The sequence below is a fragment of the Primulina huaijiensis genome, chromosome 3 (genome assembly GCF_012295235.1).
Source record: "Primulina huaijiensis isolate GDHJ02 chromosome 3, ASM1229523v2, whole genome shotgun sequence".
NCBI lineage: Eukaryota > Viridiplantae > Streptophyta > Magnoliopsida > Lamiales > Gesneriaceae > Primulina > Primulina huaijiensis.
Genome location: NC_133308.1, coordinates 5,221,457 through 5,292,414, shown reverse-complemented (window position 1 = coordinate 5,292,414; position 70,958 = coordinate 5,221,457). Strand labels below are relative to the sequence as shown.

Below are 70,958 nucleotides of genomic sequence, written 5' to 3'. Positions count from 1 at the left end.
TTGAAGGAAAGAATTTGTTCAATAAAAATCCGAGGACAGGAATTACAGAAATAAAGAAAAAAGAGAATACAACCCTAGTCTATATCAATATGGTCGGATCCTGGCTCGTCTTCCTGGTTTTCCTCCTTCTCCTCCTCACCATCCTTAGGAAGGGATGCAATGGCCAGGCCAAAATCAGGAAAATTTTCCTTATCCTGGGGTAAGAGTCCAGCTCCCTCAAATTGTTCCCTGCACTTGTCAAAACCGGTCTTGAAAACAAGGTAAGCCTTATCTATCACGGCCTTATTGAACTCAGGAGATTGAAGGAAGGAAGCTTGCCATTTATCCTTATTATGCTCCGCCAGAGACAAAGCATTCTCGGCCCTCTCTGCTCGAGATTGTTGAACTTCTATCTGCTCGGATAGAGAATGGTTTCTCGACTCCGAGACAGACAAGGCACCTCGCAGATTCTCCTCCCGAATGGTAGCTTCATTGAGGTCCTCCCGAGACTTGTCTAGTGCCGTGTGAGCCGACTCCAAGGAAGCTTTTAGGATGGTGATTTCCTCTTCGTGAAGGCTTTTAGCCCGAGCAAGCTCTCCGTGCAGTTGATCTTGGATTTCTTGAGCAGCTCGGGTTTGTTGACCTTTCTTGGTAGCTACTGCCGCCACTTCCTCGAAGGCCGAGATCATCATTTGGGCAGCCTGTACGAAGCAAGTTAGTAAAAGAAAGGATAAATGAAGGAAAAAAGAATAAAGAAAAGACTTACAGATAGGAATCGGTTAGATCCCTCAAAGAACCGAGCACCAGGCCCAAAATTCTTCAAAAAGGCATCTTCTTCAGGAGTGAGCATAAGCTTTAAGCGCCGAATACCTGTTGAACAAGCTCCCTCCAAGAAGATGTTGGGCCAGGTGGGTTGATCGGTCAGAAGAGGCTATTGGGGAGGCTCCTCTGTAGGTTGACGCTGGGGAGGAGTGGTTGACGAGCTCTGCCCTCCTTCCCAGTTAGATTCACCCAGAATCCGCTCCGGGCTTGCAACAGCCTTTCGCTTCCTCCGGGAAAGGGGAGTGTGGTCTTCGGGGTCTTCCCGGGATGAATCCCGGGTCAGCTCTTCTTGCTGGGTTTCCACCCGGTTCAGCTCAGCTTGCCGCGCTGCTTCTGCCTCAGCCTGTTTCTTCTCACGGGCAGCCTTCCGGGTTGCCAATTTCTTCTCCTTGGCAACCCTCTCCTCTTCCCATTTCTGGAGAAAAGCCTCTTGCATTTTGGAGGAATCTGCGCAATAAAAGAGAGGATTAGAAGAGATTATAAAGGACGGATGAATAACAAACTAAGAAGACAGGAATTAGAAAGTTACCGGGTTGAGGGTCCGAGCCAGCCACCTCGTCAATTGCCCGATCTATCGGGTCTTCAGCCCGGACGCTCAACCCATAAGTGATCAAGTGCTCCTGGGAAATAAGGGAGGAGGAAGAGAATTTTTGACCCTCCACCAAGTCTTGGCTTCGGGTGTAAAATTCCTCGAATTTGTAAGCTCGGGGAAGGACAGGCTGGGGAGGAAGGGAGGGAAGAAACCCTGTTAGACAGGAGAGAGAAGATGGGAGTTGTATAAAAAAGTATCTTCCTTTCCATCCTTTTTGGGAAGAAGGAATGTCATCAAGGAACCGGGCGTTAAGCCGGGCAGAAATGGAAAAAGCATTATCACCTAGCCTACAGGTAAAGTAGTAATGAAGAATAAGGGGGGTTAATAACAAGGTCATGCATACGAAAAAGGACAAAAGCCGATGCCATAATCCGAAAAGAGTTGGGATGAAATTGATTGACAGGCACCCCAAAGAATTTGGCGACCTCGATGTAAAAAGAAGGGATGGGGAAGCGAAGACCATTCTTGATTTGGTCCCGGAAAAAAGTAGTATACCGAGGAGGAGGGCTATCTGCCCGATCAGAGGGGCCGGGTATAATAATAGGAAAGGAAGAGGGAATAACTCCTAAGGTACGGAGTTCCTCATCCGCCCCCGAGCGCAAAGTGCTGCTCATTGAGGAGAACCAAGGAACTCCCGGGGCCTCAGAAGAAGGGCGGTCAGAAACCCGAGCTTTTCCCTTGCCCTTGCCCTTTCCTGGGGCTCGGGAAGTGCCCGAGGAGGAGGGTTTTGAAGAGGAGGGTTTGAATAGAAGGGTTTTTTGTTTTTTAGAAGGTTGAGTGATAGAACGGCGAGGCAAAGAAGGAGAGGAATCAGAGCGCAGTGCGGTGGATTCATCGCTAGGAGAGCCCCGCACATTAGCTCCAGAGGTAGAAGAAGTAGAATTAGACATATTACGAAGGAAAAACTTACGAGTTTTTAGGAGGAGGATGGTCGGGGATCGTTGGAGCTAGGTGATTTTGCGTGGAGGAGCTTCAGGGAGAAAATTCGCAAGGGCTTCGCCTAGATTTCAAATTTGTAAGTGTTTTTTCGAAAATAAGAGGCCTAATATATATAGGCTGTGTGAACGGATCTCGGCCGTCGATCCAAACACACTTGGAAGATCAGGATGCACTCCGAAAAGTGTGCCGGTATACGAAGGGACACACACAATTATTAAAGTGTCAGACTTATCGGTTCCTCGTAAGGCGAAACGTTCCTGACCGTTAGAATGAAAGGGCACGCGTCATTTTGACACCTCATCAACAACCCGGGAGATTTAAAAAACCTACACATCATGTTAACCCCGGGAGATATCAACCCCCGGAATCTTATTATCAGCCCGGGAAATTTGAGGCCCCGGTACTCTAATTAAAACCCAGCATTTTATGTTAAACTCGGGTGGTGTGAGAACCCGGCATTTCATATTAAAGCCCAGAATTCATTAACAGAAGAAGAGGAAGAAAAAGAATTACATCTACTAAAATTTTATTGAGGAAATAATCTATGCCATGTTACAGCAGCTAGTTCAGAATCTACAGAATCCTGCCACTCAACTATCCAATTATTTAGTTCATGGATTCTTAAACTAGTAAAGGACTCGGCAGAGGAAATCTTCTTTAGCTGATGCCACTCCTTCCATAGCATTGCATGCAGGAGAACTTGATCAGTTGCTAGCTCTGTAACGTGGTTGACATCAAATTGTTGTTTGTATCTTCTCGCTACTGCCCTCTGGGAACGAGTAAATGCCAAACCATGTTGATAAGAATTCTGGAGATCTTGAATCTTGAACCATGAAGACATAACCTTTACCGAGATATATTCTTCAATAGTTTTCTTCAAGTCTTCCAGATAAGGAAGCATCTCATCTGTGACAATGACATGCGTGCTGCTACAAGCGGTAGACTCACTCGAATTCGGCATATTGGATTATTGTTCTTATTTCACTTTCATCTTCTTATTTATAGACAAGTGGTATTTAATGTGGAAGAAGGTGGAGAGCCATGTGCTAGTCTAAACGTTTTTCATTTATGAAGAAAGAAGGAGCTACAAATATCAATGTATCGGAATGAACAAATTCTTGGAACATGGAATGATATGAATGCGAAGCGTGTGTCATAATGACGTCTCTTGGAATACCCGAGAAGAATAACCGACAGAGTACCGTATTCAGGGCCCGGAAGGCATGAGGCTCGGGCATTTCAAGGAAATCCCGAGAGGCTAGAGGCTCGGGCATTTCAAGGAAATCCCGGGAGGCTAGAGGCCCGGGCATTTCAAGGAAAGCCCGGAAGATGTTAAGGCTTGGCATTATGATTTATCAATTAATCTTGTCCTACTCGCGATATATATGTATCAACTGATAAACTTAAAAGATTACAACAAAGTAACGACAAAGACATGCTAGAATTAGTATTTTATTCAACCATAGACATTAGCACGTACTACATCATCATATTCTTCCTCTACATCAATTATCCATATTTTCACCCAAGCAGCTAAAGGCCCGGTGGAAGTCTTCAGGAAGCTGTCTGAATCGGCAACACGCTTAAGGATTTTTATTTCTTTCCGAAGCATTAATTGGTAGATACGACCATCTGTAAAGACGTCTACCCACTCAGCTATATGCAAATGCTCTCGCACTCTCTTCAGTTTGGCCACCAGGCTAGGAGTAATAGCTTCTCCAGAATCATAAAGAAGTTTCAGCCCCTGAAGCTCTTCCCAGTAGTCAAGAATTGCGTGAAACACTTCATCTTCCATAGTAGATTTTCGAATCTCTAGAGCGGATTCCTTGAAGGCTTCGGTCATACTCTGAGTTTTCGAACTACTTGCACCAGCCATTGTGTTTCCTGGATGACAGTTTGTTAGTACGATTGAAAAGTGGGTGAATGGCTATGTATAGGAGGAAGGATCTAATCACAGCCGTTGATCTATAAATGCACGAACGTCTAAGATACGTTTTTTGAAATGGGGCCAAGAGGTGAAAAGACGTGTACGGTTATCAAGGCGTCAGACTTATCCACTTCTCGAAATGCGAAACGTCTTTTAGGCGGGAATTTATGCTATGACACGTGTCATCGTGGTAATAGCGACAGGGCCCAAGAATGTTAAACGATAAGTTATTATGAATCCGGGGGATAGGAGGGCTCAGCATCTCATCTCATCTCTGGGATATTTGAAAGCTTCAATTCTGTGCACTGTTAATTATCTAGGACTGATCGGGACAGCGAGTCAAGCTCTAGCCCGACTATTTTAGGGATGGGTGGTGATACCCCCATAAGGATCCGGGTCGCTGATGACCCGGACACCATCAAGAGCCCGAGCACTACATATTTCCCAAGTATTCTTCGAACAGCCCGGTTTCCCGCGCAATCATCGCCCGAGCTCTCATATAAGTACCCGGGTAATCAATTGTCTGGGCCATCTCGAGAATTGAACCACACTCGAGTATGATTGATACAGGACGTCTAATCTGTCAAGAGCAACTTGACTTTGGCGTGTCATATAAGTCATCAGGAGGTATGGACGGTCAACTTGACATATTTAGTAGGTAGGCGCGGGAAACGAGGTACCTACCCCATTTTCTCCTATAAATAGCAGGTATCCTTCTCATTTACTGATTCTGAAATCTTTGAACTCTTAAGCATTATACATATTTTCTCCCAAATATTGCTTGTGTTCATCTTCAACCTGCTGACTTAAGCATCGGAGTGGCCACGCCGGACACCCCTCCGGCGCCCATTCACGAGTTCCTTTCATTGTTTGCAGGTGCTATTGAAGCCATTACCTTCACTCAAATTCCCTAAAAACTATAAATTATTGATTTGACCCATTGGAGCTCCTTACCCGGCTCATTCATTTCAACGAAGTCACATCATCCTCATTGTAGCAAGACGAGTCTTTCTAGCGTACTTATGTCATCACTCACATGCACACTAGAAAACTTCTCAGGATGTCACCCATCCCAAAATTGTACCAAGTCAAGCACGCTTAACCTTAGAGTTCTTATGTGATGAGCTACCGAAAAGAATATGTACCTTCATGATATGAGTAATAATTATCAAAATTTTTAAGCACTCCTCAACTGCACGGTCCCATACCTGAACAGTTTTGGAATCCCTTTCCTTCCGGTGTAAGAACTGTTTATTCATGTTTCCTTCGCCTAGAATCCTGTTATGCAACCTCATGACACCGACGATCACCCCCTGCCCTGTTTGGCCCCGGGCCTCACAGTCTTTTAGTTTAAGGTTGCGCTCAAGCATATCACTAATATAACTTTCAATCAATCTCTCGTGAAATGTTCCATATGATTGTCATTCATACTATTCTCTACTAAATGTTGGATGATTTTGGCTCGGTAAATAGGTATTTATAATCTTATAATGTTAGACCACGATTCACAGCTACAATAAAAGATATAGAATTCAAAAATGTTAGAAGCAAATAATTTTTACGATATAACACTCTCTCATCTCTAATCCTCATTCTTTATCTCTAAACCTCATTCTTTGTTTCCCTATAATTAATTTTTTTCCTCTTTCATCATTCTCCACAATCACCTTTCTTATTAAATTTTTTTTTCCAATCACAACTCCATACGTACCCATTTTTCCCTTTTTACAAACTTCATCTTCAATAGAATCTTCTCTTCAAACATTGGAGTTTTTGAAATTTCTAAGCGACAGAAGATTGCTTCTCTAAAAAATAAGTAATGTATGAGTCGGCTTTTAGGATAGTTGATGGGATTTCAAAAAATCACACGTGAGGGCAAGACACACTCCAATCAATTTTCAAATTAGGCTAGAAGTCGAAGAGGACTCTAGGGATAAAAATGATGTAATTGGTTAAAAATAAAAGTTACATGCATGCTTTTTTTTTAGTGTTTCTAATTTTTTAATCTATTTATACTACTTATGACCATTAGTTAGATATTATATGTTTAAATTATATATTTAAAAAAATATTAAGAAAATCACGTGGTTCGATTTTCGATATTTAAATTTTTTTTATTTTTCTTAATAAAACCTAGAAAAAATTTAAATTTTTTTTGTTGACGTCGTTCAATGTTTATCATGATATGTTTGTGATCATAAGATATTTTTCATTGCGTTATGCGTTTATCTAACAATATTAAGAACAACTCGCTGTTAAATCAACAGACAATGATAAGATGTACATATTTTCTAATGTATGTATAAAAGTTGATTAATAGAATAATATTTATTCCAGAAAAATAATATGGTTAAGAACATTGATGTATTTTTCTAATCTAGTATCATGAGAGGGTGTTATTTGCATTCCATAATTTGTTAATCACACTCCAACTTTCTATTTTATCTAACTGATTGTCTACATTACCCTGCCAAAATTTTAATTAATTTTCAAAACATGTCATTCATTTTTTTCACATTAACTACTATAATTATTGTATTTTAAAATTAATCATAAGTTTTTCGTATATAATAATAATGACAATATACTATTTATTTCTATTATGAATTGAGTTTAAATTGTGAATTTTCCTATATGTTTTTCTCTATATTAAACATTAGTTTTGTTTTATAGGCTTTCTTGGTATTTTATGTGCTTAGGTTGGCAAAAAAAATGATATATTATCTTACATGTTACAAATTCTCAATAATTTTTTTAATCATGTAAATTTCTATTAAGTAATAATTTGTCTTTGAACCATGCTTTTTTATATGCATATATTAAAAATAAATAAAATGGGCTCGCAAAAAAATATCTTATCTTATATGTACAAATATTTTTGAAGCGACAAAATGATTAATAATTTATAAATATAATTAAGTGACAAAATAATTAAAATTTAATTTTACAGACGATTTATAGAATGTAGTTATACAACAATTTATTCCTATATGCTATAGGTTACATGGACCTGTATCAATGAGTTAATTAGTTATTAAATAATTGAATTGAATATACAGTTTAAAAACTCTTCTAATGGTTCATATTAAATATCTATATATCTAATATGATCGAATTTCAATCGTGAATTCTTCTTATAAAGGGAAAAATATCGTCTTGATTTTAAAAATGTGATGTTATTATTATTTTTTTTTTGCAAATTATGGGTTGTTGAGATATTTTGGTTGTCGTTGGAAATTGAGTGTCGAAGTTGACATTTGAATTATTTTTTTAGATTCCTGATAATATGTTTGTTAACATATTATTTTTAAGTTATTTGCATCACTCTCGTGAGAGGTGAACATGTTTACTTTAATATATAACTATTATCATATCTTTAAATTAATATTCACTTTCATGTTTGATGTGCTTTGGGTTTTGTGAAAATGAGGAACGATAAATTCAAGCAAACGATTACACAAAGTTAGGGGCGAAACCATGATTACGTGATAGCGGGAGCTAAAACATAAATCAATAAAAATGTTAGTGACTTTATCGATGTTAAGATGCATAACAAATCTTATATCATGTATAAAATTTCAACCTTATAAATAAAATAAATAAATAATATAAAAAAATACAATCAAATAATATATTATAATTGTATTTTATTTTATAAGAATTCTTGTTTAACTCAGCGATTGTAGATTTAACATCTATTAAATCAATAAAATAAAGAACATGTCAGTTAAACTAATTGAGTAAACATATATTCTTGAATTTTTTGATAATTTGTTTTATTTATTATTATTTAACTCATAAGACGTCGATATTAGAACTAAAGAAATGAAAAAAAAATTTCAAAAAATTGCTCGATCATAAGGACTCAATCACGAAGTCATATGGAAAAATAATCATCAACATATTATATTAAAACTTTTAAATTAATTAAGCACATGATGAAAATTTTCTAATTAATTAAGAAAATTCATTTACAATAAGCATATTTAAATTTTTTGGACTAACATCATTTGTTTCTTAAGATACTCATCACAATTCTTTATTAATATGTTTAAATCTGAATTATGATGTAATTTTTTTTATAAAAGTTCTTAAATAATTATCCAGTACATTTATTTGATACTTCAATATTAATATTTTAAAATATATTAATTTTATATGTATATTGTAAGGCAAATATGTTGGTCAACTCTTCTGAGGTCAGTGCATGACTTAATACGAGTCAAGAAGTGTGGTAGCTGGAACCAGTGTATCAATCAACAGAAAGCCGTTGATAACTGCCAAGAAGACCGGGAAAAGAGGAGATACAAGTCAGCTGATTGTGGTGACTAGCAGAACCCCGGATCAAGAGCAAAACAGAATAAAAACGAAAGTGCAGAGTTCATAATAGAATCTCACCTGCTGATTCAAGAGACTCTCGAAGTTTTTGTTATGGTGTTTTTGAGTTTCTGTTTCTTTCAAATCCTTGTAATCAAATCGAAGCTGAATAAAATTGCTTTTCCTTCTCCCGTGGATGTAGATCAATTTGATCGAACCACGTAATTCCCGTGTTCTTCCTTTTTGCTCTAGATTCATAGTCTTGATTTGTGTTTGCGATAAAGTGTACGTATACTCTTCATAGCTGTGCGGCAAAGGTGCTCGTCCACAAAGTGTCTGTCATTTATTCACTACAATTGGTATCAGAGCATCAGGTTTCTTGATCAATTGTGAATAAACAACGATGACAACAAGAATTGATGTGGAGCGCTTCGACGGCAAAGGAGATTTTGGGATTTGGCGACGAAGAATTCATGCCATCCTTGTTCAACAGAAGGTGGCTAAGGCATTGGGTGGTTTTAAAAACCTACCTGAATCTCTATCAGAAGATCAAAAGAATGAACAAATGGAATTGGCCTTCAGCACTTTAACCCTGCATCTTGATGATAAAGTGCTTAGAGAAGTCTCATCAGAGACAACTGCAGCGGACCTGTGGAAGAAACTAGAAGACTTGAATCTCACCAAATCCCTACAAGATCGTATTTACTTGAAGAGCAAACTGTTTGGATTCAAGATGAATGAAACAAAGACAACGACTGATAATATGGATGAGTTCAACAAGCTGTTACTTGACCTTGAAAACATTGGGATCAAGATCAATGATGAGGATAAAGCCATTATCCTTTTGAACTCTCTTCCAAAATCCTATTCTACTTTCGTTGAAACTCTGAAATATGCTAGAGATTCACTTTCCTTGAATGATGTACAAAAGGCCTTGAGATCCAAAGAATCTGATGCACTTACTGAAAACAGATCTCTATCAATTGCAGACAGTCTTCTGGTGCGTGGAAGGCCTGAGTTCAGATTTGACAGAAGAAAATCTCGGAGCAAATCTAGGAGCAAGTCAAGGAATAAGATTGTTAAGGGCAAGTGCTTCCATTGTCACAAGGATGGGCATTATAGAAGAGAATGTCCAGAAAAAAAGAAAGGCCAAGAAAATTTCAAAAATCATGGTGAGTTAAAAGTTGCTCAAGATGGTTATGAGAGTGCAGATGTGCTTTGTGTTTCAAATCAGAGAACGGATGAGTGTTGGGTAATGGACAGTGGCTGTTCTTTCCACATGTGCCCCAACAAGACCAGCTTTGAGTCATACCAAGAATTGGACGGAGGACATGTAATTCTTGGAAATAACAAGACCTGTAAGGTTGAAGGAATCGGCTCAATAAGACTCAAACTTCACAATGGCACTGAGATGGTTCTAAATGATGTGAGATATGTTCCTGAATTTAAAAGAAATTTAATCTCTCTTGGAGCACTGGACAAAAAAGGATGCACTTTCAAATCCGAAAATGGAAAGATCAAAGTGACAAAAGGATCTCTTGTGGTTATGAAAGGAAGTCTGATCAATGGACTCTATGTACTTTCAGGAAATACCACTGTCATGCCTACTGCTCTTGCTACAAAATCCACTGAAAGCACAAACCTATGGCATTTGAGGTTAGGTCACATAAGTGATCGAGGTCTACAAGAACTAAGTAGACAGGGACTTATAACTAAGGCATGTATCTCAGCACCTGAACTCTGTGAAGTGTGCATAAAAGGAAAGGCAACAAGAGTCAAGTTCGCCAAGACTGAACATAAAACCAATGCGCCTCTTGAGTATGTGCATTCTGACCTGTGGGGGCCATCTAAGGAACCTTCACTAGGTGGAGCAAATTATTTCATGTCCCTAGTTGATGATTATTCCAGAAGAGTATGGGTGTATCCTATAAAGCACAAAAGTGATGCATTCGACATATTCAAACAATGGATAACCCTCCAAGAAAAACAAACTGGAAAGAAGTTGAAACTACTAAGGACAGACAATGGATTGGAGTATTGTTCTAAGGAGTTCAATCAGTTTTGTCAAGACAAAGGCATTGCTAGACATTTAACAGTTCCCGGCACACCACAACAGAATGGCTTGGCTGAAAGAATGAATAGAACACTATTGGAACGTGTGAGATGCATGCTGTTAACCACAGGATTGCCAAAGGTCTTCTGGGCTGAGGCAGTAGTTACTGCAAGCTACCTGATCAATAGGTCCCCATCTGTTCCACTTGGATTCATCACACCAATGGAAAATGGGCTGGAAAACACCTTCATTAGATCATCTTAGACCTTTTGGATGCACGGCTTATGCTCACATCAAGCAAGGAAAGTTGGAACCAAGAGCCATTAAGTGCATGTTCCTTGGGTATCCAGAAGGTGTTAAGGGATACAAATTAAGGTGTATAGAAGCTGGAAAAGAAAAGACTTTTGTTTGCAGAGACGTTACCTTTAAGGAGGAAGAATTCCCTGTCAAGTTGAAACATGAGCAGAATCTATCAAGTGATTATAAAGAACCTGAGATCACTGTTACACCAGTTGAGGTGGAGCTACCAATTTTCCCATCTGAGGTTGAAAATGAAATTCAAGAAAGCCAAGAGCATCCCAACATACATGAATATCAACTGATTAGGGATAGACAAAAGAGAATCATCAAACCACCACAAAGATATGGGCATGCAGATATGATTTCCTTTGCTCTAACTGCAGCATCAAAAATTGAAGACAATGAACCTGCTTCATTGAGTGAAGCCATGAACTCAGCAGAAAACAAACATTGGATGAGTGCCATGAAGGAAGAAATAGAATCACTTGAAAAGAACAATACCTGGAAATTGGTTCCCGCTCCAAAAGGGCACAAGATCATTGGCTCTAAATGGATATTCAAGAAAAAAGAAGGTATCGTAGGCGTGGAAAATCCCAGATACAAAGTCAAACTTGTTGCTAAAGGCTTTGTTCAAACTGAAGGGGTGGATTTTCATGAGATATTTTCACCAGTTGTTAAACACAAATCCATAAGGAGCATCCTATCCATAGTTGCTAAAGAAGATCTGGAATTGGAACAGCTGGATGTTAAAACAGCATTTTTACATGGTGAGTTGGATGAAAAGATCTACATGCAACAACCAGAACTGTTTGAGGTAAATGCTGAAATTCCAATGGTGTGTGAACTCAAGAAATCTTTATACGGTTTAAAACAGGCTCCAAGGCAATGGTATAGGAAATTTGATGATTTCATGATGAGTCATAACTTTAGAAGGAGTGAATATGATTGGTGTGTGTATCATAAAAGGTTGAAAAACGGCAAGAACCTCTATTTACTCCTATATGTGGATGATATGCTGCTGGCCTGTGTAGACAGAGGTGAAATCTCAAGTTTGAAGGCAGAACTCAGCTCAAAGTTTGAGATGAAAGATCTTGGATCTGCAAGAAAGATTCTTGGCATGGAAATAATCAGGAAGAGATCAAAAAGACAACTCTTCCTCAATCAAACAGGATATGTTCGAAAGATCTTGCACAAGTTTAGTATGCATAATGCCAAGCCAGTACAGAGCCCGTTAGCTAATCATTTCAAACTCTCGGCTGATCAAAGTCCCTGCACAGAAGAAGATATAAAATACATGGAAAGCATACCATACTCCAGTGTGGTGGGCAGCTTAATGTATGCCATGATATGCACTAGACCTGACTTAGCTTATGCAATCAGTCTAGTAAGTAGATTCATGACCAATCCAGGTAAGGAACATTGGTCAGCCCTCAAATGGATACTGAGGTATGTAAAGGGATCAGAGAATATGGGACTGTCATTTACTGACAGTGGAGAGGATGAAAACAAGCTGGTTATAGGCTATGTGGACTCAGATTATGCTGGGAGTATCGATACCAGAAAATCTCTGATAGGATATGTGTTCACTTTGAATGGAACAGCAGTGAGTTGGAAGTCTATGCTTCAACCAGTGGTGGCCCTATCCACAACAGAAGCAGAGTACATTGCTGTCACAGAAGGAGTAAAAGAAGGAATCTGGTTCCAAGGTTTTTTGAAAGACTTAGGTTTTGATCAAGAATCAATACTCATCCATTGTGACAATCAAAGCGCAGTGCACCTATCCAAACATCAAGTGTTTCATGAAAGGTCCAAGCACATAGACGTTAAGTTACATTTTGTAAGAGAAGTGACTGAGACAGGAAAGATACAGGTGGTAAAGATCAATACTCATGATAATGCAGCAGACATGTTCACTAAGGTTCTTCCCATTAGGAAGCTGGATTATTGTCTGGACCAGATCAAGTTAAAACATGAGATAGAGCCTTAAGGTAATACAGGAGAAGGAGGAGTAATTTATGAGAAAAGAGAATTGACAACAAGGTGGAGAATTGTAAGGCAAATATGTTGGTCAACTCTTCTGAGATCAATGCATGACTTAATAAGAGTCAAGAAGCGTGGCAGCTGGAACCAGTGTATCAATCAACAGAAAGCCGTTGATAACTGCCAAGAAGACCGGGAAAAGAGGAGATACAAGTCAGCTGATTGTGGTGACTAGCAGAACCCCGGATCAAGAGCAAAACAGAATAAAAATGAAAGTGCAGAGTTCATAATAGAATCTCACCTGCTGATTCAAGTGACTCTCGAAGTTTTTGTTATGGTGTTTTTGAGTTTCTGTTTCTTTCAAATCCTTGTAATCAAATCGAAGCTGAATAAAATTGCTTTTCCTTCTCCCGTGGATGTAGATCAATTTGATCGAACCACGTAATTCCCGTGTTCTTCCTTTTTGCTCTAGATTCATAGTCTTGATTTGTGTTTGCGATAAAGTGTACGTATACTCTTCATAGCTGTGCGGCAAAGGTGCTCGTCCATAAAGTGTCTGTCATTTATTCACTAAATATATTGTATATGTGCAATACTTCTAATCATGATTATAAAAATTCAGTAAAAATTCTAAAACGTTAATTAGGTAGGACATAAAAAAATTGCACAATTAAACAAAAGGCAAAATAAAAACTAAATAATTGTTAATGACATATAAATTACTAATCTCGACTTTTAATGATTGAAGTTGGTGGGAGTGGAGGCCATTATTTAGTAAAAAAAAATGAAAAGCTAATGTTTGAATGAAGCACACTGGCTGACTACCCCACTGCAAAGTTAGTGGAGTAAAAAATGAAGGACAAAATGAGTTACTAAAAATATTATAATGTGCTAAGCTGAATGAAACTCATATATATAAGTATCTTACTTGGTATAAGTAGTGGACTCACATTATATTTGTCACTGCACAAAGTGTGAGTTCATACACTGTAATGTTCTACATTTTTTTTTAATTTTTCTCTTACTTTCAAATTTAATTTCATCAGCTATCGGTTTTTAAATATATCTTAGAATTTTTTCTAAGCACCTAATCTTAAATTTTATCAATTTAATCAAATAATTATTATACTTTGAATATAACAATAAATAGGTTAATACATTTGAAGATAGAAAAGTTAATGTATTGACAACAATAACAAACGAATTTTAGAATTAACATTATGATTTTTTAATGTAAATATTAAATTTAACATCCTACATTCGAAAAGGTGTTTATTGAGATAAAATGTTTAGAATATGATGATAACTAATAATAATAATTTATTTATCATTATAATGTAATAATAATATGATTATTGTTCAGAACCAGAAAACTGGTGTATTTCGAATTTTTCATTGAATTCTATGAAATATTATCTCAATATTTTTAGTTGGATAAACATGTTAAATCTATTAAAATTAAATAGTAGAATTCAATGATGAATAGGAATATATTGTAAAATGAATAATTAATCTTTTGTAAAATTTTAGTAAATGTTTCAGTCATGGAGAAAATATTGTCTCAAATTTAATTGAACATATGGAATGCATTAAAAATTTATAGTGTGTTGATTTTTATGTTTTAGTGTATTGATTTTATGTCACACGGTAAATGTTAGGATAAAGAAAAATGTAATAATTTTTTTAATAAAGAAGGTATTAATTTAACTTTCAATTTGGGTTTTCGGATTTTGTAAAAATGCTATGTATTTTTTCTGATTTTCTTTTATCTCTAAAATATAAATTATCAAATAGAAGAAAATGATTTTTTTTCCTAAAATACTTATGTGGAATATCAAGTATATATTCTACTCAAATGTCTTATAAATTCGTATGATAAAGCGAAAGGTGTGCCTTATAAATTCGTAAAAGATTTGCATAAACTTGTTTGTTGATACAATAATTGTTCTTGCTGGATTCTATGAGATTAATAAGGGAATTTGGTCACACAAATACTTCACCAGTTAATAAACAGGTTGATGGCAGCAAGAATTCTGTACCTAACCATAATCTTCTGATTCAAACCAAAGATAATTTGCTTCGAGTCTCATTTGGCTCGAGTTACCGATCTGAAAGGAACACTTTCTAGCCTGATGCCCCAATTGAGTTCATAGATCATCCCAGAATGTCAAATTTGTCTAGGAGTTCTACTAACTCCTCTCAAGCTGCAGTAGTTAAGAAATTTCTTTACTACCAGGCAGTGGCGGAACCAGAAATATGGCTGGCTAAAATTTTAAACTCTAAAATCTTTTAATATTTTAAATTGATCTACCCTGGTTAATATCATATTATTCCAAAATTTACATCTAAATTTTAAAAAAAAATTTGGGCCACCCGGGCTAAACACGATAACTTTAAAGCCTTTGTCCTGGATTGCTGGACCGGAGCCGTTTAACCAAGGCTAAACACGATAATCAAAAACAGGCAAATTATTGTACTGTATTTACAAATGGATTTGTTATATCTTGGGAGAGGAGATTGCCACATAACCGAAGCATCGAAACGAGACTAGTTTTTCTCATGTAAATATTATTCCAACGCTTGTCTCAACTTTCATTCACTGCAAAAATCCTTTACCATCTTGAGGTTTATCAATGTATCACAAACAACAAATCATACATGATAATGGCCTGGAAACGATCGAGCACACACACTTTTGAAGCATTTTTTATTATTTTATTTATTTATAATTTTTTTTCTAATTCTTCTTATAATTTTAAAATAATTTAATTAACTTCTTAAATTATGTAAATAGGGATGAATGTAGTGCTTCAAATAATTGAATTGGTACTAACGTCTTGATATATAATATGAAGTCGTTTTTAAATATTTTTATCAATTTTATAGTTTAATTATCTATGTGTCGTATATAAGTTACTATATGATATTTAATTAATACATCGTATATAAACCCATTTTTTAAATAAATAAATGGATTGTCCCCTTGAAATATTTATATAAATTGTTTTAACGAAAATTTAATATGCGATATTCTAATAAAACTCCAAAATTTGAGTGGTTTATTTTTATTTTTATTTTTATTTTTGGTCCTATACATAATTAATAGTTGGAGGAGTACTCTTAATTCAATAATTGGCTTTATTTGTATTTCTACTTGGATATTGTTTGACTGGAGTATTAAAATGTGAGAGAAAACAAGAAGAAAACAAAGAAATGGCTTTGTAGAGGCAAGTGTTGAACACTTTCTCCTTAAGAAGAATTTGCCCTCACAATGTGCTTGAGTTTTGTGGCAATCTTCTCCCAAGATACAACTACAACTCTTGAATAATGAGCACTCAAATATTCAAGTTCTTTCACAAAGAAATGGATGGAACTCTCTCTTGAAGAAGAAAGAAGAAGAAAATATGCAAAAATGATGTAATGTATGTTTGATTTTCAAAATATCAAATATTTAATGTTTCCAAATGAAGAGACATGATCTTTCATTCATGGGGATGTCCCTTGGCCATGATAACTGATCACAATCATCAAACAATGCCAAGGAAATGAAAAAATATCAGAAAAATCGAAGGGACACGAAAAACAGCCGAAGGGGCGCGCGCAGGCGCCCCCGCGCGCGCGCTGGCGCCCGCTGCCGAGCGCTCTCGGCAGGAGCGCGCGCTCTGCCGAGCGCGCACGCGCAGCCGCGCGCCAGTCACTGTTCACGAATTTTTTTTTTTTCCGATTTTTGTCCCCTACATGTTCTGACTACTCGTTTGAGTTTCTTTCAACATATGATAAACTCTTTCGAGTTTTATTCAGAACCGCCGAACTTAATATTCGTTCATTAAGTATCGTTTTTTCGTTTCGAATTTTTCCAATCAAACACATTGATTTATTTGCTTAATTTTCATCCATTAAGCATCAAAATTTTCCAACAATCCCCCACATGAATGAAATTAATGCATGAATTCTCGTGATGGATAAGAGGGAGTATATACGAAAAATTATCACATCAGGAGAGGTGGCTTTTGGCTTTGAACCTTCCTTAGTGGAATACAATCGGATTTACTATGCCACGAAGTGAACGTGATGTCTTGAACTTCTTGGCGGTTCATGTAAACCTAGACAACTGTACCCATATGATAACCTTTCTTCCATTTCCATTTGTTTTATCGGTTTTGTCCGTTTTGGCCATGGAACACATCTTGGCTTCATACGTATTTCATCGAGGCGGCCCGTCCTCACACGTACATAGGTGATCTCCTTGTAAAAGGGTATCCTACTTACCCCGCTTTTGCAAGCTACGGAATCATTAAAAATACAATACTTAACCTCACTACCTTTGTAGGCAATTTCACTCATCGTCATAGGAATGAGGAGTGATTTCTCAAGTTCTCATAATTTAGTTGTCCCATTGAACCAAGATCTTGGGATCTCCAATCAACAAGGTTGGGTTGCCACTATGAAAACTTTATTTGGTAGGTGTTAAACCCATTCCTCTTGACAGACAGTACATTTGATCTCTATTTAATGCTTTTGTAAGCGGATCCACTAAGTTATTCTTTGATTTAATATAATCAACAGATATAACTCCATTAGAGATCAACTGTCGCACAGTATTATGTCGTCGACGAATGTGTCGAGACTTTCCATTGTACATACTGTTTTGTGCCCTTGCAATTGCCGACTGACTGTCGCAATGTATCATGATTGCTGGCACTGGACTTGTCCAACACGGAATGTCCTCTAGAAAGTTGCGAAGCCACTCAGCTTCTTCTGGAGCTTTATCTAACGCTATGAACTCCGATTCCATAATAGATCTAGCAATGCAAGTTTGTTTCGTTGACCTCCATGAGACTGCTCCTCCACCAATGCTAAATACATAGCCACTGGTGGATATGGAGTCATTGGTGTCAGAAATCCAATTTGCATCACAATATTCTTCAAGTACTGCAGGATATTTTGAATAATTTAGTCCATATTCTAAAGTGTGCTTTAAATATCTAAGAACCCTTGTCAACGCCTTCTAATGTGCATCACTAGGATTACTTGTAAACCGACTTAACTTGTTAACCGCACAAGCGATGTCAGGTCTAGTACAATTAGTGATGTACATAAGGCTTCCAATAATTCTGGTGTATTCCAATTGGGAAACTGGTTCTCCACGATTCTTTGCCAAATGGACATTCACGTCCAAAGGTGTTTTTACTGGCGTAGAGTCATAAGCGTTAAACTTCTTCAACACTGTTTCTACATAATGAGACTGAGATAGGACTATTGCTTCTGGAGTTCTAAAGATTTTAATCCCTAGAATTACATCAGCAATATACATATCTTTCATATCAAAATGTTTTGTTAACATTTTCTTTGTACCCTTAATCAACTCTTGATTATTCCCCATTATTAGCATGTCATCCACATATAGACATACCATCACATAAGATTCTCGAGTGCCTTTAATGTAAACACATTTGTCACACTCATTAATCTTAAATCCATTTGACAATACTACTTTGTCAAATTTTTCGTGCCACTGCTTGGGCGCTTGTTTAAGTCCGTATAGTGACTTAATTAAACGACAAACTTTTCTTTCTTGTCCTTTAACAATGAAGCCTTCAGGTTGCTCCATATATATTTCTTCTTCAAGTTCACCATTTAAGAATGCTGTTTTGACATCCATTTGATGTATCTCAAGGTTATGCAAAGCTGCAATAGCAATGAGCACACGAATGGATGTTATTCTTGAAACTGGTGAATACGTGTCAAAGAAATCATGACCTTCTCTTTGTCTATAGCCTTTGGCCACAAGTCTGGCTTTGTATTTTTCAATACTTCCATCAACTCTCATTTTCTTTTTCAATATCCATTTGCATCCCAATGGCTTGGTACCTGGTGGAAGATCCACTAGTTCCCAAGTATGGTTTTGCAATATGGAATCCATTTCAGAGTTGATGGCTTCTTTCCAATAGGGAGCTTCAGGGCTAGCCAGAGCATCTTGTATGTCTTTTGGTTCATTCTCCAACATAAAAGTATGGAAGTCTGGACCAAAGGACTTTGAGATTCTAGCCCTTTTGCTTCTTCTTGGTTCTTGCTCCTTTGAAGAACTTTCNTTTCCACAATTCGTAAGGTGACTTGTCATTTTTCTTGTGGGGTATCTTGTTCAGGATGTAATTAGCCGATAGTATTGCTTCCCCCCACAAGTTTTGGGGTAGTCCTGAACTTATTAACATAGCATTCATCATATCTTTTAGAGTTCGATTCTTTCTTTCGGCAATGCCATTCGATTGTGGTGAATAAGGTGCAGTAGTTTCATGAATTATACCCACAGATGTGCAGAATTCATCAAACGGTGCTCCGTATTCACCCCCTCTATCGCTTCGAACCCTCTTTATTTGTTTGCCTAGTTGATTCTCAACTTCGGTCTTATAACATTTGAATGCTTCAAGAGCTTCATCTTTCGACCTCAAAAGATATACGTAACAGTACCTTGTATTATCATCAATGAATGTCACGTAGTATCTTTTCCCTCCTCTAGTTTGTACAAACTTTAAATCACCAAGATCGGTGTGTATTAGTTCTAGAGGAGTTGTACATCTTTCAATCGAGTGGTAAGGCGCTTTGGTCATTTTTGCTTCAACACATATTTCGCATTTTTGTGTTGGATCGACGTTGTGTTTAGGCAATAATTCAAGTTTCATTAAACGTTGCAAGGTATTAAAATTTACGTGTCCTAAACGAACATGCCATAAATGAGAACACTCAAGCAAGTAAATAGAACTTTTTCCTTTATTACTTTCAACAACATTTTGGCGTATAGCCATTACATTCAACTTGAAAAGGTTCTCATCGAGATATCCTTTTCCAATAAAATGACCACTCTTTGTCAATACAACTTTGTTAGACTCAAATACTAGTCTAAACCCATGTTTGACCAACAGAGACCCCGACACGAGGTTCTTTCTTATGTCTGGTACATGAAGTGCATCAACAAGGGTTACTTCCAAACCCGATGTCATCTTCAATACCACATTTCCGGTGCCCACCACCTCAGACGTAGCGGAGTTCCCCATGTATAGTTTTCTCCCGGTCGATGGAGTGTATGTGGAGAACATCCCCTTGTTGGAGCAAATGTGTCGAGTTGCTCCGGTATCAACCCACCACTCATTGGAGTTTTCAACCAAATTTGCTTCCAAAATAACTGCAGACAAATCAAGTTGAGAAAAATCAAATGGTACCGACCTTTCTTGAACAACGTTGGCTTGAGGATTTCCCTTCTTTGGCTTCCTACAATCCTTAGCCATGTGATTTGGTTTTCCGCAGTTATAACAAGTGCCTTTGAACTTCTTCTTGTTTGGTGGTTGTTGGCCTTGTTGTGGTTGCTTCTCAAACTTCCTCTTCTTCCCTTGGAAACTCGATTCAACAATGTTCACCCTTGCTGCCATCTTACTTGCCTTGGCCTCGGTGCTCTTGTTGTCCTCTTCTATCCTCAATCTCACAATGAGATCCTCCAATCCCATCTCCTTTCTTTTGTGCTTCAAGTAATTCTTGAAATCCTTCCACAACGGAGAGAGTTTCTCGATCAACGCAGCAACTTGGAAGGACTCGCTTAGACTCATTCCTTCCGCATGAATCTCGTGCAAGATAAGTTGTAATTCTTGCACTTGACTCATTACGGACTTTGAATCCACCATCTTGAAGTCCAAAAATCTCCCAACTATGAACTTCTTCAAGCCCGCATCCTCCGCTCTGTATTTCTTATCAAGCATGTCCCAAAGTTCCTTGGCGGTCTTGACTTGACAATACACATTGTACAATGCATTGTCAAGTCCATTGAGGATGTAGTTTTTGCAAAGAAAATCACTTTGGTTCCATGCATCCAAAGCGGCCCTCATGTTGGTGTTCGTCTCGTTTTCAGCAACGGTGGGAGGATCCTCCTTCAAGAACCTTGACAAACTCAAGGTTGTGAGATAGAAAAGCATCTTTTGTTGACATCTTTTGAAATCCGCACCAGAAAATTTTTCTGGTTTCTCTCCTTGTGCAATGGTTGGATGATGTGTTGTAGATGATGAAGTCATTGAAAATTCTTCTTGCAAATGATCAAAAACCAAATTCTTCTTAAGATTGTTTGACTGGGGTATTAAAATGTGAGAGAAAAACAAGAAGAAAACAAAGAAATGGCTTTGTAGAGGCAAGTGTTGAACACTTTCTCCTTAAGAAGAATTTGCCCTCACAATGTGCTTGAGTTTTGTGGCAATCTTCTCCCAAAATACAACTACAACTCTTGAATAATGAGCACTCAAATATTCAAGTTTTTTCACAAAGAAATGGATGGAACTCTCTCTTGAAGAAGAAAGAAGAAGAAAATATGCAAAAATGATGTAATGTATGTTTGATTTTCAAAATATCAAATATTTAATGTTTTCCAAATGAAGAGACATGATCTTTCATTCATGGAGATGTCCCTTGGCCTTGGTAACTGATCACAATCATCAAACAATGCCAAGGAAATGAAAAAATATCAGAAAAATCGAAGGGACACGAAAAACAGCCGAAGGGGCGCGCGCGCTGGCGCCCGCTGCCGAGCGCTCTCGGCAGCGCTCGGCAGCACCTGCCGAGAGCTCTCGGCAGGAGCGCGCGCGCTGCCGAGCGCTCTCGGCAGGCGCACGCGCCTGCGCGCAGAACTGCGCGCATCCGCGCGCCAGCTCCTGCCCTCGGCAGGCTCGGGCGCGCGGCTGCGCGCAGAACCGCGCGCAGCCGCGCTCCAGTCACTGTTCACGAATTTTTTTTTTTCCCGATTTTTGTCCCCTACATGTTCTGACTACTCGTTTGAGTTTCTTTCAACATATGATAAACTCTTTCGAGTTTTATTCAGAACCGCCGAACTTAATATTCGTTCATTAAGTATCGTTTTTTCGTTTCGAATTTTTACAATCAAACACATTGATTTATTTGCTTAATTTTCATTCATTAAGCATCAAAATTTTCCAACAGATATTACTATCATTACCAACATTCTGTGGAAAATAATTGAAAGTGTCACATACCAAACATTTTTTTGTTTGTATAAAAGCATTCTAATAAAAAATTATAATTTTAATCATTAGACTATGATACATTTTAATGATTGATATATATTTCTCGGAGTAGATATTCTTGGTGTAATATCTCATCTCCCATAGCCAAATCTAGGACAAACACATGCATAAATATCCTAAAATCCATCGAAACCAAGAAAACGTATTTATTATGCCATACACCCTAACAAAGATCCTATCGAATTAGCCTAGAAAAATTTAGTCGAGTCGTTCACATTTTACTGTGGAGCCTTGCGAGAATTAATGAGTGTCATTGCCCACCTCGCTAGTTCTCAAAATATTCTCGACCAAGTGGCCGAGCCCTCGAAATTATCTCCGTTTAGTCTTTGATTGTGACGACATATATTACAAGACAAGATGATCACAGTGAGATGAATACGTACGTAGAAATTAATTAATCTGCGGAGACAAGAAGCTATCTAGCTAATTGTTAGGCTTGGTTATGGGCTATAGAATGTCGGGCCACACTTGCATTTCCAGCCTTCTGGCTCATAATTAGTGTACTGCAAACCCACACGGCTGCTTGTGGTGGGAACTTGAATGGCTTCACAGGGCATGCATCCGTAGCATTTGTGGTCGCAGCTTGGTGGGCTTGATCCGATCATGTTGATTTCCTTGTATTTTGATGCTCCCATTTCCATTAATCTTTTCTTCAACATGGCCTGCTGTAAGTATATATGTTGGAGGAAAAATCAAGAGTTGCAGTGTATTTTAAGCAGTATTATAAAGATGACGCGCGATAATTTAAAAGTTTGATTAAACATCAAGGCATACGTAATATGATACTAGGATCCATTATCGGTGAAAAAGAGTAAAGAAAGACCTGATTTGATGTGAGAAATGTCTGCAATGACTGGGGATTTTGATCTGCGACTGATATATAAATATACTCAAGAATCATAAGTCAGTTTAATTAAATCAAGCAAAAAAAAGTGTGCAACTATTTTTCCTTTTTTTCTTGAAATATAAAATATCACGGCAAACAAGAAATGGTATTTCATAAAGTAAAGCTAAAAGAGTAAGAGTCGTTTTTTCCCGTAAAAAGAAGTTTAAGAACTCACTTTTAATATTGTTGATGTTAAGAGCAAAGCCGTGATGATTTGAAGCAAAAGGAGTGGTTCTTACACCAACCAAACAAAGTATTTGCAGAAAGAAGACAAGAAAACAACACAAGATTCCTGCTCTCATTGTCTTGAAGCTCAAATGATAAGGTTATTATTAAGGTTATTAGAAAGACAAAAGTAAGCGCAAATTCTGTCTTAGTTTGTGTGACAGAGAGAGTGTGTTATATATAAAGGAGAAGTTTGGATCGGAACTCCTTGAAAAAGGCATTGCATGATTGCTGAATTAATATTAGAAGAGGGCCTCAAAAGTCTTTGCCTAAAAAATAAAGTTTCCCCATGTCCCAAAAACCAAGAAATCTCACAAACAAGTTCCGTACTTTTTTCTTGAAAATCCCTCGTATATATATACACACACACATATACACAAGATTTGTGAATAAACCAAAAAATTGATATATTTTCCTGAATGAGAGCATAAGATATTATACCATCAGAGCTAGTAAGGTCAATGTACTAAAGCTAAATCTAGCTTTCAGAGAGGAGAATAAATTTTTTTTTGAACTTTGAGCTACATAAATTTTTTTTTGTTGCAAATACCAGTATCATCCTCCCATTAATGAAAATTTGAGATATTCTTCAAGGGATATCTGTAATATATTTAGATATAAGTACTTTTAAAATTTACATATATATAGTCTTCAAAGGCACATTTTCGAGTGGCATGTAATAGAGGGGGCTTGCTTCACAAACAAGTGATTTTGAAATCTAATATAAATCTTTGAATAAAAATATGAAAGAACTCTTCCTAGTTAATTTTCCCAATACCAATCAAACAGAATAATAAAAAAACACAAGAAAATACGTATGGGTGGTCAGTGGTTCTGCGAACAAGTCAGGATTTAGAAGAAGAAAAATTTTGGAGCATAGACTGCAGAGCCCTTTTAACTTGCTGATAGCTACATTCCAAAAGTGGAAGAAAATCCAAAGTAAAAAAGGCTGCAGAAATGAATTCCCTCACGCACAGTATCAATGTCATACACATTTATTCAGTTCTCGGAAGCTGAAGAAGGGAAGCAATTAGTTAGCTAAACAAGAAATATAACTGTTTTTCATGTATATTGGATCAGGGAATTAAGTAGTTTCTTCTACGCCATCCATTTAATTAAATTACGTACTATTTAGTTTTTTAGATTTCCTAAACTTTGACTATGATCAAATAATTATGTGGGTTATATCATTATTGGTGTTATGTTTGTGAAAACCAACCAACTATTATGTCACACGTCACATGGATATTAGTTCAAACAGCTTAACATGAACTGTTAGGTCATCGCACGCTTTAAGCAACGCATTTCACCTACGCACGTGTGTAGTGTCAAATGAGCTAGCGCGCTATAGCGGCTCCCGATTGCAGTGATAAATAAGCAAGAGCTCTCGCACTTTACTGAACGAGAGCAGGTAAAAAAGTTAGCTCTTATTAGAATATGAAGACTGGATTAGCCAGCCTCTTGGAACACATGAACATTGACGGACAAGTCAATAGAATTATTGAAAGTCATGGGAAGAAGGTAAATATAGTTTGTCTTCCAGAGAGAAAGTGGAAGGGAAGCAAGACTAAGGAATTTAGGATAAGGTTTCTAACCTTTCTATTCAAGAACAGATAAAACTAGAAATTGAGTGGGAAAATTAGTGTATTAAGCCTATAGAGATGCAGTTGTTGTGGTTAGAAGGTTTAGAGATAGGATTATGAATATCACTTTAGCCTTAGAACCAGATATAGTTCATATCATTAATGTGTATGCACCACACGTGAGATTAGATTATGAGACTAAGAAGGAATTTTGGGACTCTCTAAGATATGTAGCTAGTAAAATCTCCCGTGAATGAAGATCTTCTTAGATGAAGATTTAAATGGCCATGTAAGCAAGGATAGAGTTGAGTATGAGAGGGTCCATGAAGGTCAAGGCTTTTGGGGGTTCAAAATAACACGGAAGTTTATATTCTAGACTTTGCATTAGTCATTGATCATAGGATAGTAAATACTTTCTATAAGAAGAGGGAGGGTCATTTAGTAACCTTTAGATATTACATTTTGCGACCGTTTAAGTAAAATCTGTCGCTAAAATTAGCGACGGTTATACTATACTGTCACTAATTTAAAACTTGCGACGGTTAAAGTATAACCGTCGCTAAATTTAGCGACAGTTTTAAGCAAAATCGTCGCCGATGTAAATATAGCGACGGTTTTGTAAAACGTGTCGCTAATTTTAGCGACGGTTTTTGTATAATCGACACTAATTTTAGCGACAGTTTTGGTAATACCGTCGCCGATCTATAAGTAACGACAGTTTAGACTTAACCGTCGCTCTATTTAGCGACGGTTCTTCATAACCGTTGCTAAATATAGCGACGGTTATCGTAAAAGCGTCGCTAATTTTAAATCGGCGACAGTTAGAATAATAACTGTCGCTATTTGCGACGGTTAAAGTCAAAACTGTCGCCAACTGTCTATAAATATCCCCAACATCTGTCCATTTTCTACCATACCACTTCACAACACTTAAAATTTTTCTCCCTTACACAATTTTAGTTTCGATTTTCTTTTTAAAGTTTAATAAATTTTTAAAATCAAGAATATAGTATTTTCCACGGTAAATCAAGAATATAATTAGCATAGTAGATTGTGAGTTTTTTTGTATATTTATTAAAATATTAAAAGTGAATTTTTTTTTTATTTTACTGAAAAAATTAGCGACGGAAAGCATACCAAACCGTCGCTAAAATTAGCGACGAAGTTTATAAAACACTGTCGCTAAATTTAGCGACGGTGTATTAAACCGTCGCGGTTTAGCGATCGTTTAAATTAAGACAATCGCTAATTGTAGCGACGGTTAACGATGATGTCCGTCGCGAATTAAACCGTCGCAAATTGTAACTACCACATCACTCCAAAACCGTTGTCTTTTAGTGAATGCTTTAACCACAGGACCTTTAACAACGGTTTTATATACCTACGATAACGGTTTTTCACCGTCGTCTTTAGACGTCTACGACAACGGGTTTTTCACCGTTGTCTTTGAGCACACCCTTTAACCACAGGGCTTTTAACAACGGTTGTATTTGACCAACGACAACGGCTTTTAACTGTTGTCTTTTGCCTTTTTTTAGTAGTGTACGAATAAGATTTTAGATATTCAGTTAGTCCTCGATGGATGTGAAGATGTAAGGATAAGACCGATAACTCTAATTTATTTGAACTCATGGCTAGCCATATAAAGAGTGGGGCGAGGGAAGTAATTGGAGAGGATAAAGGTAAGGGATAACACGACAAGGAGATATGGTGGTGGAACAATGAGGTGCAACAAGCTATTAAGGGAAAAAATTAAGGTTCAAGAACTATCAAGAAGCTAAAGACCAAGGATCGTATGAGCTGTATGAACAAGCCAAAAGACTCAGTAGTAGAGCAATATGAGATGCTAAGAAAAAAACTTAAAAGTGATTTGTATGATAGGCAAGGTACAAAAGAAAAAGAGAAATATATTTTTAAGTTAGCGAAAGACATGGACTGAAACACTAAAGACTTGAGTCATGTCATGTATATTAAACATGAAAATGATAGAGTTTTAATGAAAGATAAAATTATCCTAGATAAATGGAGAGATTACTTTAAGAACTTAGTCAATAAGACAATTACGGAGGAGTTAAGCGTGGGTAGACATGAGATGCAGGAAGTAAGGTATCTATCGTTCCATCTTAGAGCTAATGCTAAGGAAGTAACGGAGGCACTAAAGATGATGAAACTAGAGAAGGCATTTGGACCAGATGAGATACCGATTGAGGTATGAAAGTGTCTAGGGGAATTTGGGATTCAATAGCTGACTAGGATCTTTATTATGATTCTAGATATTAGGAAAATGACAGAGTCTTAGAGACATAGTATTGTAGTACCGACTTATAAGAACAAGGGAGATATATAGAACTGCTCAAACTATAGAGAGAACAAGCTTATGAGCCATATGATGAAACTATGGGAACGAGTGATAGAGCAAACACTTGAGAATATCAATACTATATCAGAGAACTAATTTGGTTTTATGCCGGATACATCTACAAATAAAGCTATTTTCTTGATTAGACAAATAATAGAGAAATATAGAGAAAATAGAAAATCATGGATATGGTATTTATCGATTTAGAAAAAGTCTATGATAGAGTGCTTTGAGAATTAATCTGCTGGGTACTTAGAAGGAAGCATGTGCCTCAATGCTACATCGAGATCGTTAAATATATGCATGAACGTGTTGTAACTAGTGTTAGATCTGTTGGAAGGATGTCATGTGTATTTACTATGACAGTAGGATTTCATTAAGGATCGACTTTAAGTCCTTTCGTCTTTTCTTTGTTATAGATGAGCTGAAAGGACATATTCACGATGAGGTACTTTGATGTATGTTGTTTGCAGATGATATGTCTTGATAGAAGAAATTAAAGAAGGTGTAAATAAAAGAATAGATAGATGGCATGAAACTCTTGAAAGTAAAAGTTTTAAAATTAGTCGCTCAAAAGCAGAATATTTAGCTTGTAAATTTGGTCCTGAATCTTGACGAATGAGTTATAAGTTATTTAGACGTAGGCCTCATAGAGGATAAAATAAGGAAAGATGTCTAACATGGTTTGATAATGTGAAGAGGAGACCAAACACGACCCTAATTCGATATATCTTAGATTGACATCTTAATAGAAGAAGTAGAATGAAGGGTATGTCATTGAAAACTTGAATAAATGTGGTTAATGAGGATATCTTAGATCTTGGTTTAAGATATGACACATGAGAAAATCGCTTAGTTTGGAAAACTAACGTCTATATAGCCGATCCGCAACTAACAGAAATGTGTTATGATGATGATGAGTTAATTAATTAATGAATATCATGTCTTAATGCCCTAACTCAATATTTTATTATTATTATTTTTCTGAATTATTAGTTTTTTTGCAAATGTTGACAAAATTAGCCATATTTATCTTCATGTCACCATTATAGTAAATAAAAAACTAGATGTGCATATATAGTTAAATTAGTGCATTAAATTTGATTAGTTTCATCATCATTCTAGACGCTCGTCATCCTTTTTCCTGAACAGTAAAATTTGAGAAAATAAACTTAAGCACAAAGCTCCTCTTTGGACCATAGCCGAAAGGAAGCAGCTAGCTAGAACCGTCGTGAACCACTTGTTACTCGAACCAAAATCCCCTTTCTCGATATTACAACTATCAGTTCCAAAACCGTGTTACACTCCATTGATATTAAAGGTGTCGTCCAACGAGACTCTCGAGCTCAGAATCATATTTTCAAGCCTAATACAAGCCCGGACACCTACCTCTATGGCAACTTTATTATATATCTCACCTGGTACTCCAATTGTTAGTATTGAATACATAGAGATTCAGCCGTTTGTGATTCTTGAAATTAACATTTTAAATGAGCATTGAATGTGAGTAACAAGAATAAAGGGCCAATTCCACTCCCTCTATCTTTTCACTACCAACTCTAGCTGAGTGATACACCAATAGGTTTCATCAGGGAGTTGGGATTGGCGCAGTAAAAATTATATCAAGCATCACTTTTTTTTTGTTTTTTGATATCTGTGCATGCTTCGGATTATACATTTAGTTAGCCAAAAAAGGGACCCTTTGGATCAAAACATGAAATATTAACATGATTAGTAAAAGAGGCCATCATGTAATAATGTAATACAGCAGGCTCGCATTTGGTGAAAAGAGACTGAAACTCTCAGTGATGGAGTGAGCTGCTGCGAGTCACTGTTTGGGATTTGATCATTCACTGTAACATTTTGCCTTCTTCAGTACACTGATGAATCAATCTCAGTCTTCAACTATTCTTTTAATTTATCGAGATAATTAATTACTTACACATCATAAATAAAATAAAATAATAGATGGTTTGAGTCATTAATGGGTTGATTTGGTCAAATAATCGAACGAATTTATCCTATAAAAGCTTTAATAAAAAAGAAATTTAATTTCCCACAATTTAATCAAATGAAGCTAGCACATAATTAATACGGTTCTGTCTCTTGAACGGACCTATATGAACTTATCTTTCTTTATGTTGCCAGTGCCTACGGCTTTTAACCATAGGCAAAACAGAGGATAATCAAATATCAAACCTGAACAAAATATATATTGTATACTCTAAATGTTCCTAAATTATTATTTTATTTTATTTTATTTTATCATGTTTTCCAGTTTCAAAGTATCGCAGCTTTTCAGCAGAAAGTAATTCATTAATGCCAATCAGAATTTCATCGCAAAATATCACTGTTTTGGTCAAGATTCATGTTCAGAAACTTAAATTATAAAGTTTGCAGAAAAGAAAAAAAGAAGAAGATGCGTGTGAAGTGGAGGGACAGAGTAATGACAATTTGTTCCATCCATTTGAGATTTAAATGTGGAATAAAATTTAGTTTTTCCTCCATTTTCATGTCACAGCCTGAAATTATAAATTTTCAATTGCTAAACTTGAACTAAAATTCGAATATTTATGTTGCTCGAGTTCAATAAGAAGCTCCATGTTTATTCAAGTGTTCATATTTCAGTGGTCATTTTGAAAAAGTGTGTATATATCCAATCTCGCTCTAAATAATTATTGCAACGTCACAACTCTCAAATCTTTATATTAATCAAACCTAACCCACATGTACATTGGGAAGTCACGAATTTGAGAGAAAGGAGAGGCTAAATGTGGATCACACCTGTTTTTCCAATGGTTATGCATACACACGGAGCGAAGATCTTCAGGTGCAGCATAGTCGAATCCAGGACTATATGCATTAGAGGTGTTTATTAAATAATTTAGGAAAGAAGTAATTCTAAAAAGATTTAAATAACATTAGAAAAGAAGATCATATATTGCTCAAACTTGAGTGGAAACTGAGTTCGTGTTTCACCAATGCGTGCAGGAACTTGACTTCGTTCACCAGTTGGATGGAGAGTTAATCAAGTCAATCGAAAGCCATTCGCAAGCAACTTGATCGAACAACACACCTAGTGAACATGTATGGCAAAATGAAATCCTAATACAAATCAAAACACACCCAAACACCCTCAAAAAGTTTGATCACCACACCATGGAGTGGATCGATTCCTCTACCCTTCCCTAATTAGTAGGGCGGTCCAGAATCGTGTTCATGGAGGTAAATGATCACGAACTTCATTTTAAGTATGTTAACATGAAAATCATACAAGTATTAGAGAAAATTTAAGAAGAAGATGATCATTGGATCTGTTAGCAACAAACAAGAACACGAAGAACAAACGTTGAAGGATCAGTCCTTGCACGCCACAAACATTATTAGGTAGACGAAAACAGTTAGCATTTGAATCCTGAAGGCAATACAATACAAAGGATCAAGTAAAACATTTCAAGGAAACCAACTTCCCATAACATTATATTCATATGATGGCCAAAAGCCGAGGCCAGGTAAATAAACACTGAGACTATTTCTTTGGAAGAACTGCTCCCACCACAGCTTCAATCTCTTCCTTGGCTCGTTCAAGAACACTCGGTCCTTTGACTTCATCAACCGGAGTCTTCTCATCAATGTCATCACTTGTCCCGTGTGTTTCATTTTGGTGGCGAGGCGATTTATCATAGTGTATCTTTTGCTTTCGTGTTCCTACATCTCCATCTGCTACAACATAACAACACAAACATCAACTTAAAACGAAACCCTTTTCGATTTGTATTCTAATTCTAAAAAACAAAGTATGATCACATGATAATCATGCTATCTCCTAGAATAAACTTTCGCAATCCCTCTATACCAGCCATCTCACGTTGTTTGTCCCCATGAATACAGAGTTTACAAATGAGGAACCAAAGCTTTTTGAATTCACATCATTACCATCAAGGCTAGGCTTCAACGAATTTTGATAAAAACAAAAACATGACTGTCATAAATTTCACATATTTTCAGCTGTCTTTTCAAATCAAATTAAAGGCAAATTTTGACAATTTATCGGCCACAATTTAAACATGAAATAAAAAAAAAGCTTAAATATTTCAGCTTCTACAGAAAATAGCCTAAATTTCCTTAAATATTTCAGCTTCTACAGAAAATAGCCTAAATTTCACAACAAGCAACAGGCACAAGCTAGAAGGAAAGTAAAGTCCAAGCACCGATCCCGATCCCGATCGAGAAAGCAATTCTTAAAACACAAAAATTGCTAATCACGCACCACAAAATAGTCTTAGAACAAAAGCGGGATAAATTCTTCGTACCTGAAGAATGAATTGAAGAGTCCAATTTTTTATTTTCCGCCATGGGAAATGTCCGGAATTTTCAGGTAGATGATCAACTTCGCTGTATCTTTCACTTTTGATCTTTATTAAAAGGCTATCGATGTAACGATTTCAGTAGGCACTGGACCGTAAAGAGAAAAGTGCACTGTAGAGAACTTGCTTTCATAACCGACTGGGTTTATTAAAAGCCCATAATTATTGGGCTTCAAAATGAACAGGTTCGCATCTCAGCCCTTTTATATTATGGGCTTCATCAGCCTGGAAAAAAAAGAATAATAAAAATAATGCCACGTATTTATATAATAAATTTTTTTATTATAAATTAATAAATAATTTTTTTACTTAATTAATGTTTGTAAGTTTACCTTGTCAGCTAGTGGGGGATATGTTTGGTTTGACTTATTATTGATGGACTACAGTAAACTCAATTTTATCTTAACTCCTTACACCTAAAAAATTTTCTTTAAACTCTCTAATATAATAAAAATGACAAAAATCACCTTATATGAGTTAAATTTAATGATTGATTTAATGGGGCCAGAAATAGTATCAGAGCTTAGGTAAAATTATTTCAAACATAAAAATTTATTATTATACAAGTAATTAAATGTTTGAGGAGGAGAATTTCTCAAATAATATGAATCCGAACCCATGTCCGAGATTGATTATTTGCAAGATTTATTCCAAAAAGTTGGAATATTTGAAACAGGAAAATCTAATCAATGTTAGATATCAAGAAAATAGGAAAAATTATCATAGTCCTAAGGTAAACTTGTTATTCAAAATAACAAGTTTCTAGAAATATTCCCGGATTCCTGTAAACACTCTGGAGATCTTAGATAAATTGAAAAGACAGTACAGAATTATGACAATATATTGTATTAAGTACCACAAAATGCTATAAGAAATATGGTGTAATCATATTTTACATTTGAGATTAAACGTCATGCCCCTGCAAATTAGACTAGTAGTGTGATTTTTTCCTTTGTCCATAGCACCGACTACACTACATATTTCAGTTTGAGATGTGAATTTTTTTGGTCCGTCTACGACCAGACTGGCTTCATCAATTGGGTGCTTATAACTTGATATTTCTTTGTTGATCTTCAAAACGAAGTCCCCTAACATTGGGAAGAATATGCTGCTTGTAACTATTGCTCGCGGTACGTCTCACGTTACATTCTGGTAGTGTAGTATTTCGAAGTCCATCTCGTCTTTTAGAAATTACTTATGTGGTGGACGTTGATATTGATATTAATTTTTGGAAGAAAATTTGCATGTATCATGATTTTTTTAAAAAAATATTTTATGACATTCTAAAATTCTACGTCAGCATTCGTGGCCAACAATCGACGTGTTGAACTCCAATAAAAATAAGATAAAAATAAAAAAATTAGTTAGAATTTACGGGACTAAAAATATAAATTTATATTTAACCAGAGCAAAAATGGAAAAGTGTAAATTATATATAATTTTTTAAATGTAAGATTTGTCAGCATGAGCTTTGAATTGGAGACCCGGAGGAGCGGGGGTTTTAGAAACTACGTCGTATAGTCAATGTTGGAAAGTCATTGGATAACTGTCTGTGGAAGCTTTCCATTTCATGCTTTGTTTTTTCAAAATTTCAAATTTCAAAGACGCTTCACTACGCTCCAGACAATTAAATTAATCCGATTTAAATCCCTTCAAGTTCCCATGATAATTATGCCATCTGGGTCTTTTCATGTTCTTGAGCTGAAATCCTCTCCGATTTTCGTATACCCTCCTTCTGTTTTGTCTTCATATACCAGAGTTTCCAAGCACAAATCTTGGAAAACCACATTTGGAATCTGTCTTTCTTTTTGTTGGATTGGATTAGATTTGTTTACTTGATGGGTGCTTCAGGAAAGTGGATCAAATCACTGATTACCCTCAAAAAGACCTCTGGAAATGAACCCGTGAGCTTAAAAACCATCGTTGTCTTTATTTTTCTTTTCTTTAGATTTGTTCTGTTGATTTTGTGTATCCGTATATGCATTTTGAAATTGTTTCCGATGCAGGAGAAAGTGGGTGGTAAAGGGAGAAAGTGGAAACTATGGAGGAGTGCTTCTGGTGGGATTTTTGTAGCGGCGAAGAGCAGAAAAGGCGGCGGAGATGCACCCGAGACTGAGTGTTCAGAAGCTTCATCTTTCTCATTTGGCGGTGAAATGGCAGCGGCGGTGGCTGCTTTGGCCAGAACCTCACCTCAGGACTTCTTAGCTGTCCGGCGAGAATGGGCAGCAGCTCGAATTCAAACAAATTTTCGCTCTTTTTTGGTATTCTCATGCATATTCTTCTTTTCCAGACTTTAGTAGCTTTTTTAAGTGCAATTGTCATTGTTTTTACATGACGATGGGTTAAAGTTAGGTTGCATTTGGATAGACGCACTTAATTTGAATTTCAAATTTATTCAAATATAATATTTTAGAAAACAAAATCTTGAAATTCAAATTTAAATTTGCATTTTATATAAATTTTCGTGCTATTAAGAAAGATTTTCAAATTCGATGAATTATAATGTCACGAAATTCATTCTAACTAATTTGTATGATTAACGTGTAAATAAATAGAGAATGAATTTAAAATTTGATATATTAGCGTTCTTGAAATTGCAAGCTATTATTGCTTGGATTCTGTTGAGAAATTCACATTGTAAGCTATTATTGCTTGAATTCTGTTGAAATTCACAGAATTATGCATTTTAAACTTGCATTTGTTATCTATTTTGAAAGTCCTTTCGTTAAAGATGCCCCATAAATGAAAATATTTTGAAGGCAAAACGTGCTTTAAGGGCCTTGAAAGCTCTGGTGAGACTACAAGCTATTGTTCGGGGACGATTGGTGAGAAAACAAGCTGCTGTGACACTGAGGTGCATGCAGGCACTTGTTCGAGTTCAAAATCGAGCTCGAACACAGGCTAATCAATCATTTGCTGAAGGTCAGCTAGAGAATCAAATCCAAGTCGATCCCGTGAAGCTGGCTGAGGTATTATGAGTTACAACTACATATTATGACCAATTTATGTCAAGGCTAGCCTGTGTAGTTCTCTGTGTCTGTGTCGATTGTAAAGTTGAAAATTCATGTTTCTTTTTCAATGTGATTTCAGAGTGGATGGTGTGATAGTCGTGGGACGGTTGAAGAGATGAGGTTTAAGGTTCAAATGAAACAAGAAGGAGCTGCCAAGAGGGAGAGGGCAAATGCATATGCCCTTTCTCAGCAGGTAATTGTAGGATATGTCATAATTTTATTTTTTTGTTGTTGATATTTTGGATGCATTTTGACTCGATGATATATGTATCTTTTAAATGTTTTTCAGCTATTAAGAAAAGACCCAATTTTGAACACGAGGATGAAGAGTGCGACTACACAGATTAAAGTTGAAAACAAGGGGCTGGAACTCGGCTGGCTTGAACAATGGATGCCTACCAAGCCATGGGAGGCAAGGACTATGGAAGAGTCCCATGTCGAAATATCTCGATTGACGACGGCTACTTCAAAAAAAGACGGAACTAGAGCAAACGGTCCATTTTCAACTCCATTCCGTCAAGATTCATTGACCAAGAAACAGAATATATTCTCAAAAGTTCCAAAGAGTTGTCAAATTTTGCGTTCATCATCTGAACCATGTCCTGGACTTGCATATTCTGATGAGTGCACAACCTCGAATTCTTCCTCCGGGACTTCCAAGACTGCAGGTTCGGGCGAAAATCCGAACAGCAATAGTTGCACCAAGCCTCACTACATGAGTTCGACACTGTCAATCAAAGCTAAGAAGAAACCATTTACTGATTCATCTAATCATAATTCCATTGAGAGGCATTCGATCGAGGATTTATCGTATCATGGGAAACCAAGTCCACTTTCTCGAGGGGTTGCTAGGAAGAGTGCTGATACTGATCTTTATTCAATCAAGGGTCACTACAACTCGATGCACACCGGACGAGATTACTACATGAAGTGCAATGAATCTTGATGGATTCTAAATACTTATATGTGTAGATTCTTTGGTTTTGGAATGTTATCAACACCTTGTTGTCTGGTTGATTTCTCAGCATATGCACATCATGAATTTTCTAGTCATATTGTACTCTTCATGGCTTTATTTTAGAGCAAATCAAAGACGCAAATTTTATATTTCAGTGCACATTTCTGGTGTTTGGTATCGTTTATAATTCAATTTATATTTAATTCTAGCTATTTCTGTTCTATTTTTTTAAATACAAAATGAGGCATCAAAAAGGAAAATTGTATATTATGATCAAAGTCATTTCAAATTCATCATTCAAATCAAATTAAATCCTTCCATACAAGAGCAACACGAGGGATTGTGATAATTTCTAAATTGGATTAAAATTTACTCGGAAAAAAATAAATTAAATTCTTTTTTTTTGTTTGTAAAGAGACATAAAGAAAGTTGTACTGCTAACCAATTTTAGGTGGATAAGTTGTTATCCAATCAGATTTAGGTAAATTTTAAAATAAGAGTTATATTTGTAATTCCCACTGTCCTATGAAGAGACTAAATTAATTGTTATATAAAACAGTAACAGATAATATAAGAACATTTTAGTATCCAACCTTCTTTCAAATTTTAATTACAGCTTTCAAACGTTGTCCTACATGCGCTATAATGCATTTTCTGCAAATATGAAGGTTATCAAAAGCCAAAGGTGAAAAACCAGAAAAAAAATGTTATTCAAAATAATTTATTAAACTCTTCCAAATTAGAGTAGGTCGTTCAGTTCTCTCTAAAAAACTAGTATAACTGCTAAGTAGAGGGAATGGATGAATTAGTTTCAAAACCTAAAAAGATGAAAGAGACCCGAACAAGAAAATACCATCATGGTTTGGATTCGACTCTATTCCTTCTTTTGTTTAGTGGGATAAAGGCTGCATTGGATTCAATTCATTAAACTTACTTTGCCCTTGAATTATGCCTTTTTGGGCTCTGCTCGCTTCGTCTACGCTCCGATCCTAATAATTGAAGAACTACTTTGGCAGCCTTGCCCTGCATTAAGATTGAAAACTTGTCGTCAAGAAAAAAAATGAAAATAGTGATTCAAGATTATCATAAGTTAATATTATAAATGTGGGTCTTTTCTATTTCATAGGAGATCTTGGTCCTTTATTTATAGTTCTTGCATTAACCGGTCTTGAATTAGGTGTAGCTATATTACAAGCTCATGTTTCTACGATCTCAATCTGTATTTACTTGAATGATGCTACAAATCTCCATCAAAGTGCTTATTTATTTATAATGAACAAAAGCGAGGACCAGATCGAAAAAAGATCTTTCTGAGCTTTATTTTTCATAACGCTGATTCCCATAATTAACACTTGTAAAGCGAGGGAGGTCAATGTACGCCATTCTTCATCTCTAGATATTGGGACCAAGTTACTTTACTAATGTGTATAAGCGCGCGTGGTCCATAGGGTATGATATATTGCCCTATGGGATGTTTGCACTTCAACTACCGCTCCTGCCCCTAGGAATTGAATCTATAGTAGAACTACACCCATGCATCCTACTTCATTTCTAATCTAAATTGCCCACGTTCACGCGAAAAGCAGAAGAAAAAGAAGACTTTCGTCTCGTAGATCGGTGCGGTTTTACGAAGCGTCTAAGCACAGTTCACTCACGTTGATCAATTCGAGAATCAATCTATTTTTTTAGGAATCCCGTTTTCGTTATCAGCATTCCAATCGCATGAACTTCGACAACAGCTCTTTATACGAGAAATCTCTGCGTCCGTTTCTTCCCGTCGCATCCGTCTTCAGGACGATCTAGTCACAGGTTTCGGTCTCACGAATATTTATCTGTGAGACGAGTGAACCCTACCGATATTCACAATAAAAAGTAATATTCTTAACATAAAAAGTAATATTATTTCATTGATGACCCAAATAAGAGATCCGTATCACAAAATACGACTCGTGAGACCGTCACACAAGTTTTTGCCTCCAAATTATACGTGCACGCATTGAACGCTTATATATCATTTATTTTTTGTTATTAATTTGATTTATATTTTAAAACAGAGGTATGTTTGTGAAATTTTACTTTGACAAGGATATAATAGTAATTTTATTTTGGTATAATTTTATATATATAATATGCATAGATATAGATANTATATATTTATTTATTTATTTATAAGCAACCTCAAAGTAGGAAAAAACAAAGTGAAACCTGAATCTATGTCCTACTATGGGACATCGAATAGAGCAATGGACCCTGCAGCCATTAATTCATGCATGTGCATGCATCAATTACATGATTTATTATCAATTATTTTTTTAATTATTTTTTTTCCCTTTGATCACAAGCATGCGTATATGCTTTGAATTGCATTTGAAGCGACTTGGAAGCATGGAATGAACCAAAACAAGTATTGCTTAATTTTGTATGATCTCTTCATTCCGTTGGAAACTATCTTTTATCATCAAGGGGGAATTATTTTTTCCTCCCACGTAGTCAATTTTCGGCGCCGTATCCATTGTCGTTAGGGAAGGACCCAAAAATTACGTCGAGGAGGCCATCACAAGTTTAGGAGAGGGATTTACAAGGTTATTTTGTCGAAAGAGAGACGATATTAGGATTGTTTAGTTTTTGTAAAAGGACGGATTCGAAATTGCTGCTACTGAAATTCATAACGTATGTGTTAATTTGAACTCAGTGGTATCCATGAGAGCAAAAATTAGTGTTTTACTTAGTGATAAGCAAGAACATCGAAAATTTGAGTAAATTAAATATATTGATCAACGATATATAATATGATATGTCTTAACAAACAATAAATTTTGTAAAGCGAATACGCATTAGAAACAGCTAGTAATGGGGCTACAGCTCAAGATTTACAAACTTGGAACTAGACATTTGGTGAAAATAACCTAGAGGGATCTATTTTGAATTTCAAAATCAAGAATTGCCTCAGAATCACTCATTGTAATCAAATTTATGAAAATTCCACTAATTTAACCATAACTCGAAACTAAATAAATAATTTTTTGAAATTTCGCATTTAAAGTGAGATTTCATAATTTTATGTTCTACAAATTCAATTTATTTTTCATCATTTCTTATCACGAACTAATTAACATTAATTCTTTAAAAGTTACACATGCAATGGTTTTTAATTTATGAATTATTATTTGTTGAGAAATTTTGTTTTTTTGTAATAAATTTTGTTTGAGTGGGTCTCATGTGAGACCGTCACATGGATCTTAATCTGTGAGACGGGTCAACCCTACCCATATTCACAATAAAAAGTAATACTCTTCACATAAAAAATAATATTTTTTCATGAATGACTCAAATAAGTAATTCGTCTCACAAATACGATCCGTGAGACCGTCTCACGTAAATTTTTGTCATTTTGTATAAGGAGAATGTTTGTGAATTTGCATTGGATCATTGTGCATGCACATCTTTCATTCGTATCTGTTGCATTTAATGCTATGGTTTGGCGATGACGAAATTATAAAACTGTTTGCTTTTCTTTCTGATTCGTTAACAATGGCAAGTTTCATATCACCACCACAAGGAAGATATGCATTTATTCATAAAAATGGAAATTTGTGTGACATATACTTTTTTTTTTATTGATCGAATTCGTCTTTTATTTATTTATTCATTTTCTTTGGTTTAATTTGAATGAAAATAATTGCTTTTGAGGAAAAGTTGACTTTTATCATAAAAATCTGCGTACATGTGTATATAGTTTTACGATTTATTCTCTTCATCCAAAATATAAATATCGCATTTTTTTCATTTGTCTCAAATATATAATATAGTTTCCATATTTAATATTATTTTCTCTATTATTTTACTAGTCTCACTCGTCATTAAATACATTAACTTCTTCCAAAAAAAAATTTTTCTTATTAAAACATTCATTCAACAATGGTAAAATGAGATTCTTTTGTAAAATTTATTTTTCCAATAGCTTTTTAAATTCNTATACATTTTAAAAAGTATTTCAATAATAAATTAATGTCATAGCTTTAGATTTGTTCCATTTTGTGGAATCATGCATCATTAAATGAGAATAAGATAGTGTCCTATAAGTACGACTGCTGTGTTTTTTTTTTTTTTAACATTAAAAATAAAATATAATCAATCCAGGAAATCCCGAAGAACAACACAAGAAATCCAAGATGGAATATTTTCATCTAGCCATTGAAAATCTAGAGAAACATCTAAAACTCTGCGAGCTAGAAAATGAGCTACACAGTTGATCGAGCGATACATATGCTTAATGGAAATAAAGCTAATGTCCAAAAGCAAAAAAATTAAAATCCAAGGCTAGAACCCCTACTGGACCAAAGTCCTCAACTGGATTAAGAGCTAAGCGAACCGTCTCGGAAGAATTTTAGAAAATACAAACATTAGAGATGCCAATGGCCAAACAAAATTCCAATAAAGCAATCGATGAATTTTACATATAACAGAAGAATGATTTTAATATAAAAGAAAATGAATCAAAGTAAACATCTCTCGAAATAAAAATGNAAAAAAAAAAAAAAAAAAAAAAAAAAAAAAAAAAAAAAAAGAAAAGCAAAACTTAAATTTATTTATGATATTTTATTACTTGTTTTTCATTACTTAGAAAAGTCCAACTTTGAACAGGATCTGCTCAAAGTTTTGATTCGAGGAGCAGAAATTTAATTTGTAGTACTTTTTTTCGGAAAAAGATTTAATTTGTAGTACTATTCATACGTTTATTAGACGAGTCATGACTTAGCCATTTGTTGGTGCAATAATTGCTGCGAGAGAGTGATCGCAACAACGTGATGTTTGGATTATTATGTGGTTAAAAAAAATTAAAATTTTACGGTTACGACAAATTATAATTTTGAAAAACGACAAATGCTTAATTCGATAATCAGTATTATAACAAGCTTCACTTGTTTGTTTCATTTCAAAAAGTATAATTATTGAGAAATTGTAGATACAATGATTTCTCTTGCTAAGAAAACGATCGTGGATATGGTAGTTCAATTTTTAAAATTATTTCAATATATTATTGTATACAACATCGCGTACTATTAGTAGTTTTGAAACGTCAGACGAATGCAAGAAAGTAGTATTGGAGTTCAAAAAAGTGGGACCTTAGGAACCTGCATGGCTGACTCGAGGACTACATTTTCATGGCAAATAACCCTTACTATAAGTACTCTCCCTTCCGCAAGAAATACCCCAATATCGCAGCTTTTTTCCCCAAATCAAAGAAGGGCCCTCGTAGCTATGGTGGTACAGCTCTTCATATTAAACAAAAAATCTCAACGTACAATGCCCTGATATCTTCCATTCCATCCCTCAGTTTTTCAAGCTTAAAGTTTTTCTTTTCTTTTTTCTTATTTCTTAATTTGATCTTCATATTATATGCTGCATACACGTACCTATATATGTGTATCTGTGTGTTGCTTGTGTTTACTTCGGTGCAGATATCTATGAGCCACTCATTTTAAGGAAATGGTGCATCATTCTTGCTGTAACAAACAGAAAGTGAAGAGGGGTCTGTGGTCACCTGAAGAAGATGAGAAGCTTATAAAATATGTCTCCAATTATGGACATGGCTGCTGGAGCTCAGTTCCAAGACTTGCAGGTATATATATGCTGTTAAATCCTTCACTTGTATGTGTTAATGCATCCGTTTGTACAGTCTCTCCGCAAAGAAAAAGTCAATGACGGTGCATGCATCCCATGCACACACATACATAGATGTACCGCGGATCGAGCCACTTGGGATTGCGCGTGGTGGCGATCTTTCAAGTTAAATAAATTTAGAACCTATGAACCTTTTTTCCCAAAAACCTACGTTTTAAAAAGATCTAGAACGGTGGATCGAGCCACTTCGGGAGAGCGGTGGCGGTATTCTTATTAGTTAAAAAGATTTAGAACTTATGAACTTTCTTTCCCAAAAACCTACGCTTTCCCCTCACTCTATGTCACATCTCCACCCCTAGAATCTGGATTCGTGCGTGCCTAGCTGGATCAAAGATTTACCAAGGAGACGACATTCTTCAAGTATTCATAGGGGTTCATATTAAACTCGTTTTCGTAGTTTGTATAGTTTTAACGATCTTTGGATTGTCATACTAACAGATAGTATGTGTGCTTTATATATTGAAATAATTTAGGGCTGCAAAGATGTGGCAAGAGCTGCAGATTGAGATGGATAAATTACCTTAGGCCTGATTTGAAGAGAGGCAGTTTCTCTCCCCAAGAAGCAGCCCTCATCATTGAACTCCACAAGATTCTAGGAAACAGGTAAAACTCTATAATCATATATATTATATATATGATTCATTATTTGAAACTTAAATATGATTCATTATTTTTCTAAATTTGATATTTTTTCCAGGTGGGCTCAGATAGCCAAACATCTCCCTGGAAGAACAGACAATGAAGTCAAAAATTTTTGGAATTCAAGCATCAAGAAAAAGCTGATTGCTCATCAGAATGATCTTTCTGATCATCTTACTGCCACATTAATCTCTCCAAATCTTACAAACTCGCTCAGCAGTAGCAGAAGTAGTCACTCTTCCTATCAAAACAATCTTTACTTTCTAAATTCCATCAGTAATTTGATCCCAAGTCCTCAAATAGACCGAATTTGCATCACAAACCCTCCACTGGTCTTTCAAGATTTTGATCAGGTTGAAATCAGACAACTTGATGATCACTTGATGAACTATAATGCATCGAATTTCACCATTCCGCCACCATCTAATATTCACTTCAGTTCATCTGCATTCGATATTGAACCCTCAATTCCATTATTATACCATCCTCAATTTGTTGATGATCATCAGCAATCCCTACTAAAACCGGAAGATGATTTCATTTTTAGCACTGCAAATCTCTCAACTCAGATGAATAATCCAAAACTTAATCAGGGTTTTGATCAAGATTCATCGTTGACGATTCCGATTCTTCCGAAAATCAGCGATCTTCTGAAATGGAGTGAGTTAGGGGTTCCCTTTTCATCTTCTTCACCAGAACAAGTTCTTGATCCGATTCTTGGGCACTCGGGTTTCAATTCTGAGTGCTGTTCACATGGCAACATGGAGTACTTTGAACCTTTCATGGAAATATTTGCTGCTGCTTCTTCTTCTTACACCTCCTCTCCCATGCAGCTACCCTGATTTCTTGAACCCTAATCTTATTTCAACCAGCTCGGATATTCCATTATCGTAATCAATGTTTGCTTATCTTTGAACTTTATGAATTGATATTTAGGTAAATGGCAATTGGCAATGGCGCATTTATGGGGAAAGAGCATGTTTCTTCCTGGATTTGGATTTGACGAGATCTTTTTGAAATTAATGAATGCTCATAATTAAATATGATATATTTTTAAAAGATATCTATATCTATACTATATACTTTATTTTTATTTTAGTTATAAATATATAAGTTTGTATCGTGAATAATCTTTTTTTTTTATTTAGTTCGTGGAAAGTTGTGGGAGACGGTAGTGTCGTTTCCACATAGTTTGGCCAAGATAATTTAAGGGAAAATAATTTATTTTGGTCTACTAATTTATTCAAATTTTTTATTTTGAATTTTTTTATTTTAGTCCACTAAATTTTCAAAAATTAGTTTTGCTAAAGTAACTTTATAACTTCGACTACTTTGGTGTAATAAATAATGTAACACCGGAAAATACTAATTACATGATATACAAAAATGCTGAAATAACATCGAAAATTGCTGACTTGTTAAATATCACGTAAAAATTAGACCAAAGTAGTCGAAAGTAAATGTGTATCAAAACTATATTTTGAAAACTTAATGTGCCAAAACCCAAAATTGGAAAAGTTAAATGAAAAAAATCATTTTCCTCATTATTTCATTCTCATATTTAAACTTCTATTAGGTAAATTCTATTTTTTTTTCCCTATATATCGCTCTATTTCTATCTACAAGAAGGTTTTCCAGCCATGCATGCATGGGAAAAAGATATCGTTTAATCATTTAGAAAACTAATTAGTAATATATTAGTTTAAGAACTCAGTATAAGATTTTGTGTTGATACTAGAAGTAGGTGTAGTCAACAATGGCATGTAAGAAATTTTAAAAATAGTTTTTTTTTTTTTAGAAATAATAAATAATCATTTAAAATATCTATGTAGAATGAATATTCATCTAAAAAAATTATCTTAAAGTAGGTTTGTCTTCTTGGTTTTTCTTCAAGAACTTTGGCGACGGGCATAATTTTCACAAATAAATTTGAAATTCGCATGTTTGCTTCTATTAATGCCGCAAGTTAATTATTGGATTTCAAAATAGAATTAACGAATAAATTTATTCTCCATATTTATGTTTCTATCAAATGATAAATATATGAAATGCTCACCCACACATCTTATAGCCAATTTCTTCCGTTTGATTTATTTTGGCAGCAGAAATTTACAGATCCTCACACAGCCAACAAATAACATTAAATTAAGTTAGTTTTAAAGTTTGAATTACGTTTGAATATTTGCACTAATGAGGTATATTTGTGAGAAAAAAGACGTATATTTGTGAGAAAAAAGACAAGTTCACACAAAAAGGTTGAGCCCATACATAAATAAATTCGGGTCACACATGAGCACATACCCAACAAGGAAAAAATAAAACCACCACCCATTTAAAACTCTTTCAAAATTTAAGTGATAGCTTCAGAATCCTGGTTTCCCTCTTATTGAGTAAATTTTGAAAGGTCTAGCTATTAAATGAACTCTTTTAACAAATTAACAAACCTAAAAGTTCACAGATCAAATTCGTCACACAACTACAGGGCCTGCATTCTTCTGTGTTGTAACAGTAAAAACCTTAAGAGATACATCCAACATCAGAAGTGAATCTTCTTTTCTTCTTAATGCCTCAGAGGATGTGATTCTTGATTTGATTAAAGGACGGCAACGCAGTCATTATGCAGTAATCCTTGATCGACCCTTGGCTATTCGTCTGGCAATAACCCTACGCCCACCTGTTGTTGCTTTACTGGCCATGATGGATAGATAAAACAGTTGTCAACAAGAACTGATCAATTTTAGGCGGGAAAAAACTTGACATCCTGACATGAATGTTTAAAAGCAAAGGCGACTTTCTAGGCTTTGTAAAATTCCAGAGACCACTGAATCATAATCTTGCATGCTTGGATACTATCATGTGGTTCAAAATTCAAAAATTTCTTCGCCGATAACATATCTTAGGGTATCATAATAAAATTGAGGAACCAGTGTTCACCAGTAATGTAAGAAAGAGAGAGGTACCGAGCAAAGAATCCATGAGTCCTTTTCCGTTTGATGTTGCTTGGTTGATAAGTTCGCTTTGGAAATAATTGCAATGGCGCACTAGATGAAGAATCATCTCCTGTGCAAAGTATTAATAAGAAAAGAAAATATAGTACACCAATGTACAAAACAATTTCAGAACCATGATCAAATAGCGACAAGTTGTTTTTTGGTTTTGGTAAAATAGAAGTTAAAAATACAAAGGACGGACAAAAAATCTGCACAACATGAAAAAAGAAAAGAAAAATCCTTGTCAACTCAAACACAAATAAAACTCCAACCTCTCACTAGATCTAAAATCGAGAAGCTCTTAAAATCTACATGCTTCCCTATTCAACTGGATACACGAATCTTAATTTTTTCCCAAACATCTTCCGCCGCCGTGTCTTCTGAACCGTAAAAAATTCGTCTATTCCGTTCCAACTATACCGACTAGCACATTCAGTGTACCATTACTGTCCAAAAGTTCTACCCCTATTACCTAGCTCGCGTCCAAGATCTACCACAAAAAGCTTGGGCAATGATCACGGGACTACCCATACCAAATTCATCTCCTCCAAAGCTTTGAACCAAAGAATGCTCGTGAAAGAACACTGAATAAATATATGATCCTGATTCTCCACCTCCTTCTGACACAAAACACACCAATATAGCACAGAGCACACGAAGACCATTTCTTTTGCATTATATCATAAGTGGGCAATTTACCTAGCAATGTAGTCCACGAGAATATTTGAACCTTAGATGGGATACGGCTTTTCCAAATGACATTAAGAACGGGAACAGAGGGGAATCCATAATCGGAAAGAAGACTCATAGAATGATTTGACCGAGAAAACTACTGAAAGATCCCCAACCCACGCCCTGGTATCTTCAACCCCCTCAACCAATCTGACACTCTCTAAAGATCCTAACAAAGAGCTCAGTACGTTCACTTCCTCATCTCTCAAATCTCTCCGCAGATGCAAATCCCAAGATATAGAAGGAGCAGAGGAATAATCCTCCAACTATACTTTTCCTCAATCATAAATTAATTGAAAATACAAGTTGTTTGCTTAGTATTTTAAATTAATTTATGATTGAGGAAAAGTGTAGTAACTACCGATTTCATCTTCAGCACAACAGCTATCACACTTTTAAAGGCCACTCATGACTCACCTCAAAACAGCTTATGAGTCGCGCTGCTCGCGCATAAGAAGTATGTGCCTTAACTGCAAGAAAAACAGGACAATCCCGCTAAGCCCATTTCAATCATATGATCCTTGATGCATAATTCTACTCTACCGAGGTAGTAAGAGTTGTGATTGCATCACAACGATGAAAATACAAAGTAATGTGATTGATGCACATATTTTACAATCTCAACAATGTTAAGAACTACTCCAAGAGTGGCATTGAATGAACCACTTCAATCTTGTATGCCTCAACAATGATAAACATCTAATAATCTCTTCCAACATCGAGAACTGAATCTCAAAAGGTGGGAATATTTCATGCACGTCAATGAGCCAAGAACCAAAAGAAAACATCTACACAACTTAAATGATACTTCAGCTACACAAGAGTGCCACAAGAAATACTCATTCACCAGGGGCACGTAAAGATCCCATTTCTATAACATCCAACCTGAGCGTTACAATGAAATCCAAATATATCATACCAACACAGATGAACAAGCAATATCCCAAATAATTTAACATATTAGCTACAGACCAGCAATCATGGAATTTCCCGCAGCGGTTCAATCGATAACAACAAATTTCACAAAAATGCAGTTTCCCCAAAAGTCAGGTGCCACCAATCAAATGATAATCATCAATAATTAAGCTTAGAAAAAGCTGTAGCATATGCAGACCCGAAAAGAAACATGACCAAGGAACACAAAATTGGCTCAAAACTTAAAAACCAAAAACCGATGTATTCACACACACGGGCATTTGGGGCTCTAGGAATTACCTTCGGGTAGGAAGAACGGGAGAGAAGGAATGCCCGAGGGGTAAAGGAAGCCGTCGGACGAAAGCTTTCTGATAGAATCGGCGTCATCTTGATACCGAGGAAAATGTAGCGGCGGCGGAGACGGAAGTATTCTCGGAGGCGCAGCTACAATCTCGGTGGTCCTGGAGAGAAATGGGCTGGGGTTGGTGTAGATAAACCGCTTCATCAGAAAAAAACCGGATCGAATTAGGGTTTTGGAGGAGGCCATTTTTGAGCGGAGGATCAGTCAGTGGCAGTGCAGGAGATTATAGAAGGGTGCGGGCTTAGCGGGCGGGTCTGGAGGATCCCGTCTTTTGGATTGGAATTCTATTGGTTGGATTAATTTAGAGAAAATGGATAAATTAAATTACTTTAGTGACTTCTCAAACATTAATGTAAAGGATTTGTCGATATGGAATTTGTGTTTGGTGGATTTCTTGTTTATCTGATAATGTTGAATAGATGAATTTGGAAAATACCAAAATTTCAAATCTCTTTTTCCGAATTAATGTATTCATTCTATACTTTCAAAGACTTTTAATGACTTTTTTTAAATGATGGACTTTTGTGGAGTTGATGGATTTTTATTCACTTTTATGGAATCTCGTAGAATTGTAAAACAAATTTCATAGAATTTTATAGACTTTTTTCAAGATTTTTGTAGACTTTTGTAAACTTTTTCATAGAATTATGTGAATTTTGTAGTTTATAATTGTGATTTATTTTTTATTAATTTTTTAAAAATAATTATTGGACATAGATAACCTCTTCAATTTTAAATTATTTTTTTTATTTATGAATGTAAATGAATTTTACTTACTTAAAAGTTAAATCAATTTAATTTGTGAAAAACGACAAATGAACTATCCAATTTATTGAAATCAAAATTTCAATTCTTCATGTCAATTCAACATATTAATGAACAATATTTTTATAAGTTCATAATAAAATTTTATTAAAAGAACACTCAAAATAATGAGTAGTCTTTTATAAAAAAAATCTAATCATTACTGACAATTTGATCAACATCGTTCTACATTCCATTGGCTATGGTATCCCTTCATGCATTAACATTTGCTCGTTGTTGTTTTTGAGTATTAAATAACTTCTCAAAGTTGCACCTTCATAAACTTGTGCTGATGAAGACAATTGAGCTTCATTATCTATTTCAATTTGAAATTCATCAAATTGACACTTCTTTCAAAGAAAATTGTGTAATATAGCACATGCCAATACAAGCCCCGTTAGGGGTGAAAAAAAATACCGAATTTTCGGTATACCGAGATTACCGTAACAAAAAAAATATTGAATTTACCGAATTTTAAGTATAACGAAGATTTCGGTACGGTACGGTAACAATACCGAATTTTTCGGTACAGTAACGATATCCAATTTGAAAATTTTGGTATATACCGAAATACCGGAAAAATATACAAAAATTTTAAAATATATAATATTTTAAAACAATAAATTATAAATTTTTTTAAAATGTAAGGTTTTTTTCGTTCGGTATACCGAAAATTTTGGTATATATAGTATCATATGAATTTGCTTATACAATAATTTAAGATATATATTAACTAAAATTAAAGAAAATAATTAAAAATAAAATACTATATAATAATTAATAAAAAAAATTAAATTTTAATTATGTTTTTAAAAGGTACAAATAAAAGGAAAAATAAATAGATGAGAAAAGAATGAAAGTTTGTATTGAGTATGTGAATTTGAGAGATTTCTCAATTAAATGTACATCCAAATCTTTAGGTTGAATCAAAGACTTTTGTTGACATTTTATTGTTGTACCTTAGGCTATAATTCTTGTACTTAATAGAATTCCATAGAGTCATTAAAAGTCTATTGACATTTTGAATAGCTATAAATTTTTGTAGAGTTTTTAAAAGTCAAGTTTGAATATCACATGACTTTTTAAAATTCTACAAAAGTTTACATTGAATACCACTAAACTTTTATGGAGTATACAAAAAGTTTAGTTTGAATACCTCTAGACTTTTAAACTTCATAAAAGTCATTAAAAATCTATAACCAATACACCCCCTAGATCTATTTTCTCAAATAAGATCTTTTCATCCAAACATATTATAATGTGATCATGAAACGATATATTTCTTTTTAAAAAAATTTAACCAAAATATTTAGAATCCTGAATCTTCCATTAATTTATAAAATTCGTTATCAAATCCAAATTATATTTTATTCCATTCCCAATCATAACCAACAAGTAACCAAAAATTATAAACTCTATTTTAAATAACAAATCATATATAAAACAACAATTTTGCAGGCATGAAGAGTGAAAAAAAAGCTTCACTTCAGCCAAAAGCGTGAAGAACGAATTATATGTGGCATTCGTTTTAGAATATTATGGCCGTTAAATGTTAGTGTCGTAGACATTAATTGATGCATATTATATTTAGAATTTAACAATTGATATGTGGCATCCAGTACTATTTCTGTTATGATCTTTGGTACAACTGAATTATATTCGTTCGAATCTGAACATTGGAATTCATCTATAAAAGATCATCTCAGGATTCAACAAACTTTTTAGACACTCAATCAATTAAATATCTGTTATTATTCAAAAACTCAAGTTTTGCTTAAAAATATTCAGGCATAGGCATAAAGATTCAAGCATACACATAAAGATATATCATATTTTTTAAGAGATTATCTGTGCTGAACTTACACTCACATTTGTTTCATGTTTACATCATATATTTGTGTGAGTTTTACAACCGAGATAAAGCGTCTTTCTAATGAACTTTGAAGGTTGAGATACGGTTTTAGCTGCTAACACTGATTGAGATTACTGTTATTTAGATTTAAAAAGAAAAATTTTGTGAGGTGTTTATTCACCACCCCTCAAACACCTACACAGATCCTAGCAGCGAGCATGTTGATCCTTGTTGTAGCTTTTGAAGTCGTGCTATGATGATTGAAGGTGTTTTCTGATTGAGTAGATATGGTGGTGGTGAGCATGAAGATGGATGCATCTCTGCTTGAAATATTGGACATTTGAGAATTTTTGGTGCATTCTTGATAATGTTTATAGACTTTCTTTATGTTCTTGATCGCCCTCTTATTTCTACGGAGTTTTTTTTTAATAACATCCTCTTTAGACAATCATATTTGATCTTCTCGAGACTCCGTATCTTTATCTATAAAAGCTAATGTCATTTGTCCTCGATTTGTTGCCGCATTTGGTATTTTTGTCCTTCGTGTTGCACCACTGTATTGAAATTGGTTCTTCGATTCTAGCCAGATCCTTCTTTAAAATTTGGAACATGAGTGCTCAAGACATAGATCTTGATTTATCAGTTTTTTTGTTTACATCAAACTTAATGTTCTGTAATAATAATAATAATAATAATAATAATAATAATAATAATAATAATAAAACACACTAAAAACTGATTATGTTGTCATTGACTTGTATCGGCATAACTCATCTGGGTATACCTAGTACATCTGTACTCGTTTTTGATTGATGAATTTGATTTTATTGATTAAAAAAATTTCTATTTGTTTTTCTCCAATTGAGCCTTCAACGCTTCAATCACTGCTGAGAAATCGTGGTCACTCAGACCCCGTGATTTCGCTAGCTTGTATAGTTCATTTGCAGCTGCTGCAACTGGAGTTGGCTGAGAAACCGATTCAGCTAATCCTAGAGCGAGTCGAAGGTCCTACACAAAAGACACTCGTGTAAAAAACTCATCGAAAGATTCAAGCAAGAATCCGAGTACACAGTTTTTCCAGAAATTTCATTTAAAAATAGCAGTGTTTTTGATAAAATGAGTGAGTCTAATAGACACGACATTACAAGTTAACGTGACATAACATTTTCCAAGATTGTGCACCTTCTGCTGATGCTTTAACGGAAATGCAGGAGGATACATAGATTGAATCATGGAAGGGCCTTTCACCGAGTACATTGGTGCACTGATAGCTCCTTGGGAGATAACCTGCACATTTGATAACAACGTGCCATTCAACGGGTTTTAACTAATCTGGTATGTGCACTATATGTGGCTATCGAGGAACTATAGTTAATTGTTACAATGAAACTCAAATATTTTAAATTGTTTGGAGCCCAAATGCTATGTTTTGGCAGTCTCAAGAAACATCGTGTCTCTACCAAGTGGAACAGAGGTCACAACGATACATCTAAAACTCCTCCCGAGACCTCTATTCCTAGGTGGGACTCTGTTAAATTTCGTGGTAATTGAAATGGTTAGCAATTGCCCGTTGTGGAAAGCATGAATCATATATTCTTCAATAGATGAGAAGGAAAAAGAATGAGAAAACTTTTCAACTGAAGTAGATAAATAGAGCTCATACCTCCACCAGCACATTTGGGTCCAAACCAAGTTTCTCACTGAGAAGCAATCCCTCAGAAAAGGATGCCATCATACTGCAAATTGTTCGGCACGAAAAATAATTTACAAAGGAGCAAGGAACATTCTTGAACGTAACATATAAAAATTAATTTCATGAAGTGAACAGGCCAAGAACCTTCCCATTATCATGTTGACAACTAGCTTCAATGCAGCTCCATTACCAACATCACCAAGATAAAATCTTGACTAAAAATTGTGTGAAAAAGTGAGAAATTTAACAAGACTCATTTACAAAGACAGAAGGAGAGTGTGCGATTCACCTTTCCCATGACATCTAAAAGTGGGCTGGCAGCCTCATATAGCGATTTGTCGCCTGAAATATTGAAGAAGTGATTATTTCTGTTTCTGTAAGCCTAAATTTAACTGAGTATAGAACATTATACCATAATGAGGTAAAATGTGCATAAGGACGACAAAACGCTAGTAAATACGATCAAAATCAGAACCAGAAAGTAAAAAAAAATTGCATCACTTATTTCACAAAGTTCAGTAGTAAATTACAAACTGTTTGTCTAGTACAGTACCCGCAGTAAGAAAGATTAACTTCCCATCTTCAGCTGGTTTTTTTGAGCCTGAAACTGGAGCCTGTAGGGGAAAAATTGTGTTGAATGCATTTAACAAGAACGAAGGAAGCACTGTGAGGACGATAGCGTGCATTAAACCATTCAATATGGATACACAGGATCAACAAATGAAATATTTCTATTTATCTATCAATACATACATAAAAATAAACATATGCACATGTGTGTGTGTGTCTGTAGGCGACTGGATTTATGTCAATTGTTTGCATGGAGAAGACAACATAAAACTAACCTCCAAAAATAGAGCTCCAGTAGATCTGATTTGCGTGCTTATCAATTTGGAAGTGGTACCATCTACAGTGGAGACATCTATATAGCTGCAGCACCCATGTCAGAAGTGCATGCGATAAATATCAAATTTAGAGAAAGAGGGAGGGGGGGCCTGGGAAGAAAGATCCCCAAATTGGGTTTTCGGTATCCTAAATAGTGAAATTTTGGATGACTTATACCCAACCAAGTTTTCGATATCCTAAATAATGAAATTTTGGATGACTTATACCCAACCAAGTTTTAAAGACTCAAAATATTTTCCATGTTGTTATCATTGACAGTAAAATTGAAGAAAGCTAACCCTTTCCCAGGACTCATACCACTTGCAGCTCCGTGCTCACCACATGCAATGTTTACCTGGAAAAAAATTTGGACATCATGGGAATTTTCCATTATCACCAACACAAAAATAAGAACCAAAAAATTTACACTCACAGCACTTTCGGGATCAGCAAGCATTGCAAATGTGATCCCACAGGAGGCAGCTACTTCCTCCGGAGTGGATTTATATCTGCACCGAACAATTTCTCAGGCACCAAGACCAATTCAGCTTATCACATAAATTGCTTTAGATTTTTGTAAAAGATATTCTTAAACACCCAAATGAAGCTTTTCAGCGTCACAAACATATATAATTTCTTACACCACAAAGACTTTCAGAACACTGCAGACCGCATATTGACATACAAGGAAATGTTTAAGAAAGACTGAACTTGGCGAATGAATTTGAAGGATCATTTCTTTTATCTTGAATTTGAGGGAAATACATAAAGAATGTTGAATTGATGATCTATAGGGACATACTCTAGGTATTAATAAGTTCTACATTGGATAAAAAATGTCTCAGATGAGCTATATAAATACTTACTGTGCACCCAGTGAGATGAGTGGATCACATTTGCTCCTGGTCCTACTCCAAACCGTAACATCATATCTTCAACATCAGTTCAAGAAAGTATAAAAGTTAGAAGGCTCGTTTGCACATTACAGCTGATATACCGTTCATAAGAAACTCAAATATTGTCTTTTGGATCTTGATAGGAGTGATCATTTTATGAATTTAAACGTTTGAAGAAACTGTCCATAACTCCTCCAGAGAAAGAGAGATAAAATTTTTAAAAAAGGAACATTGAAGCATCTATGAGAAATATTTACACGATGATTTAAAATATTGGTACTTTGTAACCAGTATTAGTTAACCATCATTACATGAAGATGCTACATATGACAAACTGGATGTTCATGTACTCTGCCACCAGTGCCATGATTATCTGAAGTTTTATAGTTGAGATAGATATGAGGAATTGATTAGCTATAATGAAATTCTACATGCTGATACATGGAATTTTCTATTCATATAAATAAATGGTAACTCTAAGACCATCAAAAATTCTATTTTAGTGCAAGTTTTGCACCAACATAGTCAGTTTCTGCTTCAAATACACTATTCATCTCCAACTTATTTACCTCATAACTAATGCTAAAAAGAATATTCTTTTTTATTTTACTTACATTATTTCTTATCATATATTTAATACCAATTTAACAATATAAATATGATTAATGTTTATATGATATAATTAATATTATATTATTAATAAATGTAATTATACTATTATTGAAATTGTTAATTTAATTATTATTTATATATCATACGAATTAATACACATAAATTATTAAAATTGATAAATAACTTGAATACATAAAATCAAATAACATAACACAACTTCAACCATTTGAGCTATTACATTATTCTCATGAATGATCAATCAAAGTATTTTTTAGTGCAAAGAGAACATCTTTGTCTTTTATTTTTTTATATCGATCGAGAAATTCTGAAATCTGATATGCTCATCGACAACCATTTATACGTCTGAAGTCGATGTCGTGCTACCCTCATATCTTGAATGGGTGCACTCAGGTCACGTTCATATTCCATAATCATATTGTGCGTTATAATACATGTTATAATGCAAATGATGCTTTTGCCAAACACGTGTTAGAGATGCCACAATCCCAAATCGTTATTGAAGTCTGAATAATGTCAATGCACGTTCCACGTCTTTTCTGCTGGACAATTGTTCCATTGCAAAATATTTCTTTTTTAGACTATGTGAATCTTTTGCACAATAGTTGACCATTTCAGATAAATACCATCAACCGAAAAATATCCCGTATTATATTCTTTTCTTCCAATTATATAATGAGCAGAAAGAGCAATATTTTGTGCAAGGTTGGAACATAGATTGAATGTCTCTAAAACATTTATATTATTGTTATTAGATCCTGACATACCAAAGTATGCATATCATATCTAAATATCGCAATCAACTAAAACTTCTAAAATGATTGTTAGAAAACCATTACGACCTACATATTAACCCGCCCAAGTCGTGGGGCAATTTTTCCTCCAATGTATACAATCGAAACTTTTCAACATTGCAGTGAATTCTCGTTGTTTACCAATACAGAGCAGTCATCCAACATCATTGGTAGTAGGTGATCTCAAGCATCACTCCAAAAAAAATTCCACTACAGCTCGACAAAAGTGTTGCATACATAGAATTGCAGTAGATTCTCCTATTCTTATGTATTCATTAGTAGCGTATATGTGTAAACATATGCTAGCATTCACAACACAGTTGTTGCTTTTTGATTAGTCGATTGCCTAACCAACCCCACACTATCACTTCATTGTATGAAATTAGACATCGTGATTCTTTAATCACAACTACCATACGAATAAACAAATTTCGAGACATTCGAAATCATTGTCAGAACATTGCTTCATTATATTTTTGATTCTAAGCAAAGTAATAATTGAATAGATTACAATCGACGATTTTCCGGTCACGATGTATTACTACATAACCTGAAATTGAATCTCTGTGTGTGTCTCCTTGATCTTGTTTGATGATATAGACAGCAACAAAATCTTGTTGATGTGCCATAAGATTCTCTATTATGGCACATCAACAAACAATTGAAACGACATCAAATTCTAGAATTGCTTCTTCCAACATGGAAAAATACAAGCTCATATATCATATTTATGGCCTGTGATAAAAAAAAATAGAGAAATTCTAGGCTGACATCAATCTATTAACCACAGTAACTAAAATACATGTTACAAAATTTTTTAATATCAGCCGATAATTTCTCAATATTTTTCATTATAGCCCATACATGATCAAATTTGAATCATTTATTGAACTTAGGATCTTGCATGCATTGATCTTTTTCTTGATTCAACTGAACAAAAATACCCAACTCATATAAAAAATTAGACTAGTAATATCAATAATCTTTTGAGTAAGAAATACTTCAAATATCCTCTTCAGATGTGTCACTCGTTTGAGAGTTTCAACTTGATGAATACATCCCCTTAATTTTCCAACTGCACGGAATATAGCTTTCATGTGACTCTGCAACGATCTTTTGTTATCTACTAGTAGGTTGTTTGATTTACTGGTGTTGTAAGTTTCTTTGACACAAGTCCAAAAATTATCTTTGGATTGGTTTATATATATAGTAGGAATTCGCGATATGTCAAGATACACATGACGTGGTAGTTTGTCTTCTTCAACATTGTAAAAAGTAGTTCCAGACTTGGATGTCAATCAACTACTTGGAACATAGAGATTATAATTGTTGGTGTAATTATTTTATTAACCAGCGATAATTTACTTGTAATGGAGAGACCATAAATTGTAATATCATCCAACGATCAAGACTAGATGTAATCTCATCCAACGATCAATTTCTAGATATGATTGTAATATCATCCAAAGGTCAGAATTAGATGTAATCTCATCCAACGATCAATTTCTAGATTAGATAGTAATTCATCCAACGGTCATAGTCAAGGCAAGAATATAATTATCCAATGGTCATAATCTAGATAAAACAATCGAGATAAGATTGTAATATATCCAACGATCAAGATTAAAGTTATCACATTCAAAAGTCAAGATTAAATATAATCTCATCCAACAGTCATTTTCTAGATAAGATAATAATCATCAAACGGTCAAAATCTAGACAAGATAAGCTAAATAATCCCTGTGACGGTCAAGGCCGAATGCAATCATGTCCTATGGTCATCACATACTCCTGCATATCTAATATTATCTTTAAAAACCATTATATAATGCAATCACCTTATCCTACATTCCGCACGTTTTACATTCTCACTAACCTGAAAATGAAGTTTTATTTGTAATTACATGCATCATCCTCTAGCACATCTTCATCGCCCGAAAATGAAAATGAAAATGAAAGAAAGAATGATTGGATGAACGTTGTTGAGAATATTGAAAATAGGAGAAGAGCAATATAGAATGTTATAGCTCAAGAACAAGACTTGGTTGTTGGCTACATCATCCAACAAGATTAAGAAGTCACACACAAATGTTTAATTTCAGGTCATGTAGTATCCATCGTGACCGGTAAATTGTCAATCATAATTCGATCAATGATATAATGGAGCAATGTTCTGATGACCATTTTGAAAGCACCGTAATTTGTTCCTTCATACAGTAGATGCGATAAAGAATCACGATGTTTATTTCATACAACGAAGTAATAATGAGGCGGCTCAGGACATGGACTAATAATAAAGGAACAATTGCATTGCGAATGCTAACATAAGTTTTACCAGCGGATGCTACTGACGAAAACATCAAAATAAGTTAATCTACTACAATTTAGTGAATGCAACACTTTTGTCGAGCTTTAGTTGAAGTTTTTGCTAAGCGATGCTTGAGATCACCTACTGTCAATGATGTTGTTGAGCTACTCTATATCTATAAACAACTGTAATTCCTTAGAATTTTGCGAAATCTCAACTGTATGCATTGGAAATAAAAAAATTCCCCGATGACGTAATTTAATTTTATTTATTCAAGTTATTTATGAATTTTAATAATTTATGTGTAATAATTCGTACCATATATAATTAATTAATATATAATAATTTAAATATTATTATAATTACATTTATTAATAATATAACATTAATTATATAACATAAAATTAATCATAATTATATTGCTAAATTTATTAATTACATTTATTAATAATATAACATTAATTATATCACATAAAATCAATCATAATTATATTTCTAAATTTATAAATAAAAATAGAATTTGGGTTGAAGATGATCAAACAAATATAAGATAAGCTAAAGAATTGATTCATACCCTGCTTTTACGAGATTTTGCGCCATGGGAGACCCCATAATTCCAAGACCCAGAAATCCGACGCGGGATGGCGTCTCATCTAGTTCACGCACTTAAACTTCAGAGAACAGATGAAAATTCCAAAGAATTTCATATAAAGTACCTTTTTTTTTTAATAAAAAACAACACAAATACTACAGTCTAATGAGATTCTTGTGCGGTAAAGCAAAGCAGATTCAAAATGCCCAAAAAATAATCACGAATGGCCATAAAGGAGATTGTGAATAGAAAAAGAATTGTACATTTTGGAGTTGAGCCGGACGCCTGAGAAGAGCTAGCCTTAAAGCTGGAAGAGAATCGAAGTTTAGAAACGGGTCTGGTTTTGAAGTGGGCGGGAACTCCCGGGCATAGTCTTGAGCACATAGCCATAGCCATAGCTTCAGAGGCTGCAGCTGTTGGGAGACAATGAAGTTTTGGAGGCGATCGAAAATGGCGCGCTTCAACAACTGCCATTGATAATCTGGATAACCTGATACGTCGCCTATATTCTTACTATCTTCCTCGTTTTTGAACATTGTCCATTTTTCGGCGAAACTGCAATTTCATCCCCTAATTATTACCAATTTGTGATATTGACCTTATATCATTTTGGATACGTAAACATGAACGTTTTAAATTTTAATCATTCTATAATAATTTTAGTCTAATCTACAAAACGTTATAATTATTTACATTTTTATTTATTTTAATTTAAATCTCCCATTTTGTCGTAGTTTAAATTAGTTTGCGTGTACTCCACTTTTTATAACATTCATGCATTTGATAGGATTTTAAAACTAGGGTCGGTCTTAAATTCTGATTATTAAAGTGAACACAAATTCAAAGTGAACGTTTAGCTCATTTGTAGCCCTTGCAGAACTCATACATTGTCAAACAAGAAAGTTGATCCAAGACCACAAGCGCTTCAATGAGATCAATCCAATCAACTTCGTGAGTAGATAGGACTCGTCGTTAAATAATAATACATCACCATGTAAAATTGCACAATAAATATCTTTCACTTTCATTCTGAGGTACCACCAATGAAAAAGGAATAGTCTTCCCATTGTGTATCCAAGCAAATATGGTTTTTCACAATCAATTCGACAACCTTAAACTCGGGTAAAATTACGGATCTATGCCAAACGTTCGGTGGCAGACATCACTTCCGGTAAGGATGGAACCTCCCACCAGTGAAATTACCGTTTCCATATCCTTTACCACTTCCATAACTGCCGCCCCCACTGCCGCCGCCACCATAACCACCGCCAACGCCGCCGCCATAACCATCACCACCATAACCGCCGCCATAACCTTTTGCCGGGCCATACCCTCCACCGCCACCTCCTCCAAAGACTTTACCACCGTCATATCCACCACTGTACCCTTTACCTGCACTATAACCAGTGGGCCCACCACCATATCCAGTGGCGGCCCCAAACCCACCACCTCCATATGCACCACCGTTGTACAAAGGCCCACCAAATCCGTAACCATAGCCATATCCACCATATCCTCCATAAAATCCTGCAGAACCACCGCCATAATTCCCAGAGAAGTTTCCATAACCACCATAGCTATCATAGCCGCTATAGGGTTTATCCATCTTACTGTTGTAGCCACCTCCGAAACCACCTTTTGAACCACTAGCATAATTACCGCTAAATTTTGAACTACTACCTCCGAAACGTGAGCGACTTCCGGTAAAATTGTCAAAGCCAGATCTTTTTGGCTCAGCCCTCTTTATTTCAACCTGAAATTTTTTTACATTTGAGAGATCAGTCAACGAGTTATGCCATAAGAACAATAATGCCCATGGCGTGTGATCTGACTCACTTGCTTTCCACCAAGTTCATGCATGCGACCATGAGCAAGTATCTTATCAATGGCATCTTCATTTTCAAAAGTTACAAAACCAAAACCTCGGGATCGACCAGTTTGATGATCCAGCATAATTTGATGCTCCACGATATTACCGTAAGAAGAGAAATACTCCCTTAAATCGTCTGAATCGAAATGTTAAAAAAACAGCAAGCTCGACATAGGCCACACATGTAAAAATAAGTAAAAGAACATAATCATGAATTACCTTCATTTATTGACAATGGAATACCACCCACAAATATTTTCTTCGTCTTTGGCACTCCTCCAACTTGGGTGTCCTCTCTAGGGACTGTTCTCTTTACTTCAACCTGCCATGTGAGTTAAAAAATAAGATTCCATATATAGTTGTAAAGTATAATTCGGAAGCTGCGTCAAATAAGCAATAAAAATATCCTACCGCTCTACCATCAATGACATGTTCTTCCAGTAAAACATTTTCAGCAACTTCTGGATCACCAAAAGTTACAAATCCAAATCCCCGCGGTCTTCCAGTAATTTTATCCATCATTATTACAGAATCTATAATTTCTCCATACTTTCCAAAGTACCTGCTGAAGGATTCTGGAAAGAGAGTGCCAAGAATATATTTTAATGACAGCTATAACCTAATATTACTTCAATGATATATCACAACAGACTTGATATGACATTGGAAAGATATTCCAGTACACCAAGAGAGTTCAAAATGATACACCAGTATTACCCAATTAACTAGTTGGATATCGGGAAGACAAAACAAAAGAAAATAATTAACCATCAGGGAAAAAAATATAAATTAATAAACATAAAAAGAAATGACAGATTGCACATCCCCAAAAGTGATCCAGAAAACAGCAATCGCATTCTGATACATTTCCCAATCAGAAGTAGCCTTCTAATGCTCTAATGCTCAAATGCCATAATCCCATTTTTTCCTTTGCCTCCATGATAACTACGTAAAATAATCGAGCTTCATGATTGAAGAGATTTATTTGATATTTCTCCACACTAATTTGTTTCTTAATATATATTTGTTAAGTAGATAAACTAAAGATTAATTTTACATGCGGTAACTTTTTTTCCTAACAAGCCCATTTACTACCAGAACAATATGTATCCTCAAAACCCAAATCAAATTAATCATATATCATCTCTTTCAGAAGCTGGAAACCGGTGATACCAACAATAGTTAAGTGACAATCAAATTCAGAAGCATACTCCTTCTTTTACCAGATTGATTATGTTTTCTTTCTGTTCCACCATTGTCTGTCTTTCAGTTAGTCTTATTGTTTCTCCACCACCATTGATTACCAGAGTAATATGTATCCTCAAAACTCAAATCAAATTAATCGTATATCATCTCTTTCAGAAGCTGGAAACCGGTGATACCAACAATAGTTAAGTGACAATCAAAATCAGAAGCATACTCCTTCTTTTACCAGATTGATTATGTTTTCTTTCTGTTCCACCATTGTCTGTCTTTCAGTTAGTCTTATTGTTTCTCCACCACCATTGATTACCAGAGTAATATGTATCCTCAAAACTCAAATCAAATTAATCGTATATCATCTCTTTCAGAAGCTGGAAACCGGTGATACCAACAATAGTTAAGTGACAATCAAAATCAGAAGCATACTCCTCCTTTTACCAGATTGATTATGTTTTCTTTCTGTTCCACCATTGTCTGTCTTTCAGTTAGTCTTATTGTTTCTCCACCACCATTGATTACCAGAGTAATATGTATCCTCAAAACTCAAATCAAAGCAATCATATATCATCTCTTTCAGAAGCTGGAAACCGGAGATACCAATAATAGTCAAGCGACAATCAAAATCAGAAGCATACTCCTCCTTTTACCAGATTAATTCTGTTTTCTTTCTGTTCCAACTTCCACCATTGTCTGTCTTTCAATTAGTCTTATTGCTTCTCCACCACCCTCGTATCATGTATCCACCTTTGTTACTGGCAGCTTCTACAAATATTTTTTGGAAGCAAACAAAGGCTTTCCATCAACCCCATCTAACACATCTATGTTTAGACCAACTTCAACTAAGTCTTCCCAACTCCCGCGATACAATAAGTAGTGAAATAGAGTGTCTAAAGAGAACACACTTAACATACACAAATATATCATTTCAAAACTCAACCAAAAATCAAAAAAAAAAAAGAAGAAAAAAAAAAAAGAAAAGCAAATATCAGTATGGATACTGGAAATACATATAATGCTCACACTACCTTTTGAAGTCTCCCACGCAATGCCTCCGACAAAGAGTTTTCTATCACAAGAGAAACAAAAAACCAGCAGTTACTACCATGTCTCATACCCCTCACCATTTCTTGGGATGGAAACCCAAACCCATCTCACCCCTCAGAATATGCACAAGCTAAACTAAACAAAGCATTTCAATCTAATCACATAAACTCCTATGGACCTACGACACAAACTAGCACAACTAACCCTGCTGACGAAGAAGAATCATGCTTCAACTCATGACGGCCTGCACTATCATCTATTCTATCAATTGACCCGTAGTTTCCCTCTTCTGCTTCATTGTATTGCCCTTCGTACTGTGGTTCCTCGTCATGTTCGCCGCCATAAACGGCGGCGTTCCGGTCAGCTACACCATAATCCATCTGTTCTATCCTACCTATCAAAGAGAAAACTTGGGAGTAAATAAATATTATTCCAGCATTTCTTGCATTTTCTTTACCTTTCGAGGGCTTGCGATTGATTGTTTTACACTAAAAGTAAGGGAAATCCTAAGAAAAAGCACCTGCACCTGATGAATATAATCTGCAAACCGTTAGCTTCTAAATTTTTCAATCACTGACAAAGGAAATAGAGAAGAGATATAGCGTCTGTTTGTGTGATAATATCGAAATTCGAAGAGGGTTTCGGAAACCCTAGCTTTCGCCTCTTGTAATTTACGGCGAATTGCGGATTGATTCTATATCGAAGGATCACTGTTCACTGTGAATGTTTTCCACGGTGGGCTGAACGTGGGCCTTAAGATATGATCAGGTCCAAACGTGGGCCTTAAATTAATCAATCCATTTAGGTCCCTACATAAAGAAATCATTTGAGAGGTCAAATTATGAAATATAATATAATTATATAAATAAATAATCTATTTACATTTTTTTTATCTTAAAAATATTGAAATTCATAACTAGAGATTGAGTAATTGTCAAAATAAGGATAGGGCCTCATGACATGAATTCTAATGTTTATGTTTGTTTTATGGTTCTTTTGGCCCATTTGTATTATCTGACGTCTCAAATATTGACTTTTTTTTTTAAAAAAAAATTTGATCATTTTCAAACTTTTTATCAATCTAATAATATCCAATATATGTAACAAATGACTCTATTTTTTGGTTGAAATAACATTAGATCAGCACGCAGACATGGTAAAATTCATTAAAAACGATATTATAATTTGTGCTTAACAATCAAAACAATCTCCCACAAACTTGATTCTTGAGACATAAATATATTGCTTAGTTTGAAACAAAGCTTATGTCATGAATTCAAAAGCAAAAATTATTTTAGAGAGCTCGTATCAAACTTGATATCTTTATATCACTATTATATGGAACTACTACAATATCTAATCGGGTAGTATAGTATCATATTAAATTTTGCTAGAATCCTACTGCTGGTATCATCGAACATGGGCACCAATCCATCGTAGGTTCATCGATTATGACCTTCTCGGCGTGCATTCTTTACTCGTCAACAAGACCAAATTTTCGCGTAATAATTTCAGGCCGAAAGAAGGATAACTAAAATTAAAAAAACATAAGTTTATGTGGAAATCAATAACAAAATCCCGGTGACTGTCTTCCGGACTAGATGGAGGAGTCTCATGTATGTACAACTTCACCCTGCCAAAGCCCAAATAAATGCTTGTGATGAATATGAAGCTCGAATCTGTCGCCTTAAAAATCAGATGAACTCCAACACAGACAGAAAACTAGAACACGTTCTACCATGGTTTTTTGGTGTTGTTAACTGAAGATGGCCTGTACAGAAAGTTTCTTCATAACATCTGGGCATGGATCTTCGCCAAATATCTCCGGTGCTATGGACACTGAGCAAGACTGTAGCCCTACACAATACTGCCAAACGAAAACAAAGATTAAGGATAAGTTGAATACACAACAGCTCGACTAAGGGTGGAAGAAAGAGGAGTCCAATGTAAGTCAGTCTTACTTGATTGAGTCCTGTTGCCAATTGGGGAAAGCTCAACTCATGTTCCGGCTACTCAAGTAGATCAAAATTAGCTCAAACACATGTAATTCAAGCTCGATTGTTCATCGAGTTTGTACATAGATCCAAGATTTAATCATACTATTTATTCATCTTGATCTGTTTTAATGTAGTTTAAACAGTTGCAATGTCATAAATGGTGTTGCTAATACATGTTTCGACAAATTTCGTAATGTGCAAAAGAACACTTCTAAAAAAATGAGCTGTTTGAGGTTGAATTTTCAAATTGGGAGTCAAGTTCGACAAATGTAAACTATGAATTAACGAAATGAATCGAAAACTTTTGAGAATGATGTACACGTAAATATATATATTTACATGTTGTGTGTATATATATTTTATATATATGTTGTCTACTTATCTGTTGAATGATAGAAAGAAATAAGTTTTCAGAATGTGAATTAGTTTTGATCGCAATATCGATTTTCTTAAAGAAATATTGCCCTCACTATGTTGCTGCTGAGGTAATGACAATTTCCTTTCCAGGAACTTCAAAACCAAGAACAAAATTTATAGACATCAATATCTATAAATTTTCCCAAAACAAACTAGAGAAAATTTGTACAACACAAGTCAAGAAATGAAATTATATTTATAACATTTGAAACATCTTCTGTCAAAGGATGTGACTGCCTGAGTAGACAGACACCTTTTGTGAACAAGCATTTCTTCATTCAAATCTTTTCTGGAGATACACTGCTTCAATTCGAAAGATTGCACTGGTTGGTTCCAATTTATTATGGCACCTTATATTATTTAATTACTAAAATACTAGTAGTAAAAATAATAAATTCAAATTAATATTAATTAATTCTGATTTAGTGCCCCAAGTGCCTAAGTGCTTATCTTTGACTATTAAATATAACAATGGAGATTTTCCTCCACTCTATTCAACACCCAAATACAATTTGTTTGACGCATTTCCACTTATAAGAATTTCATTTCTTTTTCCTTTTTTCAACGTGGGACTTACTTTATATAGTTATCACTAACTATTTCCAACAATCCCCTACTTAGCTAGTGATATGAGCAATCAAATATAAGTTTTTGTACGTATAGAAGGTGTCTTTCGACTTAAACCTACTATTTGTATAAACACATCAAAACCTTGTCGAAATGTATGGCAGTTTAATAACATAAACCACAATTTCTATATGACAAGATTGGAAATGTCATACACACAAAATAAATTTATCTAATACATTCGTTGTGAGCTTTAGCACCATATTATGGCCTTGTGTTACTCCTGGATTCATGAACACTTGAAAAAGTTTTATTCCCAAACTTTTTATAGAATCGGCACCAATCTTGTGTTCACATAGGTGAAGGACCTTTGAAATCTCGTTTCTTCACTAAGAATACTTTATATTCAATCTCTTTTCATAAGTACTATATTGATCATAGTACTTGCTACTTGTCACTAATAATTTGTTCACTACAAGAAAATACACATTCAACAACACATCAAAGATCCGGTTTTAACTTTTAACAACGGTTTTAACAAAAACCGTTGTCGTAGCCTAAAAAAATCCGTTCATAGACAACAGTCTTTTTAAAACTTTTCTCTTTGATATATCTACGAGCGTTTTTTTTAGTTCTACGACAACGGATTTTGTAAACCGTTGTCTTCGAACTTTTTTTTTTATAAAATTTGTAGTTATTTTTAAATTTTGCGACGGTTTTGCAAAATCGTCGCTAGGTTGTTTACCAAACCGTCGCTAATTTAAAAATTGCGACGGTTATTTACCGTCGCTAACTTTAGCAACGGTTTTAAGCAAAACTGTCGCTAAATTTAGCGACATTTTTACAAAACCGTCGCAAATTTTAAATTAGCGCCAGTTTGATAAATAACCGACGCTAATAGCAACGATTTTAAAAACCGTAGCTAATAGTGGCGGTGTTTGTTTAACTATCGCTAATAGCGACGGTTTATTAAATTACCATCGTTAATAGCGAGGTTACACCAAAAATGGTAGCAAACTGTCTATAAATATCCGCGTTTTCGGTCTATTTTCTACACACCACTTCACAACACTTAAAATTTTCTCTCTTACACGATTTTAGTTTCGATTTAGGGTAAATTTTTTCCCTTTAATTTTTAGTAAATTTTTAAGTGTTAGTTAAGATCAAGAATATTGTTAACATAGTAAGATTGTAAGTTTTTTTTATATTTATTAAATTATCAAAAGTAATTTTTTTATTTTACTGAAAAAATTACCGACGGAAATCATGACAAACCGTCGCTAAAATTAGCGACGAACTTTATTAAAAAATCGTCGTTAATTAGTGACGGTTTACTAAACTGTCGCTAATAGCATAGTCTAACTGGCTTATGGATCTGCCCAAATTTTCTACCAATTTGTTTGAAACTTCGAATGGGATATTAGTTTATATGATTCCTAGGTGATTAAACTTGGACATAACTTTATCTATTAGTGTGACTGACACAAAGTAAAACCCCCACTATGTTGATCAACATCTCCTAAATCTTTCATCTTAAACTGAGAAGATAAGTAAGACTTAGTTTTATTCACTCCTTGCATGTTCGTTACTATAATCAACATGTCATCGACGTTGACAGGGGAGGAGCTACATGAAAATATACCCAGACTAGCCCAATTTTTTTAATAAAATTTATATGTACATTTTGTATAATTTCGAAATAATATGATATTAGCCTGTGTAGATCAATTTAAAATATTAAAATATTCTAACGTTTAAAATTCTAGTCTGGGCAGAGCTATATTTCTGACTCCGCCAATAGACGTAGAGACATATAATCACACAAGAATATTTGGTAAACTAGAATAAATACATTTGTCTCCCCCATCATGACAAAATCCATGTGATAAAATCACTAAATCAAAATTTTCATTTCACTGTTTAGGGGCTTGCGTTAGTCCGTATAAGCATTTCACAAATTTACGGACTTTCATTCCATGGAAGTATGAATCATTCTGGTTGTTCCATGTAATTTTCCTCATCAAGTTTACAATTTCAAAAATAATGTTTTCAAGTCCATTTGATGAATATGCAGATTATAAATTGATGCTTAAGCAAACAATACCCTTATTTTAGTAATTTTAAGTAATTCTCGCTATAAGAGAATACGTGACAAAATAATCAACACCTTCCTTCTATCTAAATCCCTTGGCTGTAAGTCTCTATTTGAAAGTTTGTAGAGAACCATCAGTGTTATATTTCCTTCTGAACATCCATCTACAACCAATGGGTTTAGTTAGGAGATAGATTAACCAACACCCATGTTCCATTTGCGAGAAGGGAATCCATTTCATCATTTATTGCTCCTTTCCGAAAGGAGTAATTTTTTTGAAGCCATTGCCTCATCATATGTTTTTGGATCATCTTCTAAATGCAAAACAATATGTATTTTATTCAACACTTCATCTCAACTGCCTTGAACCAAAAAGACCAATGCTTGTGAGGAAATAAAATCAGGACCCGATGTCATTTCTCTTCTTGCTCTTTGACTTCTCCTTGGTTCACTAGGAGGTTCTGCAAATTTTTGTTTTTTTACTGGAAGAAGAACCAAAATCCATTTTAGTGTTTTGGGACACATCTCTAGGAATTTCTTTGTTTGATTGCGGATTAACTATTGAATCCTTAAGAAAGCTTGTTTCTAAAAATTCAACATCCCTACACTCTATAATAGTATTAGAGTTTGAATTCAAAAATTTATACACTTTTGAATTTCCAGAAAATCCCTTGAAAACACTTTTGAGAGCTCTAGGTCCTAACTTGGTCCTTTTAGGATCTGGAACTCTATAATAGGCTATACAGCCCCATAACCTCAAAATATGGAAAAGTTTTAGTCTTCTTTGATGGAATTCGATTGTGTACATGGCAGAGCTGTTAACAATGTCTCTCCCCATAGATTTATTGGTAAATTAGCATGCATAAGCGAGAATTGATCATATCTACCAACGTTCTATTTTTCCTTTCCGCCAAACCATTTTGTTGAGGGGTGTAAGGTGCCCTCACAAAAAGTAGTAAATTTGATTTGAAAATATTCACCACCTCGATCACTTCACAAGATCTTAAATTTCTTCTCAATTTATTTCCAACCAAGACTTCGTAGCTTTTAAATACACCAAATGCTTGATCTTTTGTTCTCAGTATATAAACATGTGTGAATTTGGAATGATCGATCATCCATAAAAATTAAAAAGTATCACTTTCCGCCTCTAGTTAAATGTCCATTTAATTCACATATGTTAGTATGTATTAATCCAAGCGACTCGATTGCTCTCATTTTAGGAAAAGGTTTTCTGGTCATTTTTTGCTTGTGTGCAAATTTCACACTTTCCAGAGTTTTCATTTGGACAGAAATTAAACCATGCTTTGACATATATTTAATTGACTTGAAATTAACATGAGTACAGAACTCATTTCTCCAACAATCCCCGCATGAATAAAAATTAATGCATTTGACTATACTAACTCGACAAATGTCGTTCTAGCAAAAGATTATTACATCAGGATAGACAGCTTTGGCCTTTGAAGCTTTCTTAGTGAGATATATTCGGATATACTTGGCAATTAATGAATGTGATATCTTGAACTATCCACCATTCTATGTAAATCAAGACAATTATATTCACACAATAAAATTTCTAACGTTTCATTATGTTCTCACTGTTATATCCATTTCGGTCATGGACACCACTTGATTCCGGAGTGCTTTCCATCTTTGAATCGGCCACACTTCGCACTCACGTAGGTGATCTCTTAGGAGAGTATCCCACTATACTCAAACATACTTATTACTATGCCTTATGAATCATTAAAGGTAAAATACTTAACTTCATACCCATTTTGTGGGCAACACCTTTTATCATATGAATATGCTGGATATTTCTCCATGGCGTTTTTACCAATCTCGTAGATTAATTGTTCATTCTGAACCTAGATCTTAGGACCTCTAATCAAATAGGTTGAGTTTCCACGACAAGATTTAATTTTGGGGTTTTAATCTCATTCTCTCTCGGTATTTTTTTTAAAATAAATCTACAAGATTCTCCTTTGATTTTACATAATCAATGGAGATAATGTCATTAGAGATCAATTGTCGTATGGTATTATGTCTACGATAGATGTGTCGAGACTTATCATTATACATACCGATTTGTGTTCTTCAAATTGCTGATTGACTGTTACGATGAACTATTATTGGAGACACATGCTTATTCCAAAAAGGGATTTCTTCTAAGAAACTTCAAAGCCCCTCAGCTTCTTATCCAGCTTTGTCCAAAGCTATAAATTCGACTTCGTCGTGGATCGAGCAATACAAGTTTGTTTAGAAGACTTCCATGATATAGCACCACCATCGATGGTAAATACGTAGCCACTTGTGGATTTTAATTGGAGACACATACTTATGTCAAAAAGGGATTTCTTCTAAGAAACTTCAAAGCCACTCATCTTCTTCTCCAGCTTTGTCCAAAGCTATAAATTCGACTTCGTTGTGGATCGAGCAATACAAGTTTGCTTAGAAGACTTTCATGATATAGCACCACCATCGATGATAAATATGTAGTCACTAGTGGATTTTGAATCATTTGTGTTAGATAATGCGAGTAAATTTTAATTAATTTATTTTAAGAATTGAGAAAATTAATAAATTTACCAAAAAAGAACAATCAAAGGGTAACATTGTCCATATATATATTATAATAAAAAGTAAAAAAGTGGAGTGTGAGTGTCTGTGTCTGTGTCTGTGTGTGTGTGTGTATATATATATATATCCAATATAATTTTCTTATTCCATATGATTTATAACTTAAATAACAATTTGTTTTAATGTCTAATTTAACTTCATTGATATAATGTGAAATTTCAGTCCCAAAACAAACATTTGATTACTTTTACTTTATATTTCTAATAAACATTTGTATAGAATGATGAAAAATTTCACAATTTATTCGCCAATGCAAATTAATCTTAAAGGAATTAAATATTTAATCTAAAACAAAACCAACGTCTAATGTGTGAATCAAAATCATTTCGTATAATACAAAACATTATATAAAAAAAAATTTCATCCAACATTCCAACTAAAAAATATCGTTTGGCTTGTGCGATTAGATAGTGAATGATATGATACTAAATCCAAATATAATGATAACATAGCTATTTTTTACTTTAATTATTATTATAGAATATAATATTTGTCGTTTTACCAAAAGTGGTAAAAGTTATAGCTGAGAATAATATTACAACTTAAATCTTTTTAATTATATACTAGGTGAAACACCATATTTCGATTATTTTACCTAAATGAACAATTATTGCGCTCAACAATCTCTCTCTCAATAATTACGCTCCTTGCAATCAGTGAAAATCGAACTTGTGACTTTGGCTCTGATACCAATTCTAACAAAAACTATAACTGATGATAACAATGCAACTCAAATATCTTAAACCTTACAACAATTCATGCATCACGTTTAGATTGTTCTACCCAACAAATACAATTATTGCACCAAACAATTATAAAAGTTGAGCCATAGGTGAGCCGATGCAAAGATTTAACCTCATCCTTCACACTAAATGCTAACAGGATGATTTAGCAATACTCATCATGCAATCAATACCCATATTTTTGCTACTGAATAGACTATGACACAATAAAGCAAATCACCAGAATAGCAGTCAAATTACTGCCTCATTTTTCTTGTGGCAACATGGTAGAAGCCTCACTAGAGAAACCCAATTTTTGCATTATATCTTCCAACCGTTGCACATTTGTTAGGTACAAATAACCAACCTGCAATATATCACATAAAAAAAACATCAATCACTCTTGATGGTGGACTTAAGAATTGAATTTCATTGGGGATGACAGTTTAATAATATATTTTAGGGAAGTCATATGTACATTAATACAAGTTATGTGTAAATTGAAAATTTATCTTATTTGAGAGATTAGGATCTCCATGTTTCTATTTTTATATTTTCACGATCAAATTACTCAAAACAGCTCACAGTTTGAATTGGAGCATGGTCAGAAGCTTGAAAAAGATGGCAAAAATAACAAGTATACAACATGAATGAAGTCGATGCAAACTAATAACAAATCCTCTTTTAGCAAGATGAATTAACTTACTTGTCCAAGAACTTATGTTTGTTTCATCATAACATCCTGGAAAAATCAATGTTCTTTGGAAATGTTTGAAATGAAAAGGAACCTCTTTAATAGCATGACAAATGATGTAGTCTTGTTCATGAGGTCGGACTCGAATCCATCCTAGAATTTCCAATTTATATTTACACAAGTTGATGCAGGGTTTAAATTACGAAGTTGCCCCAGTGGATCAATCAAATTTTCCAATAAACAGTGCACACCATTTTCTCTAATGGATATAACTAATATGATGCAAGCATCTATATCAAAACACACTTTTACTGCAGTAATGATAATGGAAAAAAGGCCAAAAAAATCATAAGGTAGAATAAAACTCACAAGCGTCTCCAATGAAGAAGCCCTATTGTAAACTGCCACACCTGCTCGCTTCTTTGTTCTTGTTTTAGCAGAGGCGATATTTTTCCCCCAGCGTAGCACATCCCTGTTTATAAGATGGAAGGACTTAACAATAATTCACATCAAAAGGCATTAATTAATCATCACACGGACCAAATATGTTATGTTCAA

At 34.8% G+C, this 70,958-nt stretch overlaps 8 protein-coding genes and 1 long non-coding RNA gene across 11 annotated transcripts in view; 2 read left to right on the top strand and 7 right to left on the bottom strand.

Moving 5' to 3' along the window:
• Positions 1-17,362: 17,362 nt before the first annotated feature.
• Positions 17,363-20,966, bottom strand: LOC140972019 (uncharacterized). Its single transcript, XM_073434492.1, has 3 exons — positions 19,685-20,966; positions 17,941-18,198; positions 17,363-17,841 (listed from the first exon to the last, which is right to left on the bottom strand). The coding sequence occupies exons 1-3, from the start codon at positions 20,964-20,966 to the stop codon at positions 17,363-17,365; spliced, it is 2,019 nt and encodes a 672-aa protein (XP_073290593.1).
• Positions 20,967-22,169: 1,203 nt separating this feature from the next.
• Positions 22,170-23,609, bottom strand: LOC140972135 (uncharacterized). Its single transcript, XM_073434602.1, has 3 exons — positions 23,048-23,609; positions 22,810-22,859; positions 22,170-22,651 (listed from the first exon to the last, which is right to left on the bottom strand). Exons 1-3 carry the CDS (start codon positions 23,172-23,174, stop codon positions 22,427-22,429), a joined length of 402 nt encoding a protein of 133 aa, XP_073290703.1. The 5' UTR covers positions 23,175-23,609; the 3' UTR covers positions 22,170-22,426.
• A 6,725-nt stretch (positions 23,610-30,334) lies between these two features.
• On the bottom strand, positions 30,335-31,557 carry LOC140972134 (uncharacterized). The gene is made up of 2 exons (XR_012174438.1): positions 31,353-31,557; positions 30,335-30,762 (listed from the first exon to the last, which is right to left on the bottom strand). It is a non-coding gene; the product is annotated as an uncharacterized lncRNA (long non-coding RNA).
• A 1,401-nt stretch (positions 31,558-32,958) lies between these two features.
• On the top strand, positions 32,959-35,546 carry LOC140972133 (protein IQ-DOMAIN 6-like). The gene is made up of 5 exons (XM_073434601.1): positions 32,959-33,310; positions 33,413-33,667; positions 34,166-34,375; positions 34,497-34,610; positions 34,707-35,546. The coding sequence occupies exons 1-5, from the start codon at positions 33,245-33,247 to the stop codon at positions 35,361-35,363; spliced, it is 1,302 nt and encodes a 433-aa protein (XP_073290702.1). The 5' UTR covers positions 32,959-33,244; the 3' UTR covers positions 35,364-35,546.
• Positions 35,547-40,609: 5,063 nt separating this feature from the next.
• On the top strand, positions 40,610-42,894 carry LOC140972132 (uncharacterized). Of its 2 annotated transcripts, XM_073434600.1 has the most exons (4): positions 40,610-40,643; positions 40,838-40,998; positions 41,534-41,663; positions 41,758-42,894. In XM_073434600.1, the coding sequence occupies exons 2-4, from the start codon at positions 40,866-40,868 to the stop codon at positions 42,539-42,541; spliced, it is 1,047 nt and encodes a 348-aa protein (XP_073290701.1). In that variant the 5' UTR covers positions 40,610-40,643; positions 40,838-40,865; the 3' UTR covers positions 42,542-42,894. The 2 variants fall into 2 exon arrangements, with proteins under 2 accessions (XP_073290701.1, XP_073290700.1); XM_073434599.1 differs by having other exon boundaries at positions 40,616-40,998.
• Positions 42,895-44,061: 1,167 nt separating this feature from the next.
• On the bottom strand, positions 44,062-46,975 carry LOC140973311 (uncharacterized). Its single transcript, XM_073436004.1, has 3 exons — positions 46,637-46,975; positions 44,660-44,759; positions 44,062-44,387 (listed from the first exon to the last, which is right to left on the bottom strand). Exons 1-3 carry the CDS (start codon positions 46,881-46,883, stop codon positions 44,315-44,317), a joined length of 420 nt encoding a protein of 139 aa, XP_073292105.1. The 5' UTR covers positions 46,884-46,975; the 3' UTR covers positions 44,062-44,314.
• Positions 46,976-50,054: 3,079 nt separating this feature from the next.
• Positions 50,055-57,699, bottom strand: LOC140973310 (glyoxylate/succinic semialdehyde reductase 2, chloroplastic). Its single transcript, XM_073436003.1, has 12 exons — positions 57,415-57,699; positions 57,134-57,212; positions 52,798-52,863; positions 52,365-52,440; positions 52,231-52,286; positions 51,892-51,976; positions 51,600-51,660; positions 51,336-51,388; positions 51,191-51,261; positions 51,017-51,089; positions 50,536-50,640; positions 50,055-50,361 (listed from the first exon to the last, which is right to left on the bottom strand). Exons 1-12 carry the CDS (start codon positions 57,623-57,625, stop codon positions 50,197-50,199), a joined length of 1,101 nt encoding a protein of 366 aa, XP_073292104.1. The 5' UTR covers positions 57,626-57,699; the 3' UTR covers positions 50,055-50,196.
• Positions 57,700-58,075: 376 nt separating this feature from the next.
• LOC140973309 (uncharacterized) lies at positions 58,076-61,997 on the bottom strand. Of its 2 annotated transcripts, none has more exons than XM_073436001.1 (7): positions 61,795-61,997; positions 61,473-61,662; positions 61,250-61,290; positions 59,433-59,596; positions 59,241-59,343; positions 58,988-59,157; positions 58,076-58,904 (listed from the first exon to the last, which is right to left on the bottom strand). In XM_073436001.1, exons 2-7 carry the CDS (start codon positions 61,646-61,648, stop codon positions 58,314-58,316), a joined length of 1,245 nt encoding a protein of 414 aa, XP_073292102.1. In that variant the 5' UTR covers positions 61,649-61,662; positions 61,795-61,997; the 3' UTR covers positions 58,076-58,313. The 2 variants fall into 2 exon arrangements, with proteins under 2 accessions (XP_073292102.1, XP_073292103.1); XM_073436002.1 differs by having other exon boundaries at positions 61,789-61,973.
• A 7,699-nt stretch (positions 61,998-69,696) lies between these two features.
• The window catches only part of LOC140973308 (uncharacterized), a 4,077-nt gene continuing 2,815 nt past the window's right edge, over positions 69,697-70,958 (bottom strand). Inside the window, exons 5-6 of the mRNA XM_073436000.1 lie at positions 70,770-70,872; positions 69,697-70,073 (exon numbers count right to left, since the gene is read on the bottom strand). Of these exons, the coding sequence (XP_073292101.1) occupies positions 69,972-70,073; positions 70,770-70,872 (205 nt within the window). The 3' untranslated portion in view covers positions 69,697-69,971. The remainder of the gene's footprint in view (positions 70,074-70,769; positions 70,873-70,958) is intronic.

Coding starts and splice junctions, on each gene's coding strand:
- LOC140973310 (XM_073436003.1), bottom strand. CDS start 57,625: ATGGCAGTTGTTGAAGCGCGCCATTTTCGATCGCCTCCAAAACTTCAT. Junction 52,864..57,133: donor CAAAATCTCGTAAAAGCAGG/GTATGAATCAAT, acceptor CTGATGTTGAAG/ATATGATGTTACGGTTTGGA. Junction 50,362..50,535: donor CGTTAAAGCATCAGCAGAAG/GTGCACAATCTT, acceptor TCTTTTGTGTAG/GACCTTCGACTCGCTCTAGG.
- LOC140972133 (XM_073434601.1), top strand. CDS start 33,245: ATGGGTGCTTCAGGAAAGTGGATCAAATCACTGATTACCCTCAAAAAG. Junction 33,668..34,165: donor CAAATTTTCGCTCTTTTTTG/GTATTCTCATGC, acceptor AATATTTTGAAG/GCAAAACGTGCTTTAAGGGC. Junction 34,376..34,496: donor ATCCCGTGAAGCTGGCTGAG/GTATTATGAGTT, acceptor ATGTGATTTCAG/AGTGGATGGTGTGATAGTCG.
- LOC140972135 (XM_073434602.1), bottom strand. CDS start 23,174: ATGAGAGCAGGAATCTTGTGTTGTTTTCTTGTCTTCTTTCTGCAAATA. Junction 22,860..23,047: donor TAACATCAACAATATTAAAA/GTGAGTTCTTAA, acceptor TTTATATATCAG/TCGCAGATCAAAATCCCCAG. Junction 22,652..22,809: donor CATTTCTCACATCAAATCAG/GTCTTTCTTTAC, acceptor ATATACTTACAG/CAGGCCATGTTGAAGAAAAG.
- LOC140973309 (XM_073436001.1), bottom strand. CDS start 61,648: ATGGATTATGGTGTAGCTGACCGGAACGCCGCCGTTTATGGCGGCGAA. Junction 59,344..59,432: donor ATGTCATTGATGGTAGAGCG/GTAGGATATTTT, acceptor CTCACATGGCAG/GTTGAAGTAAAGAGAACAGT. Junction 59,158..59,240: donor TCCATTGTCAATAAATGAAG/GTAATTCATGAT, acceptor ATTTCGATTCAG/ACGATTTAAGGGAGTATTTC.
- LOC140973311 (XM_073436004.1), bottom strand. CDS start 46,883: ATGGCCTCCTCCAAAACCCTAATTCGATCCGGTTTTTTTCTGATGAAG. Junction 44,760..46,636: donor CCCGTTCTTCCTACCCGAAG/GTAATTCCTAGA, acceptor TACTTTGCACAG/GAGATGATTCTTCATCTAGT. Junction 44,388..44,659: donor ACTCATGGATTCTTTGCTCG/GTACCTCTCTCT, acceptor CATCATGGCCAG/TAAAGCAACAACAGGTGGGC.
- LOC140972132 (XM_073434600.1), top strand. CDS start 40,866: ATGGTGCATCATTCTTGCTGTAACAAACAGAAAGTGAAGAGGGGTCTG. Junction 40,999..41,533: donor CTCAGTTCCAAGACTTGCAG/GTATATATATGC, acceptor GAAATAATTTAG/GGCTGCAAAGATGTGGCAAG. Junction 41,664..41,757: donor CACAAGATTCTAGGAAACAG/GTAAAACTCTAT, acceptor TATTTTTTCCAG/GTGGGCTCAGATAGCCAAAC.
- LOC140972019 (XM_073434492.1), bottom strand. CDS start 20,966: ATGACTTCATCATCTACAACACATCATCCAACCATTGCACAAGGAGAG. Junction 18,199..19,684: donor ACGCCAAAATGTTGTTGAAA/GTAATAAAGGAA, acceptor ATGTAATTCTAG/GGATTAAAATCTTTAGAACT. Junction 17,842..17,940: donor CAAGTTAAGTCGGTTTACAA/GTAATCCTAGTG, acceptor AATATCCTGCAG/TACTTGAAGAATATTGTGAT.